We start from the raw sequence: 72,089 nt of genomic DNA, 5'->3' as shown, positions 1-72,089 counted from the left end.
TGATCAAATTCTCTGTCCCTAATGAAAATAGGGATGTTCTGTGCACAACTGCAGGATTGCAATGAAGGACATTTTTTGGCCGTCTGAAGCAGAAAGCTGTGCCACAAGCAACCATCATCTGTTTGGAGACTGAGGAAATATCAAGAAAAAAAGTAGTGAGGTGTTTTCCTCTCTGTACACAGATATATCCAAGCATCACTGCTTCCAGAACCTGGGAACCACTAGTGAATTTGTCCTTGCCAGCCCAGCTGACATCATGTTACATTAGAGGAAATCTTTCCAGGATCTGTTGAACTGGAAAATATTACTTATGTTCTAATGCACACTTATGTTTATTTATGTCTTTTAGGCAGGAAACTATCTTGTTCAAGGCTACAAATGAAACTGTAGAAAAATCCCTGAGATGTATTCTGGTACTGGACCCCATCCTCCTAATCCTTTTTGAAAGCCCCAAATATCTGTCACAAGATAAACTGCAATGTTTCCACTTGCAGTTTATAAGTAACCTGTTTTGAATCCCAGGTACAAGTTCTAACTCAGAAAAGAGAGAATGAGCCCAGCCCCCTTTCTTGCACAACTACTCATGGTTTTGGACAAGGTACCCTATAGAATGGCCTTTCTCCATGCCAACAGGTAAATAACAACATTTACCTACCCCAAAAATCATGGCAGTGGGGTCAAGACAGGATTTATAAGGCATTTCAAGGTTCTTGGAGAACAGATATTACAGAATTACAAGCTGATACAGTATCAGGCAGAACATTTATTATTTTACTTAGGAGTACAAAACAAGCTGCTCTGTCTTGTAGCAACACCAAGAAGTCAGATGGAATGCTCAAAGCGTGAAATCCAGCACATTTCTCTTGTAACAGAAGTCCCTTCATCAAAGGTTCATAAAAGGATGAATTGCTTTTACTAGTTCATGTCATAAGACAACTGTTATGGGCATTGAGCTAAACTTAGAATTTCCCCACATTTGTGGGTTTAAGTTGGAATTGGAAATGCTTTTGCATGTGCTTATGCAGAAACATGTGCACGTTGCAGAGGAAAAAAAACAGTGAGAGCTGCCAATAACTGGCTGACAACCCAGCACAGGGGGTATGTTAGAACTGATTCACAGTCTTGTGCAACAACTTTGTTTTGGGTCAAAAGAGGGCAGAAAAAATAAACTCCATTGAGACCGTGTTATGTGAGTCCATGGACAAAGGCTTGACTTTTGATGTACATGTATTTGGCAGTCAGTGCTGGAGATTTATTTACAGGGTGTCATTTGAGGTTTGCTCTGATATGCCCCACAGGATAACCACTGGGGTTATTTTGCTTAGGGCTTGCTGTTTCCAGCTGCCTTCTTTAACTTTCTTCAGCTGCTCAGGAGACACTTCCTAAAGGCAACTTATTGCTCCTACCTTGCACTGGGCTCAGACATTTCTGGTTTTCATTCCTCCACTGCTCCCTCTTAAACCTTGTCTGTCTAAGCAAATGAACAGGAGGCCTAAATATGTCCTTATGTATGCACATGCCAAAGAAATACACGTTAATTCACCCAAGGCCATACTGCTCTGCTCCTTGAGGGCCTGCAGAACCTCCTGAGGGACTGAGAGCTTTCCTTTGCTGAAAATCCCTATACTGCTGCAGCATGGTCATTCCTGAGAAGAGGTTAGGGGTATTACATATGCTTCAGATGATGTAAGGCAGAAAGGTTTAATTTGTGTCAGGTAAGGATCTAACTCTGGAATATAACTTGACAGATGAAGACATTTGGAATCAGTATCAGGTCTGATTTCAATTCTTCAGGTGAATTGTTCAGTCCTTTGTCTGACTGTGAATTATTTTATAGTTTCCATCTACAGCTTGTTATTAAATCGGTGAGTTCAAAATATGCTTATATTACACGCTTGATGAACACTTCTCATAAAGTTACACTTAGAGTTGTGTAGTCTGGAAGAAATCAGTTGTTTTCACTTAGTGTGAGATTCCAGCAAGAGCCAGTCAGGCACACAACATCCATCAAAAAATTGTCTCTGCTGGCTGAATCAGTGATATCAGCCTTAAGGGACTACCAGAATCATCTGCCATCAGAGAGCTTCTCAGTCACAAAATCTCTTATTTGTAAATAAAAGCTAAGCTCTGTCTGGTTACACAGTCTGCTCCTGCCTTAGCTTCAGCATTAAGTACTGCACAGAAATGTCACTGATGCATGGCAGTGACTCTGGCTTTCCCAATGGAGACAATACAGCCACCAGTTCAGCCTCTACAAATCCTCTCTAGGTTAAAAGGACCACGTCTCATAATCTGATGTGGCTGTGTGCGCTACACAAACTCTTTCCTGTTACGTGTAACTGAAGATCACTGGCTATGGGGTGAGAGAGAGATGAAGGCAGGACTTGAACTACTGAACCCTGAGCTGCTGGCAAGGCATGCCATTTTCCTCTGCTCTCCCTTCTTCCCTGGCAGGGACTGCTGTGGATCTATTTTTTGGGAAGTGTGGCCAAGCACAGGACCTCTCCAGATGGAAACACCTCTCTGGGAGGTCAGCATGGTACGTCTGTCTCTGAGAGAAGCACCTGAGCCCTGGGGCAGACACAAGGAATGGGGCCAGTGGCAGAAATGGGGGAGATGGGGAGGAGCAAGGAGCAATTCGCCTCCAGAGCACGAGAAGGACCAGTGCCAGTGGAAGGAGAACCAAAATGACCTCACAACTACTGCCTGTAGCATGACAGGCAGGCAGTTCCAGGGCTCCTGTCAGCTTGTTTCTGTTCCTGAATTACCTGCTCTCAAGTATTACCATTCCTTTAATGCAGCTTGAGAATATTAAAGAGCATATGGGCTAAAAAAGTTTCTACAAACTTGCATGTGCAATTTTTTTTTACCAGCTTCTTCTGGGTCTTCAGTTGTACGAGCAATGGTTTCTGACCACTCTAACAACAATTACTCACGTTTCAATAACCCTTTTCACGTGAACATGTCACCACTCAGTCCATGATTGAAGGTGATGACCACTCCTGCTTACCAGCTGATGATCAGCAAATGAAATGGGCCTGATCTGACCTGTCAGAGACAGATCTAACATTTTAGCAGAACTTATCTTTATAAAGCATCCATATTGTCCCCAGTTGCTGACTGAGACAGCATTTATTCAATGGAAAAAGGGATTCATTTATATTGATTGGACTTTCCCTCCCACCATGCACATTGTGTAACATCAGGGTACACTTATTCCACATCAGTAACTCTCAGCCCTGCTGCAGTCTAAGTGCTCTCCCATTAAATTATTCAGGATGTCAGCATGGCCAACCAGCTTAAAAGAAAAATTTAGAATGATCTAAGAAGAAAAAAAAGCTTTTGTCTTATAAAAAAACCCAAACAACAACAAAAAAGTCAACCCACAAACCCCAAACCAGGAATTGTCATGTTATTTTTACTCACAAAGATCTAATTATGGCACTATTAACTTACTTGTTTCACTAGACAGAAGCTATAAAAGAAATCAGTGTCATCAACATATAGGCTAATGCTAATTTTTTCTTTAGAAATCAGACCTTCTTGCTGTAACTGAGGTTAAAAACAGAAGTGTGAACTACACATTATTTTAATGTGAGAGAACGGAAGTGAAGGATGGGCTGGAACAATAAATGAGTTGCTTGCTTGAAAAATAACAGTGGAGGGAGATCACTGTCTTCGTGTCCTGGTCACATAATCTGGTGTTGTTTTAAACAAATTAAAGCAGACTGCTTTCTTTTTGTGCACTCAAGTAAAACAGAGTTTTCAGCCAGCACATATTCAATTTTCCTGGCTAGTTTTTGGATGCGGGCCATGTGTGATTAGTGACCTATTTTCACTGCAATGAGATCAGCTGTGTTTGTAGGATCCTGAATCAGCAGATCTGCCCTTATTCCTGGCTCTGCCTGTCAGAGCACTGAGCCAGGCCTGTTCTCCAAACATACTGACCTGCCACAGGTCTGTAGCCAAGGGTGCTGGGTCATAAAAGAGCTGTGCTGAAACCTAACAGGCCAGGACCATCAGGATCTATGGTGCACAATCTGCTGGTGCTGCTGAACTTGAAATTTTATTTGACTAATTGAAAGGGCCTAGGAATAGAAGAAACCTGTGCTGTTTATAGGAATTATAATTCTTCCTGGATAACAGTGCTATTAAAAAACAGAAGGGGCAGAAGCTAGAGTCAGAGAAAGATCCTAGGGCTTTAGCTTTAGATCTGAAGCAGTTTTGGTCACAAACACCTGTGGCAGACTCTTGTCTTGGAAAAGCGCAGCATTATCCCACAGTTTGCTAGTACTGCATGAATTATCATGTCCAAATGCAATTTTGAGGTCAGCTCCAAATATTCTGCTGTTGTTTGCCACCAAAGCTCAGCACAGCATCTGTGGAAGCTTGTGGTGCTACTTGGACTGAGCTATACAGAAATAATTGAAGTCTCATAGGAAAATTTAGGCTTGAGGGAACTCTGCAGAGGTCATCAAGTCCAGCTCTCCACTCAAAGCAGGGACAGCTGAGATCAGGTTACTTGGAGAGCTCTCAGCTGAGTTTTGGTGACTCAGAATTAAGTACACTATGTCCAGGATCTGCTCTTCTGGAATGAACCTCATTTGGATTAATTTATTTGAAGAAGGTTTTGAAACAAATTATTATTCCTATAGGGCTACATTGGAGACCAGAATTCTGACTGCAGTTCTTTTTACTTAGCCCCACAGCTGCCACTGCCAGCAGCACTGGGCACTCAGCTGTCAGGGAGGGGAGGAGCTGGTGGCAAACAAACAGTGGTCAAAACCTATCCCCACTGATCAGCCAAGGAAAGAGAAGGAAATAAAGACAGACAGATTTTCCTCCTAGCAGCCAGGAAAACAAAGGCAATGGCTCACATCCTGCTTTCATTTACTCCTTATCCTGTGGCTGTTGGCAAAAAGAGTTGCTTTGTCAGGATTAGAGTATTGATTCTCATCTTCATTTCCCAGTGGGCCACCTCTGGGATGAAGTGATGTAAGAAGGGATTAATTTGGTCTCATGGTCATGAATAAAAACCATTGCTATGCATCACCTGAAATGTCTTCACAGTGCTCATAGAGACTGCACCAGCACCAGGGCTGAGGGGCTTCCTGCTGATGGAGCCTCCATAGAGTCCTCTCAGGAAAACATAATTGAATCCATTGTCAGAAGCCAAAACCATCCCTGGTGAGTGTTGTGTACCTCACTGGCTCTTACTGGATCCCATGGTGAGTAAAAATCACCGACTTCTGTGAATTTTGCTCAAAAATACATATAATTTGGTGACAATCATTTGACATGCTGCCTGCTTTCATTCTCTTCTGTAGTTCAGACTACAGTACTTCCCTGGTAACCCTTCTTTACCACCACAGCCCCTGTGTGATCCCGAGAGGCCATTAAAATGCCAAAGACACAAGTGTGACATGAAGAGGGCTGGCGTCTCTGCCAGCACAACTTCATGCACGCCAGTACCCCCAGGAGTTGAGCTATGCTAGGGAAGCATCTAAGGCTTTAAATGTGAGCAGTGTCCCCTTAGTGCAATAGATATCCTCTTTTTGCATTCACCACGAATGACAAGTTGAAATGCCTGCCCTCAGGCGTGTGGCAGCAGCATGGGATGCTAGGAGAAGCCAAGTTCCTTCTGAAACACGGGGAATGATTTCATTAAGTTAAAACCTCCGAGGACTCTGGGCAGATGCAGAAGTGAGAATGACAAAAGCCTTTGCATGTGGGCAGCAGATAGAGCTGGAGCTGGGCAGGTGGATACAGCATGGGTTAAAGCATTGTGATCTCCTGTGCCAGGTCACCTTCCTGCTGCCACAGACTCGAGGAATTTGCATACATTTTACAAATAGCTTTGCTGTGACCGAAGTGCTGAGGCTTTCCTTTTGGAGAGGCAGCATCTCTGCGTTTTAGCCATTTCTTTGTTGTTTGCTGCCTCCAACAGGATTCCTGGGAAAATTTTCTCCAGTCAGTGACAATAGACCTGCAGTAAGAGCAGCTGCCTTTGATACTCACAGAGGAGGGCAGAATGGTCCTGAGAGACAGGCAAGACATTTGCAGCAAATTCAAGAGATGTCAACTAAAAATTAGCACAACTCCAGATTAAAAACTCTCTCTTCATGGTAGTTTAAGTATTAATGAAGCCACTGTTTAAAAGTTCCTGAATAACAACAGATTTAAAAATCAATTGCTTTTTGGATAAGAAACTAAGATAATTCCTCCAGTGTTGCTGTTGGAGGTTTTATCTCTGTGAAAAGGCAGAGAAATAGGAGAAGATTGCTGTGGGCCACCTCTCAAGACACCCCTTCAGATGCTACCTAAGCTGCCTCTATGTTCTTGCTGCTAGCACTGGATCTTTGAACCCAAGTGCAAAGTCTTGGTTCATTAGGATTGATGAAACTTGAGCTTGAGTCCAAAGTGTCAAGAAAGGTCAAACAGATTGCTGTGTGCTAGAAAAAGATGAGAATGCTGCTTGACTTGAATGAGTGCTACTGCTAAACACATACTTGAGTGTAAGTTAACAAACATTTGTGTGCTCACACATGAAAAGGAGAAAGGAAGGAGGAAAAAAATGGGGGGGTGGGGGGAACACGTGCAATACCCATCATGTTCCCTGCAGAAGACAAGGCAAAGAGGTAAAGGGGATTTCTCAGAAGTGCAGTATGTGCAATATGAGTGCAGAGTGGCCCCTGGATGGATGGGTGAGGCCACCTGCAAATCTTAGCCTGAACCACAGCAATCCCTACCTCCCAGAAGCTCAACTCACTGGTCCACCAGACCCATCAGTCACCACAATGATTTTCTTACCAAAAAGGTGTTACATGATGAAAAGGGAAAGAACTTCTTCATTTCTGCTTTAACTGATTTTTCCATTGTGTAAGCAAGCTTGAACCTGGGGAGACATACAGATCTCAGTATTAAGGTCCTTGAGAGCTGTGAGTTTATACAAAGATGTATTTAGTTAAAATTCTATGACCTCTTAACATACACAAGTCTAAAAATAACATTAAGCACATGCTTTTTATCACAGTTAAAGCTGTTGCAATAAACCCCATCCAACATCACACCCAGCTATTTGCTGTTATGTTGCATAGTAACAGTTGGCAAAAACAAAAACCACTTCTGGTCAAATGAAATGGGGAATGAAGTAATAGCCCCAAAAGCTCCATGAAGCCCTTGAAGAAAGACACACATCTGATGCTGTGGGATTTAGTCTCATGAGGGAGACACAGAAAAGAGGCAAATGCAAACTAGAGACCAAGCCTAGTGCCATGACACCCAGTCAGGAAATGGGATGGGTTAGGAACACATTTTCCTGAGAATCAGCAAACATTTTTTCAGTCCCAGGTGCAAGAAAAAGACAGAGCAAGGCTACAGCATCCTTCCCCCTGCCTGTGCTCTGATCCATCTTGCTGGGAGCTGGGAACCAGCAGAGGAGCCCTTATTTCAGGCCACTCAGTGGGAAGGAAGAGGAGCAGGTTGTGCCTACTTAAGCACATCTTCATGCAATTGAAACAGCATGAAATTAAATTAGTGCAATGAAGAATCAGTTCACAGACACAAAAGCATCAAATACCATGTCAATGATGAGCTATGATGATTGGTTTGTTTTCAGTGTGGCCCAGCTCATGCCCACAAGTCTGGTCACATCCCAACTTTCAAATTCAGCTTTTCCTGTATGGAAAAAAGGATTAACTCGGCATACACTCCAAAATACCTTCAGTGCCATGAACTTCAGCATCTGATTTACTTTTCTGAAACTCAGCCAACTCTTCTCTTCAGTTACTAGGAGCAGAAAAACACTGTTTCTCACATCTTTCTGTTCAGCTGAGAGGCAACAGCACATGCATTTGGCACTTTGTCAGTCAAGAAAGAAAAAAGAGTTTTTAAAGAAAATGCTGACACGAATGCTGGCAGGGCATCCCTGTAATAGGGGTGAAGAACACAAGCTGTTCTTGCCACTGAATTCACCCTAGGGAAGACTTGCTGCCTGTGGCCACGTGTGAGGGACACTGGTGCTGTCTTGTGCTGCTATCAGCTTTGGAAAGGCTGCTGACCATATGTTTGATCTTCGTTGATCCTAAGTTAGAAGCTAAACAGAAGGAGACAGCTAAAGGCTTGTGACAATGAAATCCTCACAACTCCTTGCTGCCAAAGCAAAACTCCCTACTTTAAGGCAGAGGTGCCACACTGTTGAAGATCACTGGTGTGCCACTAGCAGTCCTCAGATGATCATTTAAAACCAGCAGGTGAAAGTCAAGGAGCATCCCTCCAGGTGAAGGATTTTCTTCAGTCCAGAATTTGCTTTATCCTTCCCTTGTCACCTCTTTATCACAGCTCCACTTTGTTCCTGGCCTCCAGCTTGCTCCTTTCCATTTCCCTCAGTTTCCTTGTCATATAGCACCTCTTTGTCTACCTACATCCTCGCAAAAGAGCTGAGGAAATAACCTTGTCTTTGCCACTGTCCTGTGATCCAGTTTGCTTGTCTGCATCTCCCAACCCTCTGTATGCCTTGCTGCTGCACAGGCCACAGGACAGGAACTGCCTGCTGCCCTCTGCTTTCACAGAGGGGGCATGCCCAGCTGCTCATATTGTCATACACAGAATAGGCTTTTTACCACTACTGGGGCTACATTAGTGGCTTGAGAAACAGCATTCAGGACAATCAGCTATTTCTATTTCTTTTTTCCTTGCAATTCATAGGAATTCCAGCCCACCCATCAAAGATCCACTTTGTTGCACATCTTCCCACACTAGTCAGAGGTAGTCACTGCTTCCTGGACTGTGTGGGCAGAAGATGTGCTGGAAATTACACCTTTTTGCACCTGATTTTGTTTTCCCTGAGAAGGAAGCCACAGATTTTGGTCATTTTGCACATACACAGAGTGGGCAGGAGAGTAAAATGAAATTAAATTACTCAAAACCACCCAGAAATGGGGCAGAGCTGCTGCCTGCTTAAGAGCTATTTCTACATCTATGTATAAAGATTTTAGTGTGGTTTTGTCCCATGTGCCATCAGGGGTGAGTGGGAGCCAGTAGAGTAGAGGAAGATGATGGAGATTATGAGCTCCACTGGTGCAGAGGCCCCTGAGAGCAGCCCCAGGCAGCTGCTGGCTGACAGAACTCCTCATGGCCTCTATGTATTAGTCTGTTATTTGTTAGGTATTTCTCTCTGTGAATTCAGCTTTTGCTGTCCCAAGGAATGGCACAGTACTTTCTCTTCCCCTCTGTTTCTGGGAGCACATAACACCAAAATATCCAAGATTTGTATAAAACACTACCCTGAGTGTGATACTTTCATAAAGCTGTTGGAAAAAACAGCCCTGACTTGTTTCTGTCAAAGAGCTGGGGTGGGTCACCTCTGTCCTCCACCACTTGCAGAGATGTGGCCATCCACCCTACAAAGAGGGCAACTTTTTACACATCGTGCTCTACTGCAAAGCCAAGGACTTGAGCCAGATCCCAAAACTAGGATCTGTTCATGCTGTTGGTTCCCTTAAGGCCCCTGTGCCCATGGCTGCACCTGGCAAGAGGGTGAGCCCTGCCTCCAGCACCTCAAGGATGACATGGAGACGACTGCTGCCATGCCCATGGCTTTCCCTCACACCCCACACTCCATTCTTGCTGCCCTTCAGACCCTTCAAAGGGTTCTGAAAACCACAAAGCCCAGAGCTCCAGGCACACTGCAGCTGCAGAAGGCATGCCAAGGGGAGCACGGAACTGCCACAACACGGCTCCCTCCACAGCTTTCTCCTTTGAACCAGCCTTAGCCCAAGGCTGCTTTTACTGCTCTGCCTGGGGTTAGGGTTCTGCCTAGGGTTAGGGTTCTGAAAACCACAGAGTCCAGAGCTTCAGGCACACTGCAGCTACAAGAGGCATGCCAAGGGGAACACAGAACTGCCACAACACGGCTCCCTCCCCGCCTTTCAGATTGGCACCAGCCTCACCCCCATGCACCTTTTACTCCCTCACCTAGGCTTAGGGTTCCGCCTGGGCTTAGGGTTCCGCCTAGGCTTAGGGCTCCGCCTAGGGTTAGGGTTCCACCTGGGTTTAGGGTTCTGCCTGGGGTCTCACACATGAGGTGTGTGTCTCACCACACACACGCTTAGCCTCACACGTTCCTAGGGCAGTGCCACACTGTCCCCTTGTATCTGTGACCCAACCTCTCATGCCCCACAGCTCAGTCTCACCTGTGACTTACCAACTTGCTGAACCAGGCACGTGAGGCCCCAAAATTGGAAAGAAGCTGTCAGGCTTCAAAGGCAGGTTATTTTCTATCAGTGCAAACACCTCTGCTCAGCAGTGCCCAGGGGTCCTGTGCCCAGGAGGCCAGTGACATGTCAGTAGGTTTCCAGCCTGTCCTAGCTTGTTGTCTGTGGGACAGAAACCTCCCTGCCGAGTGCCTGGGCTTCCTCCATCAGCTCATTTCACACAAGGCACAAGCAATTTCCCCTGGGAACACAGACTTGCTGTCGTTTCACTTGGTTTCTAATCACCGGTCTGCACTTGAAACACTCAGTAGATTTTATTCCTGTGGAAACACCACCAATTCAAATTTTAAGATGTTAAGCATCAGCACAATCCTGTACCAGGCCCTTCTAATTAAGAGACATTTTCAGAAAGGGGGTGAGGCAAATGAGAACAGTAATTAACTGAGAAACAACTTAAGTTGTTCTCTCAATTCCCCATGCACCAGGCTGAAATGGTATTATGGCTTCCTACAAAATTACATGTACCACATCAAAAGTAAACACTTAATCTAATATTCTAATTGTGGGTTTAGATACACATCACAGTTATAAATCATGTTAATGAATATATAAAAAAGAAGCAAATACCACATTAACTTTTCATTACCTTTTTAACATCCCCCATGGATAATGCAATTCATTTATGGGTATAACAGCCCCCTCTACTATATGGTGTAGATACACAGAGGAATTAAATAGTGTAGCTCTGGGAGTGGTTAAGGTGTTTTTAGAGTAAGAAATGGCTGTGACTTGTTGATGCATTGCTCGTAAAAATAAAGGTTATGCATTTTAACAAAGAAGTCTGGGATGGAAACATGGATAATTTGATCCAGTAATTAAAAAGAAGAGTTTTCTTAATTGCTGACCCTATACAAAAAGGGTTCTTAATCAAAGTAAAAGCAAACAGTGGAAAACTCTGAGGAAAGTCAACTTTTCTTGACAAGCTGGTAATCTAAAGACTCTCCAGTTACAGTCACGTCTTCAAATACATCCCCAGAAAAACATCATTAAGGCAAAATAAGCATCCCAATGGGTGGCAACTTCTTTGCAATAGTAATTTAACTGCTTTCAGAAGTGTAGCCACATGCTTCAGTGAAGAACAGGAACATCTGGGGAAAAATCATGCTGTTCTGTAACTCAGCAGAATTTCTATGTTAACTTCAATGTGATCAGGCATTGGGAGGGGTTTTCAGTGCTCTCCTTCAGGGAAAAGTCCCTCTTCAGGTCATTTGGCTGATAGTAACACCTTAAAAACATAAAACTTCAGTTATCTGAGCAAAAGCAGTATGAAATCCCTATTTCTTTGAAACAATGTAAGCAAATATACCATGAAGCCTTCCTACAGCAGTACAGCTGTTGTTTCTGATCTCACATAATTTCTTTTTGTCTTACTCTAAAATTTATGTTGTAGTATTTGTACAGGCAATAGAATTTCACACAGATCTTTGCAGTAGCTGAATCAAATCACAGCAATGATGAAGAAAATAAATTCTTTCGCTGTATCCTAATTTATTGCACTTGACTGAAATGGTTTAGAGGCATCTCTGAGCCACACAGCCAGTAATTCTCTGCTTCACGGACAGAACATGTTTTCTAGATGTAAACTAAATTATTTATATAATGCATAGAGCACATGAGCCATCCATTACCTGATACCCTCAAAACAATAGGATGGAGAGCAGCCAGCATTAATTGATCATCCAACTGTCCAGTGACTCTGTGTGGGCAATTTATGCCAGATTCTATATAACCACACTTTATATAGCCGAACATTTTCCACAAATAAATCTTTCTTATAGAGGGAGGCAGTTGTCTTTGGAAAAGCTATTCATGAGCAGTGATTTGCTAGCTGCAGCACTTGAGTAGGACATGAGCCAAGCTCCTGCCTGTGCTGAACAGCAGGGCTGGTGCTCACATCCAAACACACCTGATGGAAGGGCTGAGTCAACAGGGCACTGCGTAATTCTTCTAAGACAGGTTTCTCTGAGGTGTCAGAGGCAGTTTGGCCTGGCTCAAAGGAGTCAGTGATTAAAATTATAGCTACTTTCCAAACCAGTGGTAAGATAACCACCTTTGATGAGCCCCCCTGATGCCACTGACTCAGCAGGGCTGGGCAGGCAGGTAGATTTGCTAGGTAGACTGGTCTGCTCCCCAGGGCTGGTGGTCACCCTCTGAGCAGCAGCTGGCTGGTGGCTGAACCAGACACCCTGGGACAGGAACAGCTCCAGCTCTGGGGCACTGCTTGGCACAAAGCCCGGGTTAAACAACCCAGCAAGGGCAGTGTGCCCCTGTGCACCAGCTCACACAGAGCCACACTGGCTGGTCCACAGGGCTGTCTCTTGTGAATGTCAGCCAGACCATCTGGGCAAAATCAGCTCCTGTAGCATCAAAGCATCACCTTCCTATCCTATATCAGCATGGGCTATTTCACCCCATGCAACCACAGTGATTATCCAGTTAATCAAACAACAAGTTATTCTGGCCAATAAAAATGTCAACAAACTCTTTTTCTTTCTCTGATTGAGCTACCAGTTCTGAGAAACTTTCTGCTCTATCAGTTCTCTCCATTCAATTTCATGCCCCACATGAATACTTGGGAAAGTTCTGTGTTCCCCTTTAATTTCTAATCTCAACTTTGTATTCCACCAAAGCAAATATATTACATCCAAGACCATCTGCCTGTTAAGTTTCCAGCCTTCATGTGGTTGGGTCTTTTCATTTCACAAGAGTTCTTCCTATGGAAAAATCAGCCTTAGAACATTCCTCAACCTACAAGGTGATGAGATGCTCTACACAACTCAAATCAGGGTGGCAGTTCAACACAGTATATTTTAATAGACACCTACAGCATGTCCATAAAAAGATTCTGGTTTTTTCTGGTAAGATATTATATATAGTATTTTTTTAATTGCATATGGAAGAATACTGAAAAATCTAATTTGTTATGACTGCAGTGTGAATCTTCATGCAGCCTCAGCAGGGAGTGCCTGTGGGGCAGACAGAAAACCCTGTAATGCACAAAAAATAATTGCCTTTCTTCATCTTATCCTTGCTGCTCCACAAGACCTGATAACAGGTAATCTTGGTAGTCTGAGCAATCCACAGCTAAGCCTTTGCAATGACAAACTTGTCTTTCCCTGTGTGCTGCGAGTCCCAGTTTCCCCTGAAGAACCAGCCTGGGTGTCAAAGATTTCAGATGCAAACCATTTGGGATGGTTTGGTTCCACTGCCACCTACAAAGCAAAGCCAGCTGGTGTGCATGGACTGTCCTGCTCTGGGAAGGATTTCTTTCATTTTCAATGTATTCTACAGTTGCTCCGTCCCTTCCTTCCATTTTCAAATTAGTCCATCTTTTCCTTTCTTCCTGACTCACTCTTGTTTTCCCTAGTCTCTCTATGCCTGCATTTTTCATTTTTTCCTCATCTAAACTGACATTCTGTTCACTTCTTCCTTCATACTCCTAAAATTCACTCCCTGCAATGCACTACTGATCCCCAGGAGAGGAGGTGATGGTGGCAGGACCATGTTGTTCCTCCAAGACCTCTTTCTACCTACCCCTCTTCCCCATAAAAGATATTTTAATTCTACAGAAAATCATTACAGAGATTATGGGTAAAATATGACAGTATCCCTTTTCCCCCACAAGTTAATTTAGATAGATTATTCAACTCAGTAAAAGTTTTGCTAAGGTACAGGAAACCCCCTACCTTTTCTGGACTTCCCAAGTAGAAAAGATTGCCCTATGCAGAGTTATAGTCCCTCAGATCCAAGGATACACAACCATTTAATATGGTTGTTTATAAGAAGTGCCGCTTAAATCAGTAGCAGGGGTCTGAAGAGGTTTGCAGTGAACATGAGGTCAGACCTGTCCACGCAGATGTGTCTGAGTACTTGAGCTCCTTCTTCCCCCTGGCACAACACCAAACACTCAGATTCCCTGCATGGATGTACCATGCATGGAGCTCACCGTGCTGGCAGGCAGTGTCCTGGAGTTAACCCACTTCCCCATTTCCTGCCATCTCTGTGGCAAACTGACAAGTTCTCCAGTGATGCTTCAAACCAGAGGTGAAATAGAGCTATTTTTTAACAGGAGGGTTCAGTGTTTTCACTCACTATTGAAATACAAGTTGAGGCTCATGTGGCAAGGAAAGTCCCCAGCTGAGCCCTGTCAGCGTGCAGGAACACTCTGTAGGTCAGAGCATGGTGCTGATAACCCTGAAGTTGTGGGTTCTACCCCCATTTGGGCCATTCACTTAAGAGCTGGACTTGATCCTTGTGGGCCCCTTCCAGCTCCAGATATTCTGTGAATCTGTGAATCTGTGACCAAAAAGCACAGCCAATTTCCCACCATGCAAGCCTGACCAGCCATCACCCTGAGACATCTGAGTCCTCAGCAAAAGGCAGGCAAAGGCTCATCCCTCCAGTGGGTGCAGGGAAGCCTCTGGTCCCAGCCTAGACTTAGAGCTTGCTGTAGGAATGGATCTGCATTGAAGGTGCTCTGAGAGAGCAAAGTGCAGAGCTGGTTAAACTGCTGATGCATGGGGGAACCCCTACATGCCAAGAAGAAAGGAGGTGAGGGGTTTGATTTGCTCTTCACTTCATTGCTTAGACCTTTCTTTTGATGTCTGCTTGGCTGCTCCAAAAAACTCACAGAAAGGAGATGCCAAACTACTTAGTCTAGACTTGATCCAAAATTCTCTCTTGGATCAAAATTTGTTTTCTTCATAGTCTTTTCTACAAAAGGGGAATTTACATACTTTTACTGAGTCTTCTTATCTTTGCAGGACAGCCTAACTACCTAACTAGCAAAATATGGGGCCCTAACAAAACAGGGTAATAACTGTTTGACTGCTTATCTTAATGATAATTTATTCTCTAACAAAGGCATATAGCTGTGAGATGGGAATTTATTTACAGTTCATGCCTGACCTTTTTAACGTCTGGTAAAATCATGTTATGGAACTGTTTGAAAATTTATTGTCCCCATTTAACAATGCTGACATTTTGTGATTATTGGCCCTGGAAAATCTATTGGCCCTGTCAGGCAGAGAAAGTTCAGAAATTGCTTCCAGGGAACTACTCTGCTCTGATTTTTAGAGTGCTTAACACTAACAGATCCTTTTTAGTGCATGTTTTTAATATACACAAATAAGGAAAAACAAGATGCAAAGCAAAGCTGAAAAAGGAAAAAAGAGAAATACTCTTGATTAAATGCAAATTAGAACAGGGCTTCACTCCCAGCTGTCTGAAGTCCGTGGAAAAAAGCATCTTTACTTAAAGCAAGAATGATCAGGTCCAGGGACACTCCAAGAGCAGTCCTGTGCTAGTTGGGGCTGAGGCAGGTGGAAAACATGTCAGCACAGCCCAGCTGGCAGCAGAGCACTGCCCCAGCTGGGCATTATATTTGTAGAAAGCAAGAGCTTTTTGTACAGCAGTAAGAAACTACCTGCTGTGTCAAAGTGTTCTTAAAATTCAGAGTGATACTGATTCACAAAATCTTTCCCATTGCCAAGATGAGGCAGCAACCTCAGCTCTTGAAATACATGTTCCTGGTGCACCAGCACTTCTGAAGGAATTAGTTAGGCAGGATTATAGCTGCTATGGAAAAATGCACAGTTAGCTGACCAGTTAACCAGGTTGTTACTGGGGAACAGGGATTTTCCAACACACTTATCTTGCTAAAAAATCTTTAATGAAATCGGATAAAAAGTTCTTTCTGAACTGCAGCTACAAAGAGAACCAAGAAATAGAAAGATTTACAGCCTGTCAAATATTCTATTTTCAGTTTGCCAACACATCTGCAAATTCTGTAAGAGCAAGTGGCCTCCCTGTTGCACCAGGGGAGGTTTAGGTGGGATATTAGGAAAAAACCTCTTCACTGAAAGGGTTGCCAAATATTGGAACAGGCTGCCCGGGTATTCTCCATCCCAGGATATGTTCATAAGGCACACGGGTGTGTCAGAGACATTGTTTAGTGGTGAACGTGGAAGTGATGAGTTAACAGCTGGACTTGGGATCTTAGCAGTCTTTTCCAACCTAAATATTTCTGTGATTCTTCTAAAGAAAACCACGGGGTACAGCAGAGACCATAGCAGTGTGTGACAAGAAATATGTAAAAATCTAAAAGCGGAAATTGTGATAATTATGTTTATGACGTTTTTTGTTATGATAGTTCTCAACCATTGTTATTTAGAACCAGCCAAGCATTACTGATTTCATTGAAGTATAATGGTCTTTACAACTGTTCCTCTAAATGTAGTGACTGATCTAACAGTAAGTTCAATGGAAATAATGCAACTACTTTTGAATAAAATACAGAATTTGCACTTTTGGAAAAAGCACTTTCACTTGAAGCACACTACAACTCGATAAATTCAATTATATAACTAAATGAGTGTTTCTTTATTCATGGTAGTATCAGATTTACTCTGTCTGTTCTTAATGCTCCAAAGTTATTAATCAAAATCTCACACTAAAACGTCTAGGAGAAATTTTGACTCAGCTACTCTAAAGGCCTGGGTTGCATCATGGATCACTGAGCGCTGCTGCAGTCATTTATACCACAATAGAAATCTTTGATTATATTCTACTATCCTGCTTTGTCTGCTGCAGTAAAGAATCCCCATGGCTTTGCCAACACTTGAATTAATTTTAACAATAGCTTTTGACTTGAAGCAGCACCTCAAGAAGCTGTTAATTATAGGACTTTTTCAGGCTCTTTCAGCAGATATAAAAGTTGTGTTGTCTGGTGATATTTTTCATAGTACCAGTTCTTCACTCTTTCTGCAAAATGCACATCTTAAAATTAATTGCTCCATTATGAAGGATTGGAGAAGCAAGGTAAAATAAACCCTTATCCCAATCCCAGTAATTGTAACAGGGCTAAACTCAGCAGGAAGAACACAGATAACTTTTGTGCAACTGAACATTGAGACTAATATGTTTCTAAGAGTGACTGTTGTAAGAACTTGCCCCATTTTGTGGTTGAAGTGATACCAGTTTGGATCAGCCTACACTTTTCTTTATCTAGCTATTGTCAGCCTCACATGCAAGCCTCTGTGCCTGGCTGTCAAGAAGACAATTTTTAAATAAAATATGACGGAGTCCCCAAAGCTAAAGTATGAAAGGAGCAACCTTCTAGCCATTGACAGACACAAACAGGGTTGGGAACGACGCAACAGCTTCTTGCTGCAAAGAGCCTGCAACGACCACAGTATTCCTGGAGCATTCTCAAGTGCAATTAATGAAGTTTAGGGGTGTAGTGAAGCTGCTGGTGGCCATAAGGAGCACTGCTGGAGTGTGGAAAGCCCTACCCACAGACACATTCTGCTTCAGGAGTCTGGCATACCTAGGCCAGCATTCTCGAGGAAGTACACTTCATCTGGTATTTGTTACCTAAACAAGAGCATTTAAACAGAGCAGAACAGCTCTAATAAGGCACCTTGAGGGAAACTTACCTCAAATTAATCTACAGTTTCATTTTAAGTTAGTGAAAGTTAAAGAGCAAAACGAGACTCGAGCTCCACAAGATGAAGTTGATTCTCTCACTAGCGCCTCCAATCTCTTTTTTGGAAATTGAGAGAGCAGAGAAAAGCCTAGCAAAGAAATATGCAGCATCTCAACTAATCAATATTTCCATTTACATTGAAGAATAAATTGTTATCTTTGATTTTGGCATAGAACATGATTCTTTCAGTTTTGCCATTACTTGAGCGGAATTTAATTCTGGACAGGGCAGGCCGTTTTCACTTCTAACCTCATAAAGAGAAACACTGTCAGAAAAGTGCCTGTGAGTGCTGATGGACAGCAAGCTGAGCAGGAGGCAGCAATGTGCCCTGGTGGCCAAGAAGGCCAACAGCCTCCTGGGCTGCATCAGGCACAGCCCTGCCAGCCGGGCAGGGGTGATCCTTCCCCTCTGCCCATCCTGGTGAGACACACCTGGAGTGCTGGATCCAGTCTTGGGCTGCCCAGGGCGAGGGAGACATGGACAGACTGCAGCAGCTCCAGGGAAGGGCCATGTGATGTACAGTGACAAGGGGCAATAGGTATGAGCTGAAGCATAGATGAAACAAAGTAGAGAAATTTTGAAGTTTTTTGTTTGTTGAGTTTTTAGTTCTGTTTTTTGATGAGAGTGGTCAAGCACTGGAACATGTTGCCCAGAGAGGTCCAGAAAGTTATTCCTGGCGTTCTATTCCCAAAGAATTTTACACCTCTGGTACAGGGTAGCTTCTTTGCTGGTGTTTCGTGGTTAGGTTGTAGTCTGGATGGATCAGGGAATGTCCCATCTCACAGCTTTCCCCAGCCCTATATATGAATTTCTTAACCACAACCTTACACCTGTATTTATTAAAGCCCTGAAAACAATTATCTGAGGCTCCACAGCAGCTTCACACCATTTCACTGCTTCTTCTTCAGCTGCCTCTCTTCTGTTACTCTTTCCCAAATTCCTCATCCTTCCTTGCCCTGGAAAGAAACTCTTTATTGTCAAGCCAGTGCTTTACAGTTGATAAAGCATTGTAAGAGCTGAGCCAGATAACCTCTGCAGGGACAGAAAGAACAGTATTTTTCTCTCTAACTTCTGCAGTTCCTACAGCTACTCTGAAGCTAAAGCAAATGATTTAGAAAGGGTGAAATTGTATGAAAATATTATTCTCAGAAGTTAACTGACATGACAATCACAGAGGATGCTGTGTCCTTTTGTTATCCATTAATATGCATTTTGTGTTTTCATGGCCTCAGGGGACACACTGAGATGTAATTCATTTAAAAACACACCAAGTTAAACTAAAATAGGTATACTAATGTGTGTCAATGTAATTTGAAACTTTAAAAATTATAAAAATTGGTGTTTTTTCATACCTAGAGAAATTAACTGGGTTATGCACAAGGTAACTCAGAGCAGATTTATGCTCTCAGTTGTTCACTAGAATAAGTATCATGAAAAAACTGGATCTGAAAGTTCAAGGTGAGCATTCACATCCAGGAAACTACAGTTCAGACAGCAGAGCTGTAAAAACTGCAAAGAAAGGCCCATCTTGGCCAGAATGGTACAATGCCATTATGGAAGCAAACCTGTTCCTGAAGCTGGAGATGCAGGCTCTGCCAGAGATGGCAACTGCTAAAGAGTCACTTTTCCTGTTGTTAGAGCAATGGGGCTGAAAGCCTGTAAATGTAAAACCAAACCAGCCCTTGTGTTTGTTCCATGCAGCTCCTGGCTGAATTGCATTCTATTGTAGTGCTCTAACCAGTGGCACCAAAATGTGTCACACTGAATTTCAGGCATGAGAAAAAAATTTAAATCTCAAACATTTTCTTCTCATTGGCTTTTAACATTACATGAACTTAGTGAGAGAGTTTTTTGCTTTGTCAGCTGGATACAGGGTTTTTTTTAATGGACAATTTCTCCTTACTCCAATATTTGCCATGTCATATTGGACCTCCACACAGAGGGGTACATTTGAAGCCTGAAAAAAAAGCTCCTCATTGCTTGCTTGTACATCTAAAATTACCCATTTACTACTTGATAGCTGAGAGCACTCAAGCATGCCAGTTTTATGACATTCTCTGCAGCTTTACATGCTCTGGTTCTTCCAGAAACAGCACACACATGCTAATTAGCACAAAACTGCTCCATAATAACTACTGAGCAGTCAAGTAGTGTGTACTTAAAAAAAAATCTTTTTCATTTTTGAAATTTCTCAAGCCTCAGAATATTCCAGTTTTCTTTTCCAGTTAAGGTGTGTCAGGGAGCAGTGGGGCCTCCCTCATCTTCTGACAAAGAGATGATATTTAGAGCATTACTCTACAAATGAGAAAAAGACAGTTCTGTCAAACTGACTTTAATTTTATTTAAAATAAGATAAAATTTCAGTTGGTATTTTTTACTCTGAGAGCGCTGTAAGAGTGATCCTTGACAAGCTGTTCACACAATAAGAATTGTCACCATCTTAGTAAATTCATTATAATTTTGATGCCTTAAATTCAGGCTGTTCCTGTAAGGCAAAACTTGTAGTTGAAACTATGTCCTGGTAAAACCAGCAAGTTCTGATGGCAGCTTAAACAAATGGAGCATTAGCACATCCAGGTGGCATTTGTAACTTGAGTTTTGAAATGTATGCAAAAGCTAGTTTTCCTTTCCTTTTTTCCCTCAGGTACCCAAGCTGCAGTTTTCTTCAGCAGTTTTTCAGCTAGAATGTTTGGGCAGATTAGCACTGAGTTTTATTACATTTAGACCCCAAGCGAGCACACAGAGCCCGGTTTCCATGCGGAGAATAAGCGAATTTTAAACTGTATCGTCTTCAAAATCTTCACAAATTTTGTTTCAGTTTCATTCTGAAGCTGTATTTCAGAGACAGAAGTTGAAGTGGCTCCCTGCCTTGTACTTGGCAGGAGAACCCGCTCCGTGAATGAAAGCCTCCCTCGATTTAGGTGAAATTCAGAAAAACAAGGTAGATCAGAGACACATCCTACCAGATGAGGAAACTGTTGATCTGCCACAGAAGCCAAGACGCCGTGTACTTTTGCTGAGAACATTGTAAAGGAATACCAGCAACAGTCCTGGGCTCAAAGAGACTGAGTCAGCAGAAGAGTGACGAATTTAGATCCTGCTGAGCGAAGGAATCCCTCTGCAGGGGAACAGCTGTGAACAAACAGCGCTGAACTGAACAGGAAGTTCCAAACAACCCCAGGAGGCTGATGGGCATTTTGTATGCTCTGAGCATCACGGAGGAAGCCTCAAGGAGCACAGGCTTGTTGAGCTTCAGCAAATGTGCAAAATAGCAAGGAGAGCTGGATGAGTTAGAAAATCAGAATCTACTTCAACTCGCCAAACTAGTCCTTTCTGGCATGAGACCTTCTTTCTCAAGCTCTCCCTGACTGAGAAGGAATAAACTCCTTCAAGATACTGGGAAACTAACAATGAAACTGCGGTGGGAAGAGGCAAAATGTGCTCAGGACCCTAGCTGGGAATAGGCAGTGAGAAGTGAGTCCACAGCCACGTCTCTGCAGCTTTCCCTGGCACCCGAGTTCAGTGCTCGCTGCTCTGCCTTTTTCCCCCATTAACAAGACCCTAAGCAAAACTCCTTTACAACTAATGCAGTGTGATGACAGATGTTGTACTACCCGTGGGAAAAACATGCTCCTCAGTGAGACAATAAAGGCATCTGGGATTTTTATTTGGTCTGGTGCTGGTGTGAGCTGTGGGCACCTCAGAGAAAAGCTCTGCTCTGAGGGCTTGAGGACCAGGATAATGGCTGAAATTAAAAGCCAACAAATAAAACCCTCTTCAAAATACAAAAATGGGTACAAGTGAGATAAAACAAGCTTTAGCCAGACATCCAAATTCTGCTGTCTCCCACAGCAGTGGCTGAGAACACCATCTGCAAGGATGTGTTTTGGTCAGTGTTTGTGCTCACTGGATTTGACAGCTTTCTTTCTGCCTCTACTGCTGCCTGGAGCAGAAAGCAAGCTTCCAACTCCAGTAATTTCTGCTCAGTTACTGCAGTATGGACAGATAATTCAAAACACTCATCACCTCCTTTTCTGTGTTCAGCACCAAGTATAGAGATTTATAGGATCTATCAGATTTTGGGGGCTTTTCTTTCTTTTTCTTTATCCACGCATTTGTATTTGCATTTGTATATTTCAAATAAAATAATTTTATGTTTTGACTTTTTTAGAATCCTATCCCTAAGAGCACCTGATAGAGCAGCATTTATTACAGTACCTGCAGCATGAAGTGCAGCTCTGTCCAGACCACCTCAAAAGAGTTTGCGAGCTCCTGAAGCTGCTGCTGGGCTTGTACAGACATCTCCAGGGAGAACTGCTGGGCAGTTACCTTCCCCAGCTTTTCTTACAATTATGGTACAAGCTGTGGTTCATTAGACTCACAGACAGTTGGCTCTAGATTACTAGTTTTCCTCCCTTTGGTCAGGTTTCCCAGGATGGAACCCCCAGTTCTGCAGCATCAGAGAATATTACCATTGGAACTGGGGTCTTGTTGCATATTTTGTTCAGTTTATGGTCAAATTGTAAAACTGTATTTTAAAACTTAATTTAAAATAAAATTTCAAATTTTGAAAAAATTAAAAAAGGTTTTTGGTTGCCAGGGCAACTTAGATTAGAAATATAAATTAAAAATCCTCTCTTTTTTAAACTCCAGACCTGCAAAGTAAGTCAGCGTGCTGTTGCCCAAACACCTAAATTTTACCCCTTAAGAAGTGCATGCACTCATTCAGGGGAAGGCAGTCACTGCTGACACATCCATCTGCTCACCAGAATCCAAAACCCAGTTTTGTGAGGTCTCATGTTAAGAGCCACCATTCCATTACAGCTGACTGCTGAAAGCCTGCAAGAAGGGAAATCATTAGCAAGGTAGAAAGAAAATACAGAACCATGCTACAAAATCTGCTTTTCCAGCCATGTAACTCAGCTGGGGGGAGTTCCAGGGATTTACTGCGCTCCTTGCAGCAGTAGCCAACCATCCAGACTGGACCACCAGCAAACATCTGGCTACAGGAGCGTTGCCTGGTGGCCACCCACCTGCACAAACTTTGACAAAATTTACACTACAAAAGTGAACCTCAGAAATCGATTGCAAAGGATTGAAATAGAACTTTGAAGTCAGCCAGTCTTAGGAGGAAGCTTCAGTAGCTTGTCAAGAAAAATAAAATTCACTAGGTCCATTTCAAATTGCTGCAATTTCTTATCTGTGAAGAAATCTCGCTGGTTTTGTTTGGTGTTTGTTAATGAGGTAACGGCGCCATCTCCTGGAAGAACACAACTTGTTGCAACTGCTCCTGAAATTTTCCATTTCACTGTGCCCGCAGAACAGCTTACTCAGTAGACTCTGGCATGACAGGGCAGCAGCCTGAAGCAGCTGGATGGGCAAAACAAGAAATTGCTGACCATTTTTTTTATTCGTAGATATACTGCAAAAATGAGCACTGGGAGAGAATGGAGAGGTTGATTTTAGCTCATACTCCACTTTTAAGTGGCAACATGAGATTTATTATTATAGAATCAGCACTGGAAGGGCACAAGCCTGCTCAAACAGATCTGGCCATTCACTGGTTCAAAAAATGAAAGGGCTTCTGGTCCTAGAGGTACATGTACCTTTTGGTCAGAGGGTATAAAACCCAAGGTCCAAAAGGTTAATAACAGCCCATGATGAAATCAAAATACCTCCAACAATTTTTTTAGATTTGTGTTTCACCAGTATACAAAAACACTGAAAAACTATTAGCAATAAAACTACTTTCATATATAAAGGGCCATTGTCAGAGTTAATTTTAGCTTTTTTAAAAAATAAAATATTACTAAATGGTTTAACACTTAGCATTGGAAAAATACCAAAGAATTGTCCTTTTAATCAGATGATTGATGTAACTTCTACAAATGCAATGCTGATCATCCAGGGAGAACAGTAACTTCAAAAAATTAAAACACTGAAAGATGGAAAACCCAGACAGACTCACTCATTCTCAGATATATGTGCACACATATGCATAGATAATTAGTGGAGATTTTAAAGTGCTAGAGAGCCACTTGAACAAACAGAAGACATTAATCAAGACTTACTAGCAAGCAGGTATTTTAATGTTGCAGCTATATGTGATAGTAATAGTCCTAGGCACTTTGCTATATTTGTGGAGCATTCTGAAAACTTTGTTATGGGGCATAAAGCACATACTTTATCAGCCTGGGGTTACTACTGGCATTATCAAGCAGAAATACTAGCTGTTTCCATGACAGACCAAAAAAAAAACTTAGTTACTTAAAACACTTTCATTAAAAGGCTTCAGGGCTTGATATTTAAGGCTCTTTATGAAAAATGCAAAAAGAAAAAAACTATAGTGATTTTTGTGATCTAAGCAATGTATTATAATAGTCTTGGGCATCATGGCTCCCTGCAGAAACATCCCAGTGCACTAAAATTTTATTCAAAAACCCCGGTCAAAAGGGTAACTTGGAGCTTCAGGAATACCCTACACACAACACATCATCTTGTGTTTGAGCACAAAAATAACCTACAGCACAGTGTGTTCATAGGATGGTGTATTTCCTGGTACAGGCAAGCAGAAACAGCTGGATCTTCCTTTGGCAAAGGCCACTGATGAGCTGTGTAGACAGACTTCACAGTGAATAGCTCTTCTTCAGCCATACAATCCAGCAGCTCTAAGAACAGATTTATCAAAGAAGCTTCTGATGTTGTTCTCAGGTACTGTACTTCTAATAAACCTATTTCCACTACTTTGTCAAAGAAATAGCTGGTCTTCAAAATGGAGTGCATCACATATCACACCTCTGTAGTCATATTATTCTGCATGCAGACCTCAGACATTTCCTAGGGCTTCCTGTTTCTCTAACATCTGCTCGTGTCAGAAATGAATGTGTTTTTATTACTACAGGTTGAAATCTGAACAAAACTACAGAAAAGTATGCAAGATTTAAACAAGGCAAGCAAGACTGGGTTTTGTAGTGACATAAAGCAAACAAACATTGACAATAAGAGACATAATCTGTTTACAATCCTAAAGTGCACGTGTTAGAACATTTCTCTTGTAAACAAACATTACAGAAGCTCAGAAACAACATTGTGACATTTAAGGCTAACTCTGCAAATAAATACTTAAATCTTGTATTATTGTTTTTGCCTTTTCAAAGCACTATCCAGAGATTGCTCCTTGATGTGTTCCACACTGGCAGGTCACTTTCTGGAAGGAGAGAAGTGGTCTCCTTCGAAGCTAACTGAAACAGGTGCTAAGTAAGCCTGCAAGTAAGTGTATTGTTTGTTTTTAAAAAGCAGCATAAGCATTCTTGATTTGAAATATTTATTCACTAGACCATGTTAAAACTCAAATAAAGGAGATGGACATAGACTAAATGCTCTCCCACTTTCTCTTCAGCACTTTTGAAGGTGGGAAATAGGAAGAAAAATCTCACTTGATTCCTGCAGAATCTTTCAGCTGATCCTGGAAACTGTGCATTATAGTTGTTTGCTTTACTTCATTAGATGCCATAGCAGCATCTTAAGGTTCCTCCTTGGAAACAGATTTATTGGAATTATTAAAAATATTAAATCCTAGTTTCAGCTAATTGCTGCCAGAGGATTTTTTTAAAAAATTATATTGAGGTGAATTCTCCAAAAAGAAGATCCATGAAGCTAAGTTTTAGGACAAACCTTCTCTTGAAATGTTATTGTGCACTTACTAAAATTACAATTAAAAATACATTAAAAGTAAAAAGTAGAGTATTGCATCCTTGCAGTAAACTGGACAGACCTGCAAATGAGCATTGCTCTGCTACCTCAAGCAAAACAATGACCCATTGAAATGACTTAATGACCCATTGAAATATGAACTGAATGATGGCATGACAGACTTTTTCTGCACCACATCATCCCCATTTCACAACAGCTCAGCATTCACACTACACACAACTACCCCCACTGCACCTGGGCTCAGAAGCACACTGTGAAATAAGCTCCCAAGTTCTCTTCTTTCTGCAGCACAGAATGTACCTTTCCTAAAGGTGTAGCTAAAAGCATACGAAATTACATTCATGCTTCAACAGCAACCTTTGGGGGTTCTTTCCCACAGGTCTGATTCTCTTCTGTGAGTTTGAAGGAGACACTTGTTCTCTCAGCTGGGAGGTCTCATCTTGCAGACATGCAGGATATTACCAGGTCTATTTGGCCAGTCATATTAGAACTTGTTTGTTCCTGGTATGCACTTCAGGACAGCAAGCAAAGAATACTTTGACCAAAGAATGCTCATTTATACTCTGCAGTGCTCTTCTTGACCTCCATCTACAGAACTACCTGAACCTGCCAATGGACCTTTTATTTACCCACCCTTCCACATGCTGACATATAAAGAAAAAATCCCAGCTTGTTGCCAAACTGTTTCTGCACTCTTTCTAATCCCTGTGACAAAGACAACTTGGGTAACATGTCAAATATTGCGTTGATAACTAAGCTATGCAATCCTGCAGGAATAAATGCCAAGTAACACCAGTATTGAGAAAAATAGACCAACAAATATTAAACATTTGCCAAACAGCACTAGAATGCAGATTCCCCTTTGTACGTGATAGCCTGCCTTTGTCCCCATTTTGAGTTTCCTGAAACAGCCATGTGCAGCCACCTAACAGACCTGAAATAAGTAATTCATAGACAATCAGAAATTTTTACTATTTCAGAAAATGTTTTGTCTTTACATGGCCTTTGATGAATCCAACTGTTTCAACTTTAATATATGTGTTCAAACCATTCAAAACATTTTCTCCATGTATAAATAACCTCTCAATTTTTCTTGTACAACCATAGAGTGACTAGGTACACAAGGCTGAAAGGCACTCGAATTCACATTCAGAAATAAAATACCAACACCACTACAAAATTACACAATTGTGGGGTTTTTTCCTCTTCATTTCGAAAGTTCGGAGTGAAGAACTGCAAAAATGATTTGTCATCTCCCTGGAAAATGACCTACAGCTAAGGTAAGGTCACTGTCAGAACAGTGTATAATCTTCCATGTCAAACAACTTTTTCATCTTTATACTGGCTACCTGGAGATATACATATTCTACCATTTTATTAGAGTTGAACTCAACCCACTTTATATGTCCAAACTGGTACCAAAAGCAAATGCAGCATAGAGTTTAGTATTTCATCTTGGCTGCACCCCACCAAGGTATTAAAATGAACCATTGCTGTCCATCTGCATCTTCTGTTTCTCACTTCAATTTTGATGATGAGATTGTATTTGCAAACAAGTCACATTTCAAAGCAGTCATGGATTTTCAACCTACACTATTAGGAGAAACAAAAACTCCAAAGAACTCTGTAACTTTAGTATATTTTAAAAGACTCATTTGATCATCTCCCCATTTGGAAAAAAATATGGTAATGTTGTTAGACTTTGAAAAGGAGTTGATGATGGGAAATCTAAAATTTTTTTTCCCTTCTGTCAAATGTGGCTGACATTTCAAAGTTGCCAGCTGTGGAGAGAAAAGAATCTAAGTAGCTCCTACCATACATTCCATCAGTAAGCAGAATTCAGCTGTTACAATTCTAAACACCTTACTGGCAAGCTGGGCTAGAATTTTAGATCATTCAATACAGTGTGAGCATTCTGAAATTGAGGGGCAGGAGAAACATTTCCATGAATCCACATTCCATGGAATTTTGTGGAACCCATCATTTTGTTTTGTCCCTAGATAATGTTCGGTATTTTCACTGCAGAGGGGAATGCTTGAGCTATGAACTCTCTCAAAAAGAGTATTCAATTATGTGTAAGGATGGCATCTCTGCATGAGATCCCTCTGGAAAATGGATACTGCATGCAATAAATGAAAACATTCTCTTGCACAGTGTTAATATCCTCGATACAAGCCTGAGCCTTCTAGCATACAACCTTAGTAAGGACTGAAGGAAAAATCTTCCAGAAGACTCCATATTACAACATCAAGAATCCCCAGGAAGGGAGGCATCCAAAGTAACAGTAATCAGATGTTTAGGAGTCCAGTATTTGTTCAGCTGAAAAGAAAGGCTGGATGCTGAATGGAAATTACAGTCATACAGAACTGGGGCTTTTTAATCTATTAATAAAAGAGCAGTGGAAAAAAAATAAATGGCAAATTTATTCTATAGGAATATCTTTACTGCACTGAACCAAGTGACACAGCTTATTTCCTAAAGTCTTCAGCAGCTTTATTGAACTCACTCATAATTGTCAAGTGGGAAGAATCTACCTAAGAAGGGAAATAATTTCTGCACAATAAAAGAAAAAAATAAAAATATGACAAAACCAAATATAAACTTTCAGAATAAAAGTATTTTTTCAGAATTACTACATAGTTTTATCAAAATACTCTTTTTAAGAAGAAGCAGCAGAAACTGTCCCTTTGTACTCTAGGATCACAGGCCACCACTTGCCAATTACTTTTTTCTTTCCCTTCTCTACTTCCCATTCTGAAAAATATCAAAGGCAGAACACAGAGAAAATTATTTTAAATTAAAATAGTCTCACTTTGGTTTTGTCTTTTTCTCAGCACAACAGCTTAGTTAACATCTTCCAGCCAGTGTCCATATTGTTCTCAGAAACATGCTTTTATTTCTTCTGTGGTTCAGTGTCATGTTCTTAAACCACACCAAACAGGTGAACATCAGCAGAAATCCTTTGTTTGTTTTGGGGGATGGATGTCCTTTCTGAAGGACGTTTTCTTCTCATTTAAAATTATGTGGAAGTATTAAAGCCTCATGGGATGGAAACAAATCTAAAGAAGTCTAACTCCACACCAAGACAAAATTGCCTGATTCTCACAAAAGCCTTATTTGCAGAAAGCTTCTCTATTTCACCAATACTGCTCATGGAAGATTAACTTACTTCATTACTCTTAAAAACTCCCTCTCCAAACTCAGATACAATGAAAAATTATAAATGGATACTGATGAAGAAGGTGAATTTAATGTGAGAGTTATAACTATACCCAAGAACTCTTCTAGGGCAGGGAGCAACACTTCCTGCCAGAATTTCTACCTGCTCATGTTCTTCCTGTTCATGTTGAGTGCAGCACTCAAATCTTCCTATCATATAGCAAGAAGGAATCAAGGAGGGGAAAAAAAAAGTAATAAACTGACTACTATTTTTCATTTTTTTCAGAATTAATATTAAGAACAGCAATAACAAAATAGACATTTTATCTGAAGTTTAGAGCAACAGGGAAATAAAACCCAGAAGCTGCAGGTTTAACTATTTGGCAGTGACAAATATTATTTCAGTCAGAATGACTAGGACTCACAAAATAAAAACAACCCACACACACACATCCAAGGCCACGTTACTCTGGAGGTAATGGAGGAGAAGTACCGGTAATTATGAGAACACTTGCTAAATCCCTACTACTAAGTCTACCAGTGCAGGGTGAACTTGTTCCAAGCCTCATTACTGAGAACATCTGTTAAGGCAAATACAATAGGAGCAGATAGGGATTTTTAATTCTTAACTTCGAGTTGATGAAATTTAAATATAATCCTTCATTTGGAAGAAGCAATGCTGTTTACATGTGCTGCTTTGTACACCTCATAAAAATACAACTGGAAGTAGTACAGCTCTCTTTATTTTGTCAACTGCTGTATTAGATGCCATACTTGGAAGGAAAATTATATAAAAAATAAATTTACATGATTGAAGTGCAGTGTTCTTGAAGTATTCAGAGGTTTCAATTAATAATTTTAGAAAAAAACTCCCTTGTAAGGATGGCGAGTTCTTTCACTGAAAAACAGAGCATGAAGTATTTTTGAGATACAAAAATATTTTAATCCAAGAATCTACAATGCGAGGACTGGCCAACCATTTCTATATTATGCACAAGCTTGTTAAGTGGTCTCAACTGTTTGTGTGATGAAAAAGTGATGAAAAATACTAGATAAAGTTCAGATTTTACCAAACAGCCTAAGAGCAGCCTTTGAGAATGCTGGTTTTGTTTTAGTGAGAGAAATTTCCTATTTCAGTTTCATACACTTGGCATTTAAAAAACAGCTACAGGTATTCCTGACATCTACTTTAAGAGAATTGCATGAACGTAATTGATCTAAAAGCATAAAGACACCAGATTTATACAAGTACTTGGATATTCAGAGGGAAAACCAAAGAAAACTTTTAATCTAGTGATCCAGTGAAATTGAGTGGAATTTCAACACCTAACATAGTTAGATTTTGTAACATGGATCAATTATTTCAGTAATTACGGTGCAGTTACAATCTTTATGAGTTAGTCTTCCCACATCACCGAAATAACTAACTGCTATGTGGAGACAACCACACTCAGAATTTCTGCAATTTACAGGGAAGACTTAGTTATGTTCCCATCTGCTTTATCAGTGGTCAAAGTGAAGATTATTCTTCTGCAAGAAAGCATTCACAATGTAATGGAGCTCAACCTTCCCTTCTGTCCTTGCTCCACTGTAAAGTACTGTAGAACAAAGTGAAGATGATCTGCCTCCACCACATCAGCTGTTTGTTATGGTAGCGCAGAAGCACACACAGATCTCTCAACTACAAATATTCTGTTCACTTACCATTGTCACCTACTCCCTTTCCCTATTTTAGCCTCATAGTTCATGTTTATCATACCATTCTCACATCTAACTTTAGATCTATAAACATTTTAATATACTTAGAAAACTTAACGCAAAAAGATCAAAGGTTAGTCTGACAACTAATTAGTACAACAGATTCTTAATCAGGAGGCCTGTATATTGTTGCAATTGATTGAAGTAGATGATTTATACAGTAAGATAACATATTCCTAATTCACAGTGATTTTTCTACTGTATGGTTTCTCTCTAGTCATCCCACTCCTTTTCATGACATTTAGATATGTTGGTATGTTTAATCTCATTTATTTCTACTTCTAGAAGACAATTGTTACATTAGTATGAAGACTTTGGAGACAGAGAAAGCTACATTTTCAAAAATTTCTACAGCATTAGAATTGTTACTATTGAATGAGTTCATAGACTTCTTTGTTCAGGTCCTTCTACTGAAGTAAAATGTACCAATATCTCCTTTGCTTTTCCCAAGCTGCAAGCATGTAAGGTGAAGATTTTGCCCCCAAGCCCCAGTGCTCACAGGACACTGTCTCTGAGGTCATAAAAATGAATGCTTTTTCAGTCCCGTAGCAACTTATGCCATGTACCCATGTAACAGGTTTCCAAAGTATCAAACTAGCTAAAAAAGACCAGTTAACTAAAAAAATTCAAATTCGTATCTGACTTCAAAAAAAAAAAAAGACAACTAAGCAGTTGCATTAAACAAGTAATGAGGCAGTGGTCCCTGATAATTTTGTTATTAAATTCCCAAATCCAGTTCATTGTGGGACTGCCAGCTATCCACTCCCGGTCCATTTCTAGATTACCTCATTATATCCACAGAAGAATGTTTTCTTCTGTTTGCTGTCTATCTCTCTCCAGCCTTTTGGCCATTCCCTGTTTCCTGTCTTACCAGAATATTGTATGGCACTTGCAGCATTGCAGCCTACTGGTGGTGCCATGTGCCAGAACAAAATGATGGTCTGGCAACATTCGTCTAGGTAACACCATATATTAGTGCCTTAACAAAAGCTGTCAGATGAAGAAAAGGAGATAAAATCCACTGAAGAAACTTCCTTCACACTTTTATAATAAAAGCAAAGTTGAATGCCGAGTTCAGGAGCCACTGAGAAGCTCTTGTTATCTCTGCCCATTTTACCTCCATCTTGTTTCCTCCTGATCTTAAGGTTTGTCCACCTTAATTCCAGTGGATTCAGTCTTTGGGAATAAAAACCCATGAAAACTGCAGAAACTGTCATGTTTACTGTAAGAATATCTGCAGGGTCATATTACTGGCATTCTAAAAAGCCAGGTTAAGACAACAAACCTTCATCCATCCTTTCCTGTATGAATGGCCTGTATGTCAAAATACCTGAAAACTGCACTGATACAGTAGAACTTATTTTAACTTGCATTACGAATAAACTGCACATGCTGTTTTACAGACAATATATATTTGTAAACTTGCTCATGCAAAATTAGTGTGCACAACAGGGATATTGGTTTTCTAATCCCCACATCTGTAAAAATGACATTTATGTCTGCTCTTTTTGAACTGTGCCCAAACTCTCTTTTTAATATAATAAATCTTACACATAATTCATCTGCCAGCCAAACCAATTTATGAAGCTGAAACAAAAAAGAATAAAAAGTTATACAAAAAACATGGTGCACCTGAACACTTGATTCCCACCTCCCCCCATTTTGTTTACAAGTAGAAAGAATGACTAAAAGAAAAAAAAAATCATGGTCACAAAATTTCGACATTTTAATCCTAAACATTACAGGGCAAATGGATGTTGGAATTTATTTCCATACACCATGAGTCAACTTTTTAATTCCCAAATGTGGCCAAATCCACTAAAACAAGAGTGGTTAAACTCTGGACTATGGAAATACATTTCTGGAATAAATGCTAGAAAAGCAATTATGGGAAAAGCCAACTGTCTCCATAAAGGTAAATAAAGTGGAACAATGTGTAGATTAGATACTTTTTCTGTTTCTTACTCATAACCTGTCAATTCAGTGCATCATATGGTTCAACATAATGGTCCCCATTAGACAAACATCTAACTAGTGTCCATTGATTCCAAGTTAGTGGATGATGAATCTTTTTGGATACTTTCAAAGATGGCTGCCAGCTCAGGGTTAGAGCTTATCTGTGACTGAAATTCACTCATTAATGGACTCTTCTCTGCTTCTGGAATGGTTAGAAGTGCTGCTACAGCTCTCATAGCAGATCGTTTTAGTTCATCTTGCTTTTCAAACTCCTGTTTCACTGAGTTTGCCTTTACCTACAGAAAAAAATGAAAATATGTTTGAAACTTTACTCAACCCTCCCTCTACAGCAATCTTAAAAAATATACCTTAAAAGAAAGTATTTCCTCTCAAAATTATCTGTGCTCTTAAAAAACCAACCAAACAAAAAATACCCCCAAACATCTTTTTAGCAGAATTTTTACTAGCAGTTTACAAACAGACTGAAGCTTGAATATGGCAAGGTAAGCAGAAAAAAAGTTGTAAGCTGCCAAATCAATCACCAAATCAAAGCAACTACAGCAGCCAGCCTTTAAGATACTAAGGTCAGTAAATGACTTTGAACTGCTATTATCACAGGAATCCCAGCTTCCAGAGGACAGACATTTTTAAAGAAGCTGACCTTCATTAGAATAACTGCTTAACCTTCTGTTATTCTCAAAGATATTTCAGTGCTATAAATATAAATTATAATTAAAGGCAGTCAATTTTCATTATGTGAAATATAGCAGACTAGAGTAGTAGAAAAGCAAGGTAAACCAGGCAATAAATGACTGTCAGAGCATGCAGGTGAATCACGACCAAGCAGGAATGGAAGGAGACTAACTACAAAGATCCAATAATCCTGTAATATAAATGAAGAACCGGCGGGGTAAATGACAAAAACTCTAACAAAAGTCTAGACAAAAAGTCTAACAAAACAAGGACTACTTTGTATTGCCTTCATCAGCCACATGCTTGTCTGAAACAACACCATCATCAGAAGTCAGATAAACACTCAGTATTCCAGTTTCACTATTTAAAATGAAGTGAGATTTACAAGTTGCCCAAGTGGCAGCTGAATTTTTAAGGAACAAAAGAAAATGCATCAAAGAAACAGAGGATTTTTTAAAAGGAGCTTACAAATCTATCTCTCCATCTGTAATTTAAATACATTTAACACTTGTACAAAGATCCATTCATTTCTAATCTAATTATCCTGCCTACTGCAGCTTATCAGCTGTAACTCAGGAAATGCTGCAGCAGTACAGAGGTATTCTTTAAACACGAGTTCATTTATATTTCTATAAGAAAACACAAAACAATGAATTTAAATAAGCTGAAATACCTTAGTGGTACATGTAGCACGCAAAGGTTCAACGAGCCTGTCCAATCTCTGCAGCACCGCGCTCGGACAAAGGGTAGACAGTCTCACCAGCATTAAAAAAGTCAGCATCTAGGGTGAGGAAAAAACCCAATTCAACAACATTTATGTCTGGCACATATATGGAGATATATTTCCCACAATGCTGTGTAACCTTTGGAACAGTCACACTTTCATGAAAATGGCAAATGTTGTGATGTACTTAAGCATATGAAGTAATATTTTTACCATTTCAGTCTATTCACTATTTGAAATATTTTGACAAAGTCACTGCTTTCACAGAAAAAAATGACAGCTAACCTTAATATCATAGTGATCCTTCAGGCCATCTTCAACATGGTTTAAGAATTCAAATATATCTAGTCTATCCAAGCAGCTATCCAATAGAGTATACATGCACTCAAAAGCTGCTTTCCTTATGTCCAACCCATCATCAACTGTGTGCTTAAATGGTCCCATTTCCACCTGTCAGTGAATAAAAAAAAAGTTGAGTAAAAAATTATTTTCTTTTAAAAAAATAACCTACTTACATATTTAGCATTGTTTTTCTCAGTTAACTTACCTCTCTGATTAATTCCTTTCTGACTTTTGTTTCATTGTAAAGATGAGGAAGCACAGTATCTAAGAGGTCCCTTATCAAAGATGGTTTATTGTGGGCAGCTGAATTAAATGTCACTAGGGCTACTCTCCTGACATTGAGATCTGGGTCCTCCAGAGTTTTCAGAAAATCACCTGCAATCACATACAGAAAAAAAGCAACCTATGAGGATCTTTTATATTTGCAACTTTTAAAAAAATTTTTGCTTAGTTTCAAACTTTCAAAAAGACATACTTAGTGCAGGAGTTATTTTAATGTAACAGACACCTGCTATTTCAGCATGATGACATGAATAAAGGATTAATTATCATCATATGAAAAGTATTAATATAATTGTTATATAGTACTTCATATAATGAAGTACTATAATATATAGTACTTCATATAATGAAACAGTAGTGGAAGAAACATCATCAAAATGAACTGCCATCACAATGACATATAAACTTCCTTTTTATGTAAATTAATGAAAATTACATTTAACCTTTCATTTTCTCCATTTATTAAAATCTCTCTCAAAATATGCACTAGAAAACCAATTTCAATTTCTGCAGTTCAGGAATTCCAGATCACCTCTCAAGGAAACTACTGACATAACTGATTTTTTAACCCTCAAATTGGCATATACTGAGAATACCTAAATTACTGTAAAATTGGCCTACTCAGTATATATTAATGTAGCACCACCTCTCCCATCTTCCCCCACCTTTGAGCATTTTTAAATTAGATTCTTCTATACTTCCATAACACAGCCTTATTAAAATAAATGACTGCATGAATATATCCTCAATGTTTGTGAAGTTGTTGTAGCAACTTCCATGAGGCATGAACATTTTTTAAGGAGAAAAGCAACAAGGTGTAAAAACAAAGTGACTCTTACACCCACCAAAAAGCTGGGTAACAAAACTCAAAATGACTGAGATTTTTAAACTACTAGATTCTGATAGTTTTTTCATTGAATATTCAACAAATATTTCCAGAAACCAAAGGGGCAACTTCAGTAGAAGGGGGAAAAGCCTACAAGCATAATTCTTGAATATATTACTTAAAAAACAAAAAAGCTTAGTGATGAAAATAACACACAGTAAACTGACTTAGTTTCCCTATAAATAAAAACCTTGCTCTTTACAAAACTTTATGCCTTTAAGCATAAATCTTTCCCCTCCTATTAGGTTAAGAAGCATAGACGATTTTTTACAGTTCTTTAGACCTGTAATTAATCAAGCATAGAACATTCATACCATCTTAAAACAATGTACAATACTTTGTTATACAAATGAGAAAATAAAAAAAGCCACAGCATTACAAAAGTCTTTGTCATACTGATGTTACACTGAAAGCTCTGATTACCTTATTCCTGTATAAAAATACACACAATTCCAAATGCTTTCAGACTACAAGCATTACAGAATCATAATAACCTATATTTACAATTCAAAACCTGGTAATACTCAGAATAATTCACACAAGCATACATGTCTGAAGTGACTGAATGTCAAATATTTCCAAGATCACACTTTTTGGTAAATATAGTAAATCTTATTAAATCAAACTGATATAATTTGGCAAAAACACGGGAAAAGAAATCAGCTTCTGGATCCCGTCCTACTAAAAACACTAGCTTCTTGTATTGCCCATCACAAAGTCAATACATAGGATTTTTAATGACATAATTTTTACTGCTCAGAATTCAAATAAATTAGTATTAATAGAAATAATTGGCTATCATGGAAATATCTTGTAACTCTTCCAACAGTTATTATTAGCAGCTAATTCTACTATCTTCAAAATATTTATTTCTAGTAACACAAAAAAAAAAAAATTAAATGTAATTCTCTTGCCTGAAAACATAGAAGCTGTCAGTATAAGTGGAGTACTTACCTATGCAGTTCTTCAAGAGTGGGTCTATGGGTTGAGGATGATCAGAAATAGTGAACTTAACAGCAGTAACCACTGAACTTCGAGCATATGAAGACCCTAATATGAAACAAAAGCGTGAACATGCAAGATTAAAACAGAACAACAGAATCTAAGTCATGCTCAATGCCACTCATTCCTCTTAGGCTTCTAATACTCTTAAGAACAAGAGAACCAAACAAGAAATGCTATTTATTGCTAACAATGCAATATGTAACTCAAACCTATGGACAGAATATTTTAAACAGGGGAAAAATACCAAAACATTGTAATAAGCATGCAATGTTATCTCCTATAGAAAATTTGAGGAATAAGCCTATAAAAACGGATTAATTATGATCACATCAGCCTACAAAAAAAATCTCCCCCTTACAGCAGAAGCACATGAAGAAAACATGTGAATATAGTTCTTGATCTGAGACTGATTCATTAATTATGCACAAAAATCTTTCCTAATTTTAAAAAGCTTCAGAAGCCTTATCTGAAAATTAGGAATATAGTGATTGACACCAAAAGGTCAAAATGTTGCAATTGATTTGTTAATTTGTCCCTTAGTCGTCCATGCTCCTTCCCCTTCAAGTTTATAGCTCTTAAATATAAAACGTAACACTATTAAAAGAAATGTAACATCTGAAAGCAGAACACAAGTAATTCTTGTTATGTACAACAAACAACTTCTAGTAAACGCAAAAAATCTTAACCTTCCATTGCTGGGGGAAGGGAGCAAAACTTCAAGACACAACATTCAAGCAAGTAATTTGAAAAACTAGATCCATTTTTAACAGGTATGATAAAGCCATCTGCTCCAACACATACATGCATTACTACTCCTCACCTGATGCCAAGTATCCCTTGAGTCGTGGAAGCAGAGTCTCTGGGTCTATCAACGTAAGCTTGCCCAAGCATTCAGCAACAACATTCCTCGTACCCTCTTCTGCACATTCACAGTGTTTCAAGAGTAAGGCCCAGATGTTCTCAACATATGGTTTGAGACCAATCACTGACGCAGAGCTAATTATTTCTTTCAAGGAATGCAGAAGAAGGTACTGCCTCTTAGGCTGACTGGTTATTTCTTGTAGGACAAATGGCAGATACTCAGGAAGATTGCCAACACTAATACTGCCTAAGGCGTATGATGCCGCTGACTTGACTTCTTCACTAGGAGAAGAGAACGCTTCCAGTATTACAGACTTGAGCTCGATTTGTCCACTTAAGTCAATGTGATGCCCAACTTCTCCAAGAGAAAGCAAAGCCAAAAGACGAATGGAATCTGTGGACCTCGAGTTCTTAACGTCTTGAATGAACTGACCTACAACAGCCGGTCCTTCCTTAGGGCAGGCTCGAGTAAGGGCAGCAACACATTTGGCAATGGAATAGTAAGACTGCTTGTGAGTAAGTGCTGTGCTCTGTGAGTACACTGGACCCGTTAACATGCGCAGTAAATCCATATAGCCTAAATTGTTTGTACCAGTCACAACCAAAGCCTGGAAAAATTCTAGCATGGCACTAAGTGCTCCACCCTGAAGTAGGGGTGATCTTACCAGCCCAATAAGTTCATTGAGAATGGAGCCACTAATCTTTGACAGGGAGGAAGGATATACTTTAGCCAGCGTTGTTAGAAAACTGATGGCCATCTGTGATACGTGCATGTCACTTTCGCTAATCAGAGGTGGAAGCTCATCCAGGACTGCATCAATCATGGCAGCTGTCAAGCTGTCACTGTAATTCTTAATTAAAATATCTAGCGCAGAAAGAGTGCCCAGCTTCAAAGCTCGCTGATTCTTTCTCAAAAAAGAAGCAAGAATAGGAACTCCTTCCCCAAGGATTGGTCTCAAATCTATCTTCAAAGGAGAACCAGCAATCAATGTCATTGCCTTCACAGTAGTTAACCGAGTGATCTCATTCTTCAGTCTCTCTAGAAAGATCTGAAGTGTACTAGGCAGGTCTGTGCCTAGACTGTCACCAAGGCTACAAATTATTTGACCCATGCAAGATATTGCCCTTTCTTTCACCTCCTGATCAATGTCAGCAGCCTTTAATCTTTTGATTGTACAAGTAAACAAATCTTTGATGTAAGGAGTAGCATCAAAGGAAGTAGGCTGGTCTAAAGGACGAATAACCTTTACAAGTTGTTGGGTAACCAAGAGTGCCTCTGATGTTATCTTGTAAAATGGGTCACCAACACAAGCTACAACTGGAGGTACCAATGCTTGAACATGAGGATGAAAGACTTGGGGAGAATGATTGCAGAGGATCACATACAAACAGGACAAAGCATCTATCTTCAGATTAGAAGAACTTGATTTGTCATTCAGTGAAAAGATTATTCCTGGAAGAAACCAAAAAAATGTATTTTAGGTCAGGTATTTATAGAGTCTGCTAGAACACTTTAAAATTTTGAAAGGAAGGCAGCTATACTGAATTTATGCCTTCTGGCTCCCATCTTTCTGGATGCTTCCAAACCCCTTTCATCACTTTATTCAACCAATTAGCTTTTTTAGGCTTCCTTCACCAAAAGACATGGGCCACTCAATGGTTTATGACACATTTTCTTAATTATAATGAAATTCTGAACCTTAAACATTTCCAACCTTACTTTTCACTATTACTTCAATTTTCAACATTTTAAGTTTTAAAAGCTAAACTATGGGAAATATTTTTCTCTGTTCGGATGGAAAAGAAGGCAGTTTGATTTTGTAGTTAAGAATCAAATAAACTTTTTTTTTTTTAAGAAGAAAAAACCCTTAATCTTCTTTTCAAAATTAATGGAAATACATGACTGAAGTATTTATATGGATACACATAATAGCTGATTATTCTGCCATTTTCTTTCAACAGAAGCCACACTTCAAAGCTTTTGCAGAAAGCACAGTCAGGACTTCAATATTTTGATATTTCAGAACTTCCCATACCATGTATTAGTAAGTATTTAAGTTAATGCTGTGTTTCTCATACCTGGTACAAGTACAGGAACATGCTGTGTTAGGGCTCCAGGTAACACATTTACTAGCTCAGTCAGCATGTTAAAGCAGCACTGACGAGTCTTAACACTTTTCTCCTTCATCTGTTTGTGCAAGGCTTTAACTATGTTGGGAACCTGTAATCATCACACATCTGTTAATTGATTCAATAGCTGGCATTTCTTTCATTATTGACCACTGGGGGATATAAAGAAATATGTGCATCCTAACCCCCTGATTTCTCTACAGAACTAGAGAAGTTGTAGAACATTGGAAAATGAAGATTCAAAATAATTGCTTTTAAAAAAAGAAGTGATTTACCTTTGAAAGGTGCTTTGCATTAATAAAACTGTAGCAAGCAACAACTGAAAATTCACCTAAATATTTTAGTTAGATGAAGTTTTTCAGCATTATCCTTTCTATTCTGCAAATAAAATATGTTGCAGCAGATCAAGTTTCATCTTGATCTTATGTCTGCATACAGAATGCAGGAAGTAACTTTTGCTTTGGCAATGAGGCTAAATAACACAGGACATGCAACTTTTACAGGTGAGTAAACAATCTAAATTAAATAAGCACATTTGTACAAGTCAATTTCAGTTTCTAAGACCACTGCATTTTTTGGGGCCAGTTTACCCAGCTTGCTTTCTATGTTAGTACTACAGGATAAAGCACATTGAGTGAACTATCCTTATGAACAGGGTGCAATTTTAACATGTCTTCTCAAAGCGAAAAAAAATCTTTACAAATAACCTGACTCTGAAGCATTGTCAAAGGTGTCTCTCCTTGTTCCATTGCATCAGGATCACAAAGCCAACTTTGCACAGGTCGAGTTTGTTTTAAAAGAGAAAGATAAGCATGAAAAACATCTGCTTTAACATTTTCTTCACGTTCTTTGAATCTGGCTATTAAAGCAGGAGATACAGTTTTGTAGAATTCTGGAAGCATTTCGTGTCGTGTGCTAACCACAGCATCCAGACATTTAGCAGCTGCACGCCTCACTTTCCAGCTCATGTCATCATCATCACTATATTCATCATCACTCCCTAGAAAAAATAAATTATGCATATGTTCAAGTCTAGACAAGCAAAGCATCAAGTGTTATTTTAAACAATTAAAAAGCACACACTTTTTAAACAATTAAAAAGTTGGGTTCTTTGCATAAGACACACGAAGAAATAGGTTCAGAAACTATGTTAAAAACCATACATACAAAGAGCCTTCTAAACAGCCTAACTTGTAATTCTCAGCCAATTTTTTCACATTAGTCTCCCACACATATCAATTTAAACTGCAAATAGGAAACGGAGCTCCCTGTCATATTTCCAGCCTGACTACTGATTTAAAGCATATTCTTCTTTACTCATGACAACAAAGCAACAGTGAATACTAGCTGATCAAGATTCAACAAATTATTCTGTCTGCTTCTTTCTAGAGGTAAATCAAACTATACAGAGTCCCCAAAAATAACAAAAAGTATAAAATAAACAATATGGATTTTTCAGGTCCTAAAGCAACAACTATGCAGCTCACTCTTTCATTAAGTAATGAGAATTTTATGCCCTCAGTTCAGATTACTTGTGTGTCCAAGTTTTCACAAAGCTTATATCTGGCAATGCTTGCCACCATATTAACAACAAACACTTTATGCCTTTCAGTCTGAAACACTTCTACCGAAAAATACTGAGTCATTTTCAAGCTATTCTGATTTTATGCATTAGGTACCAATATAATTATAGAGGAAAGTAGTGAGAAGCCTTTCCCATGCTGTACATGTATTTTCAATTCATTAACCGATGTTCTCACTCTATTTATATCATGCCACATGCTTCTGCCTTTTTCACCTTTCAGGTATTTTAAAATATTTGTCTTGCATTTTATGTTCCCTCTCAGAATTACTGATCTCCAGCATCAACATCCTATACTTTTATTCCAGGAAGTGAGTTCATGTTTAAAAGAGGTACAAAATTTGAATGGAAGTACACAAGTCATTAAAATGCTGGTAACTCAGAAGTAGTACCACCCATACCAATTTTCGCAGATGGGTGCAAGATCAAAAGCTCATCCTCTCCCTCAAACCAAAAAGAGAACATACCTTGATCATCATCATCACCGCCATCAGCATCCATAGCATTTTCATCTTCATCTTCATCATCATAATTATAATTAGGATCGTAAGTAAGATATTTAAGACAAATGTTTATAATAGTAGATACATGAGGATACACTTCTTTAGGACACCTGTGTAATATAAAAATACAATCATTGTCAAATTACTTTGAAGTACTAAAATATTCTTAAAAGATTTCATGTTGCATACTATACTTTGGAGAGAGTAGCCAAGACAACATCAAGGCATCCCTCTGAACTACAGAAATTCAAATGGAAGGTCAGAAAGGGCAATGCCACTTTGTAACAGGATCTCCTAGACTGGAAGGTTGCAAAGGACACAGATATGCCTTTGGATACCAATTTTTTATCAGCACTATTGGACACAAATACACAAATATTAGAATACTTCCCACCTCTTGTTTGCACAAGTAGCAATGGCACAATAGAAAGCTTGTAGAGTACAGACATAACACACTGCTTAAGAGTTAAGTTACAAGATAGCTATAGAAATTGCTCCAGCTCAAAGCTTGCTAGAGTATTTTGTATGAAGGAGGCTGTCTCTTGACAGCTTACAACTAAATGACACACTATTAGATCTTAAGAAAGCCTGAAATAGCTACCCATGAATGACTTACCTCCTAACAAAAGATTCAAAGGCTTGAATGCAGTACTCTCGTAGTTCATCATCATCTACATTACAAAACTTTACAACCAAAGGAATTATTTTCTCAAGATATTCGCCTGGTAAGAAAAAAAAAATCAGCTAAATAATTACTCTCATAAAAACACTTAAAAGTAAAGGATAATTTATATCTTTTTCTTACCTATTCTATGACCTGCTTGCCTACTGATAGCAGCAATACACTGTATATAGGTCCTAGTTGTTGACATGGAATCATTTTTAGACAGCTCTGTCAACAGATGTTCAATGAGGTCAACAAAAACCATATTGCCACAACTCATAACCAGGTGACCAAGAGCAATGATGGTTCTTTTCCTCACAGCAAGTCTTGGGCTGGTCAGCTGGGGGAGCAGACAGGTCAGAATTGAAGGATGGAAGTTAACAAGCAGTCCTCCTTGCCTTAAAACAGACAAAACACAAACTCAAAACCAATTGAATCTAGATAACTTTGTTCATATACTGTAAAACAATCCTTCAAATATTCCCCAAACATCACCAAGATTCCAATCAAATATTTAAAATTTCAGGTTTTAAATTAATGTTTTAAACAAACATTAAAATAAGCTTAAAACTACATTTCTCAGAAAATAGTAATTGATCACCAATTATCTTGAATATATTAACTTATTTTTTTCTGAATTAGCTTTCATCTACACATAATATAATCATATTATTTCATATGACTTGGAATATTTTAATTTTAACATCTGGAAAACTGAAGTTGAAGCTTTAAGTAGTATTTATGAGCGTTCACCAGCATATTAAAAGAGGGATGTTTACCTGCTCAGCATATCAGCCATGATATCCAGTGCCTCCAGTTGAACAGACACATCTTCCTGCTTGGCTATAGCACTAGTGAGACGCCCTGTGATCTTTTTGCAAACATTAGCTGCTAATGCAGAACCTGAAAGTACAACAAAACCTCAGCATTTCCATAATATTTTAAAAATACAGCTTTTAACACCGGAGATGATGTTTGTGACTATGGAAAGCAACCCAATCTATATAAAGAAGCTTTTTTCAACTAACAAAAGAAGCTTAAACAGCCACTCTGATCATGTCATGAATGCTCTGCATTAGAGCTGAAAAGACTATCTATGTACAAACATACTAAGCAGGAGGGATTCTTGTCCCAGAAGGTACGCACGACAGAACACTGCTTTCAGAAGGGCAAGCAATGGAAAGTGAAAGCCACAACAACTCTAGAGCAATAAATGAAAGGACTACAAGTAAAAATGAAGGTATATACTATATGGTAAGGAAAAGCACAGATAGAGCTACTTCTAATGGCAAAAAAAAGCAAAAGAAGCTACTTAAAAATTAAGTAGTGAAATACTACTGAAACATTTGAGAAAGGGGGGGAAATTTATATCCAAAGTGCTTTAAAATACAAGTAAAAATGTCTTTATAACAACTTCATAGTTCCCCCTTCCTTTAATTGTCCAACATTGTTTTAAGTAATTATGAGAAGGAACTTCTATTATGGTAACAACTGCCCAGTGGTTAGTACTCATCTTCACCTGCATGAAATTCTTTGAGTCACATTTTGCAAATTTCAGTGTGAAATTAATACCATTCCAACCTATGGTAAATCTAGTTTATTTATATTATGGCTCATTCTTAACTACAACTAAAATTAAAATATAACAAGCGGACAGTCTAATGTGTTACCATGGAGGCTAAGAAAAAGAGAACAATCTGTGTTTGAGTTGGGAGCAAGAAATGACATGTTGTTTATTTTTATAATAGGAATGTTAATTATATTGAAAGACTAGCCTACATTTTTTTGAGCTTTACCTCCACCCAAAAATCTTCTTTTGTGTAGGCAAACAGAAGAGTAAAAACTTAAAACAACTGACTTAAAATTAGTTATTTATGTAAAGCTTATGCATCTCACTGCTGCTTGACAGAAGCAAGATTTACATGTCAATTTTCAAAAAGGATATTAAAATCAGAGCTTTTTTTTTTAATTCATGAGACCTCAGTCCATAAAAATATAATTTCCAAAGCCTTTTTAATCACTCTCTAGTCTCATTCATATCCTACACTATGATATCTAAAAAGCACTTGAGTAAAAAAGTAATGCTATTAACTGATGAGCTGTTCAACATTAGTGTCTCTTCTGGAGGAAAGACTGCCTTCACTTAAACCTGCAGGTAAGACTTTCACTAATTTAATAGGCAACTGTCAGAAACACAAAGTACTTCCCAAAAAAATTCCTAGAAAGTGAGACAAGAAATCAGATGGTAAAAAAAAATACAGGAGTTGTAATCAATTTTCCTAGATGTGCTCCACCAGGCAATTATTAAAATAGAAGCTTTTACAACTTCTTATACTGAAGTTCATATTCTCTGAACTTGTCTTCCACATTAACACAATCCTTCAGTAAAAAAAATGTTCTTAAACTAGTAAAATTTGGCAATATAGTCAGAGAAGGAGAAACTGAAAGGGTAGTTGTGCCATGTTTTTACCCTAACTGAAACTATTTCCAATGCTGAAACCTCTTCCCTCCAGCTTTTTAAATTTTTTTGAATTAGTAAATGATACTACTACATAGTCTTTAGTACAAAATGCCTTACCACTGGAAGCAGGGGGAAGTTCTCCAATCACAGTTTTAAGACCAATGCTTGAAATGTCACGTAACTGTTCTTTGTCTGAAAGCATGTTTGTACACAGGGTATCTACAATGGTCTCCACTTGATACTCCTTCACTTTACTCACCAGAGGTCCCAGGCTGTATAAACAAGAGAAGAGTATTAAATTGGCAACAATATTATTTCAGTATTTTGCATTCAAGTCAAACTTCAGGTTGGTTTTGGTAGCAACACAAAGCAGAATTTTAAAAACTGAAAACCCTCATCTGGTTGGACTGATAACTTGCCTCCATAAATCTAGTAACAAAAAACTCATTTAGTACATGTTTCTTATTTGGAGCTGGAAATTCATTTTGTATGGCTGTTCTGCTTCAGTCTCAAATCCACAGTCCCTCTCACTTCTCAGTTCACAAGATTTATAACAAAAATTAACCTAACCAGAGCCATCAGTTTATATGCTTGACCATCAGTGTCAGCATATTTCACAAACAAGTACACAATATTCTTAATTACTGCATCTTTATTCTATACAACATTTGGATTCAGTCATGGCTCTATGCAGTAAAACAAACTCAAAACACATCTTCCATCCCCAAACCTGTTGTATGTACCCCATTGCTACCATGCTTTTTACCCCACGTTTAAGAATTCACAGGGGCAAGACCTAATTATTATTAAAAAACGCCCAGCAGAAGCAAAAGGCAGAAAGCCAGAGCAAACAGGAGGAGGACACGTACAAGCAAGCCCTCACACTCAAGCACTATGTGTGACTTACTGCACAATAGGAACTAGAGTAAGGTTCAAAGTTTTGGCATCGGGGTCTGTCCCCATGTTAGGCAAACCTGGAGCTCCTCTTTCAATGGCCATGCTCACAATGCCTTACCTCCCATGAACTCCGAACAGTGCTTGCACTCGAGGCGCAACACTTCCATTAACACCCAGGAATACTCAATTCCCAAGGCAATCACACCTAGCACTTCCCATGCTTTCTTCACAAACCATAACCTGCTTGGTTTCTTTTTCTCCTTACCCACTCATGGGTACTCATGTGGTAAAACCTGCTGAAAATACATGTGGGGGACGGGGGTAGGGGAAGGGTGGGCGGAGAAGCAGCAAAGGCAAAACATACTTGCCAAAACCAGTCATTGAAGTATCACTTGCAACTCACTCCCTTTTGTTAATGCACAGAACTTGGAACTAATTTGAGATTAATCAAACTAGTGCACAGACATCTAAAACCGATGCTTTATGATCACAACAATGCCACAAATTCAGAAAGATTGCAATTTATTCAATTTGCAGAGTATTTAATGGAGATTTACATATAACCTTAAAATAAATACACAAGAACAACTTTGGGGTTACATTTTTAGAAAGTCCAGCATACAGATAATCTCAAGAGAACTCTTAGTCGAGATACTGACTGGTATCTGATTGAAGGCATAAAAAGAAGCCCTTTAAGTGCACAGAAATGAAGACGTAATGGATGGTTTCTCACTTGCTTCAGTAGCTCCTGCAGAAATGAACAGCTCTGACAGAGACACCTTCCTTAAAAGCAGTCAGATCTCAGGCCCTAACCTGACATTACGCTTTAATTTAGGGATAGGGCAGTCTACTGGATTCCCTAGATTTGATTAAACTATATCTACAGCCACTAAATCCCTGAGAGTAGGAAGGGGTTTAGAGGACCGTATCCACAATCTAATCTGCTCCTTTTACTGCTTCAATTATGTTAAATTAATAATGACTAAAATAATTTCTGAACACTAATACGGGTAAGGACTTCTTGCCTCTAGCTTAAAAAACTCCTGCTAAATCTATACACAAACATCTGCTAAAACAAATTATTGCCAATAATTATCTCTGAGATACACATACATCAAGCTATCCATGTCTGCAGTTGAAACATTTTCTCCAGTTGCCGAAAAAGCTCACAGCTTTCTTCACAACTTGATTTGACTCTTCAGTCAAGCTTTTCTTTCACTGTGATTCATTGACACATCTATATATAAAGTTTCTGTTCATACACACCACTGTCAGTCAGTGGCTACTCACAGCACTGTTGCATACATCTGCTCCTGGTGCATAGTAAATTGCTTTGTAAGCAACACAAGCACAAATCAACTCTTAACAGAAACCTATAGAATTCCAAGGTACAATGCGTAGTCCAAAGAAATTAAACGCCCTGTGCGTCTGTGAACAGACTACAGTACATAAGGTTAAAACCTTTTTTAACCTTGGTTAAAAACAAGGTTAAAGCAAGGTTAAAACCTTGTTTTAAACCTGAACTATTGAACAACTACTGAATTCTTTTGATTTAAATATGCTTATTTTTCAAATGCAACCTATGAATAATTAAAATAATCACAGCAAAGGCCAGTCAATCAGATTCATCTCAGCTAAAAATCAGAAACACTTTTCTGCATGTTTTAAAGATGACCAAATCACTGGAATGATATTAACACACACTATAAATTAGTTTCTGGGAAGTATTAAGCCAAATTACCTGAACCAGCATCTTCAGTCCTATTTATTCAACCTCTTAGTGTAGCAAAGCAGACATAACAATTGTGAAGTAAATTTTACAAAATATTATCTCAAGATTTTCTGGCCTTCAAAATCAGTAAATATCACTTATAGACCTTATTATTAGTCCCAGATTACAAATCAATCTTATCAGAAATTGAAAATAAACTATAACCTTCTTGTATCAAATCAGTTCTGACTACAAAGATTTTGCACTTAAGCATGTATTTTACACACTTGAAGGCCATTTGGATAGTTTTAAGTGCTCTTTGATCTCTTCCCTTTAACCACCCAATAATTTCTGTCTAGGTTCTCTCAAAGTAGAAAGCTCATTCAGCTGCCTATGGAAATAAGCAGCAACACACAGTCTCCTTTAAGATACACATATTTGGAAATAAAGGTGTTCATAGCATAGCTCCATATTAGGAAGCTGAACACCAACATATAATCAATTATAATCTCCAACTGGCATATTTTAACACCTATGGAATAAGCACATTTATTTACAAGGAAGAATTAAAATTCACAAATTTTAAAAAACCCACGTTATTCAAATCACTAGTATAGCATGATGTGCAGTAGTGGATTACCAAAGCATACAAAACGCTTTAAAGCTGCTGAACTGGATCAGCCACACAGCAGCCAATACATGCATCATCATGTTCACACTAATGACTCAGACTCACAGCGTCAGGGAGAGCTCCCTACATTGAACTATTGCCCAGAGAACTCACTCTGATAAATGCAGAGAAACTACAGCACCACAGGGAGGAATCATAGAAAGTGCTTACTTCAATCCCACCTAGACAGGGTGGGATTGATCACTCTAGATAGATTTGGGTATGTTTGACTTCTTACTGGTTTCAGGAAAGATTTCACAGTGTGAATCAATAAAAATTTCTATTTGTAGGTTTAAATGGCAGAATATCAAAGTGTTCAAAATGAGAAAGTTCATCTTTAAGCTGCAGCACTGAACACATGAAACAATTAATGTGCAATTTGGGCCAACAGAGCATAACAAAGATTATCAGCAATAAGGAACAAGCAATACCAAGATAATACCTATGCTTAGACAAACCACACTGCTTGACTACACCTGATGCACATAATCTTAATCAAGCCACAGGCAGTTTAACTACTGCTGCCATAAGGTGCACAGGATACCATGCTGGAGTATACTTACAGCTATAAACTAAGGATATGTTCTAAGAATAGCATTTTCCACTCTGGCTGATGGTAAAACAGCCTATGACTATCAGGTAAATCATAAACCATTCCTTCAAAAAAAAAATGGAGACAAGAAAAATGCATTTAATATTTCACATGTAGTTAAGAAAAACAAGGCAAACAACCTGTCGTTACTGACATAGGTTTCATCTACTGCCTGCAGTAAGAAGCTTAACAAATAAAACTCAGTTCCCTTCTGTAGTGTCAAAGATTACAGCAGGCCAACTTTTACTTCAAGACTACTAATGCAGCTCATTCATTTTCATTTCTACATAGAAATGAACTGGACAACCATTCTGCAAGGTAGCTACCCAAATACCAATGAACCCAAAAACTGACATCTGCTTTGCTTTTACATGGTTCATCCTCCCCCAAACCAGGATAATGTAACTGAAAGGAGCAAGAACAACATCACCAGTGTGCTTTGTAGAGATAATAACAAAAAGATCATCAGCATTTTAACAAATAGATCTCCTCTTCCTCAAGTGTGAAAGCAAGCAGCAGATAAGGCAAAACCAGGAACACTGTACACTTGTTGCTACGCTCACCTAAAAATAAATACTGCTTTATGGTTGCTCCGAGTTGTTTCAAATCTGCCATGTTCAGTGACCTCGAGAATCAAATCTTCAAAGAGTGACTCTTATGCAAGAGTTTTATTCAGAGCATTTCAACTGATCTACCTGTAAAGAAAGTTTCCCTAACAAGCTCCAGCACCTTTCTCCCTTCCTCAAGGAAAAATCTATCTCAAGCACAGATTGAAAAGTACATTGGGCTGTCTTAAATCCTCTATGAGAGAGGGAATTGATAATTTAATGGGTCATCAAGGGTGTGATGAAAGATACTGTTAACAGTCTCTAAAGTTCACCACAGCATTTAAATTCAGAGAGATCTAAAGACAGTTTATGCTTTACTCAGCTGGAAGTGCCAAGAAATCCTTAACAGAAATACACAAGAGCACAAAATATTTAAAATAAAAAAAGCCAAGAAAAATATGCTGACTGGAATTAATTTCCCAATGAATCAGGCTTACATCTAGTGTTGTAGTAGATTAAAGATTTCAGATCAGCTTGAACTGTTTTAAAAAACCTACAGCTTAGTAGTGTTCAGCCTCTCCCATCCTTCACCCCTGCCAATGTTTCTACCAACAGGTAAACTGCAGGAAGAAAGCAATAAGCCAGAAGAAAACTAAGTCCCTAAACCAGTCTGTCACAAACCAGATAAGAAGCAGTGTGAGAAAAAGAAGGAGTACAAGAACAGCAAACAGGAAGCAGCAGCAGTATTAGGTTAAAACTGTCACGAACTGTATTTTGAGTACAAGCTGCTTTAAGAAGACAATACTCAAAAAGATTGATGGTTTTGGGTTTTTTTTTTTTTATTCAAAGCATAGCTGCAAGTGATTGGAACACAAACAAAAAGCAAAAAACCACAACTTGATGTGATCCAGAAGGTAGACATGTCCACTTTCTACACAGATGTTCATAATTCACCTGAAAACTTTTCTATTATGTTTCTTGTCCCAATAAAGTAAATTTAACACTGTTCCTTAACATTATCTGGAATTCTCAAAAACACTCCAAAGTTGAAAGAGATTCAGTCACATTAGTTAAATCCAAGAGTTTTACCAATACATCAAAGTAAATTTAAAAACTGAAGAACTGTTAATAAGAACAGGATGTGCCCACACAGAGGAAGTCATCTATTTTCTCATTCTCTTCCCTTTGCAATTTTTCTTAATGTTTTAGTAAGCACTACTTGTACTTTAGACCCTACATTCTAACACTGCCATTAAAGATTGTGATATGTGTCTCTATGTGCATTAATCTAAACTTCAGGACAGCTTTAGGATGTACATTAGAAATGCATTAGAAATGAGTATTGCATGTATGCTAAAATGTAACTTTTCCATAAAATGCTGTTGTACACAAAGACAATTCTAAGCCTGAGCAAGTTTCACAACAATATGCTCTTCTGATTGAGTACAAGCAATCAGTTAAAAATCATGAAAACATAAGGAACAGACATCCCAGATGTCTGAATTAAAAAGAAACAGGGTATTTTGTGTTGCTATGAAAAGGATATGGGTAAGACACATTTTAACAACACTGCATCCCTGGTGACAGTAGGGAAAAAGTAGTGACAATTATTGTGCTAATATACCTAATATCGCTAATATCCGGCTTGAAACTTGACATTCCTACACCAATTTGTCTATGCAAGGTTTTGGTTACCATCACAACAACACTTCAGAAGCTGAAGCAAACACTGCTTCTAAGTACATAAGCAGAGGTACACACAGGCTTTTTCTACTTTGCTAGTCTGACAGGGCAAACTACTATGAATAATGAGCTAAAACAAACTTGGCTAGTCACAATGTGAAACTTCTCAAGCTCTTGTATACCAAGTTTACTCCAATCCATACCTCATGGAATATAAGTAGTGTATATAGAGTATTTAAAAAAAAAACAACCTGAGCTCACAAACAAGAAACATTTTCAGGAACTCTATATGCCTCCTAAGAGAGGCCCACTTTAAAGCACACAAAAATCAGAATGGCCAAGAACAAAAAGTTGTAAGAAATGTAGCACCTCTTCAAAGGGTGCTCAGGAAAAGTCACACCATATGTGAAGCTCAATAAAGTGAGGAAACACAAGTAAATGTGCCCTGATCCCATAAAACATTTACAGTTCCTGTAAAGCTTGTAAAACCATCAATGCAGTATTCTGAATGCTAATGAAGAGGTAAGTTCCACTTTGATAACCGAGGCCATATCTTTAGCATTTCATATTTTCATGTCTGCTTGAAAACAATTCTAATACTACAATTCTTCCCCTGCACATCATCTAAGGTCTCACCATTAAGTATCAATGTGGCAACTACCACTGAATTATAAGCTTTTTATATCTATTTAGCAATCTAGAATTAGCACCAAAGAACAAGTGTGTCACTCAAATACTTCCAACAAGGACTGCATGCGCTATTTGGTGCCTGAAACCCCAAATATTAATACCCAATGTCACCAAAACATAGTTTTTACGTTGCAACCATTAAGACAGGTAGTCTAAAATAATAAGGGTTCCTTCGGGGACATCAATTTCAAAATTATTTTGTGTAGCAGTGGTCATTTGAGTTTTCAAAAGTGCTTTATATTGTTCAGTCATTATACAATTCTTTACATCATAGAAAAAGAATACCTACCATTTGACAGCTAAGTTTTGCACCTCACCATTTTTATCTTCCAATAATTTCAAAATCATCTTCACCACCTTTCTTTCACTGTCATCATCCAGCTTGATAGAATCTTTCTGAAGTTCTGTCATCAAGTCATTAGTAGCCATAAACCTGACAAAAGATGTGAGACAATTATTGCTAAAGGGATATGGGTTATTCACAGTGCTCAGGATTCAAGATTCTCAGTTTCCATAATTTGTTATCAAACAAATCACATTTAACATTGAGTTATTGTTGTCTGTTTTGTGATGCAACTAGCATGTATAAAACAGAAAGGAAGAAAACTGTATTTGAAAATGATAATAACTGAGCTAGGTCATCACATTTATGAGAACAGCTCATATTTGAGAGCTTATGAGAACAGCTACATATTTTACTTGCAGCATTTACATTATATTCCACACTATCTCCACAAAGAAAAACTGATACTTTCACAGATTTTAAGTAGTCCTTTTATAAGCTATGCTGATGTAAAAAACAAGGGTTTTTTTAAACTTTGTTAAAAAAATTGATCTCTGCTCTGAGTTCATTTTAAAACAAGTTTTAAGCAAGAAGAAAAATACAGTTTCTCAAACATTCTCCCATAAAATTCACAAAAGCCAAACTTCAATTAATGAAGGGCGAAATAAAGTTAAGCTTATGTTCCATGTGTTTTTCATTTTCTTGCCTTGTAAAGACTAGCTTGTTTACAGCCCAGAAAACAGAGCTGATCACATTTATCCAGCCCTCAATACAGGGTGACACAGTAAAGAACAAAATTAATTCTTGCGAGATCTAGCAAATAAAATCATCTTTCATATAAATTAATTTACTATTCAATATCCACCAATAGAAGAACATACTGAAAAATTACTTTCCAAAAATATTGCCTTTATGCCTTCTGTTTCTTTTCCTTCTGAAGTCTGTTTCACAATTCATTTCTATTTTGTAAGTGCCCTCTCTTCTCAGAAGCAGCAATACAGATGTATTACTCAATTAGAAATCCCACGGGCTTCGGTACTGACACCAACCCCCACTCAAAACTCCAAACAAGGGTTTGCAGTTAAACACTTAAGGGTGACATTTGGACTTCAGGCACATCATCCTCAACCAGACATCACTTCAGCTCAGGTCATGCTTGGAAGGTTATCTCTGCAGCGTGACATGCCAGATACTACTTTTTACTGAAAAGAAAAGCCAAGACTCTGCATAATCTTAATATGCATCATAAGTGCCAGATGCCTAACCTCACATAATGGACCTCAACTTGTCCTGTCTTTTAATAATTCCAGTCTAATGGTCTCAAGGTGTTTCTAAGATAAGACCTCACCCCTTTTTCACTCACTCCAACAGTCCCACTGAAGCAAGCCTACAGTCCGACAGGAACCAGATGTGCACAAAAACAGGCTGGGGCTGCAAAGCATCAGCTTTTAAGCACGGTAATGAAAAAGGCTACTTGGTAAGTAAAGGTAACAGGACCTAATTTAAAGATATACATGAAGTCATACAGTACTAGAACACTCCAAAACTGTCTCCAAGTTACTGCTGCATTTACCTCCTTTTCTTAAAAACTGAATAGCCTCCTCTCACTTCTTTGGCCAATAGCTCTTATTTCCCAGCCTTAGAAGTTCATGTCCACTCATCACCTACTTGTCAGTTCCTATACTAAGCAGACCATGCACATCCTCGGTGCACCAGCAGCCTCTGCACTCAACTACAACACGGTTCTCCTGTAGACTTCTCCACTGAAACATGCAAAACCACCCAAACACCACAATGGGGTGGGGAGACCAGGCAGCTTCAGTGTAAAGCAGCTGGTATCTAGAAACGTAGTTTCAATGTGACTTTTAGTCACAACTCCCCCTGCCTGCATATCAAACTTCACCTGGTACAAAGCAGGCAGCCTGTCAGCAGCTCCTCACAGCCTGTACTCAGAGCAGTCATTCTCCTGCTGCAGCGAGGACACTCCTTCTCCCACAGCCAGACTCTAAACTGACACCTCACCTGACTGCCCATTTTAGAATTTGAGCCCAAGCTTCCGTGTGGACAACACAATCACAAGTATGTACATCTTCCAAAAGTACATATTCCAGCTCTGCATGGGACAGGTCAGTTTATCCAAAAAAAAGAGGATTACATTTTACAGTAGACTGCTTACTTGAATGACTGTTTTACATTCTGCTCCCTGATATCAACAGGATAACTACATGGTCCCTGCTCAGACATGATCAAAGAACAAATGCACTTACAATTACTGAAACTAAATACTATTTTCTCCATTATGCAAATACACAATACACATAAAGTTTCATAAAATGTTACTCCATAACAGCCAATTAGTAAAGATCTATCATCACTAATTTTTTTATGGTTTGTAACATTAACTTTTACTCTATGTTAAGACATTTTTTGTTTAATATTCAAGAATTTCAAAGCTGTTCAAAGCTACTAGAACAGAATTTCTGAAGTGTGCTCTACTAAAGGAACTACACAAGAAGTTTTAATTACATACATGGGAGGAAAAAAAGTGTTTGCTACAATTGCACTGGACAGGTATAACCTAGCCCTTCTATACAGAAAGGTTTTAACTCATAAAAATCAGTATTTATCACAAATGCACTGGAACTTACTGTAAGTCATCCTCCCCATAAGTACAAAATGGAAATTTCACTTAATCACAGAAACAAATTAGTACGAAAACAGTAAAAAAAAATCTTGTAACATTTAGAGGAAAAAATGTTTCAATCTAGTTTCAGAACAATTTAAAGAAATTGGACAATTTTAGTTTGTCTCCTTTTAGACTAATCAGGATTTTATTTACAAAATTTCTTGTCTGAACTCTGCAGGTAATATACAGCTATTACAATTTGAAAGAAGTTGACACAAAAATCCCACATCAAATTTGTGCCCAATACTAAAACACTCTGTCAAAACCTAACAAGATTCAAAACCCAGACCTATCTATCATGACCTCTGTTTTCCTTTAGATTTTAATACATTGAGACTTGTTTGGATAGCATCTACTTTAATCATAAAATAAGCACTGGGATGCTGCAGCAAAGCAACAAAAGTGTATTTTATGCCTTTTCCCTGTCTGTATTGATATACTCTCATACACAAATAAAACCTTCAAACCTGAATTTCTGGTTGCACTCAAAACCAAAAAAATGTAATTATTTTTTAACCTAATGCTTTGCCAGAGGTACTGTGTAAATGTATTCTCTGCTGGTTTTTAAGAGTTTACTTGTATTATTTCATTTTCTGATATTCTAGATTTTATCTGCTATTAATTTATTACAAAGCAAGCAAATAGTCCAATGAAAAGCAGTGCTCCTGTGACAGATCCTGAACTCAAAATTAAATCCAGTCCCCGTAAGACTTAAGTGGATTTCTCTCTCTGGATGCCCAGGGGCAGCACCAAACTACACGAGGAGCACAAAACCCCACTGTCTAAAAGACACAGCATCCAGAAGGATGTGAGCTGAGGATCACAGAATCGTCTGGGTTGGAAAGAAGTTCTGCATAACACTCAGTCCAACCCCTCTGCAGAGACAGGGTCACTTAGAGCAGGTGACACAGGAACATGTCCAGGCTGGGTTTGAAAGTCTCCAGAGAGGGAGACAACATCACCTCCCTGGGCAGCCTGTTCCAGGGCTCTGCCACCCTCAGTGTAACAAAGCTCTTCCTCACACTGAGATGAAACTTACTGTGGCTTCATTTATGGCCATTCCTCTGAGTCCTGTCACTGGGCACCAGTGAAAAGAGTCTAGCACCATCCTCTTGGCACCCACCTTTGAAATAACTATATGCATTAATGAGGTCCCTTTGAAATAACTGTGTGCATTAATGAGATGCCCTCTCTTCTCTAGACTAAACACACCCAGCTCCCTCAGTCTCTCCTCAAAGGGGGGAAGCTCCAGTCCCTTTATCACCATGGACCTCCACTACACCATCTCTTAAGTCTGCCGTGCTGGCTATCCCTTCCTGCTTCTATTCGTAGAAGCACAGGATCCATATTTTTTGAAGCTGGAAAGAGACGAGGGAGGTCACCTCATCCGACCTCTGCTGCTCAAGGCAGGGTCAGCGACAGCTGGCTGCTCAGGGCTTCGTCCCTTCGGCTTCTGAGCATCTGCGAGCTCAGGAATTCAGCCCTCCGCCCTCGCCTGTCCCCGCACGGGTCAGCAAACCTGGCGGCCGCTGGGCTTCTCCCGGCTGCTGGAGATCTCTGCCCACGGCGCGTGGAGGCCGCGCCCGTCCTTCACGGGCAGCGAGGAGGGGGATCCCCTCACAAGAACTTTTCTTCCCGAGGAGGGGGGGATCCCCTCACGGGAACTTTCTTCGCGCCCAGCCCCGCAGCCGCGGCGCGGACAGCCCGGGCCCGCGGCACCGGCCCTGCCGCCGGGCACCTGCCCCCGCCCGGGCCGCCGCGGCACCAGGCCCGGAGCCGGCGCACCCGGCGGCCCGCAGGGCAGCGCGGGCGAGGGGCCGGCGGAGGGCGCGGAGGAGCGGCGGCGGCGGATCTCACCTGAAGTCCTTGTCGCTGGATGTCATTTTCTCCAGCAAGTTGGAGATGTGGTACGAGGCGCTCGCCATGTTGACGGACCCGGCCGGGGCGCGGGGGGGAGGGAGAGAAGGAGAGCAGAAGGGGGCGGCGGCGGCGTCTTCCCGGCCTCGCCGGCTCCACTTCGCCCGCGGCTGCAGGGGCCGGGCGGGCCGGGCCGGGGGCGGCGGGGCGGGGGCGGCAGCTGCGGCGGACGCGGCGGGAGGGGCGGGGAGGCGCGCGCGGCCGCTCGCGCTCAGCGCCGGGTCGAAGGCCGGCGCTGTTGATTGGGTCCGCGGGCGGGCGGGAGGCGCGTGCAGCCCTGTGACACCACGTGACGTCAGAGCGTACGTGGCGCAGAGCGTGCGCGGGAAGTTCAGGCGCCGCGGGAGACTGGCGGGAAGGGGGGAGGGGGCGCCGGCGAGGCCAGCCAGGACTGCGCGTCCCGGCGTGCATCGCGCTCTCGCCCAGCCGGGGCCGTTGGCGGTGCACGCTGGGATGTGTAGTTTGGAGTGCGGCGGGTGTCCCGCGCCGCGGTGGCTGCTGGGATGCGGAGCCTCGTTGTGGCGCAGAGGGGGCGGTGGCGGCGGCGCGGGCGGTGCTGAGGGAGAGCGGGCGGAGCGGGGGCGGGCTCGGTGCTGCCCGCGGCCGGAGCGTGCGTCCGCGCCGGGGCTGCTCCGCCTGGCCGTCGCAGGCCCGCGACATTCCCTAATGTCACAGGGGCCGCAGCTCCTCTTCCAGGCCCCCTCAGAGGTGTACTGTGGTCCTCGTCGTAGCTGAGCACGCTTAGGAAAATGTCAGATGAGAGCTGAACGTACTGTGAAAGATAATGTGCTGTGAAAATTTTCTTGGTAAATAATGGCATTCTTCCATTGATCGTGGTTTGCTGAAAGCAATTTGGAAATGTACGTGCTTTCAGAGGCCTCGGAAGCCAAAGGACGAAAAGAGAATGGGGCTTTTTTGTGTACACCATTACTGTTCATGTCAGTCTGGGCCTAATTAATGGGGTGTCTATGCATAGGTAAATGATATGGAGCACTAGGAGAACTGGGGAAGTAGTTGCACATTGCATCTTCCTCAAAGTTCTTATTAAGATTCAAGGACATAAATAAATAGCCTTAATCCTCAGATACATGTGTGTACAGCAAAACTGTGGAAGTGGCTTTTGAGCCTGTTATTAAAAATAAAAGACTTGAACTATAAAGAAAATGTCTTTAGTCATTTATTACTGCAGCTTGCAGGCAGCCTTGCACAGCAGCTAATGGAAAACGTGCTCTTTACTCACTTGGTAAACTGTGTCACCACCACGGCCTGTCACCCTGCCCCAGTGCACAGACAGCTTGGAAGATGTTAATTTTCTGGCAGCTGTGCTATTTTCAAACAGGCCATTCACTCGTTTAAATTTGCAATAGTTAATTTAGTGGTTACCTTTTAGAGAGGGAAATTCTTCATTTTGCTTGAATGGTTGTGTTGGATATTTAATGAAGCCAGCTGGAACAATACAGATGAAGATAGACTCAAGATTGACTTGGTTGTGACAGCTGAAAATGGTTTGTGATGATATTTTACAGACACAGGAAAACTGTGTAGCTCCTCTTCGAAGTACTGAGGCATGAAAAGTTGAAGTACGAATGTCTGACATCTCCCACGCTAATTCGTATTTTGCCATGGCAAGGATAGCACTATTCGAAAACATTTTGGTGACTGTGACTTCTGAGCATCTCACAACTTGTTTGTGTCCCACAGTTGTCACATAGTGCAGGAAAAGAATGTTCCAACCTGGTCTTTATTTACATTTGCAACTTTGGTACTAAACGGGGCTTGGGTGGTAATGGGGTGGTGAAAGATCATCTGTTCCAAAACCTTTCTGCCCACATGGTTACCATGGTGCATTAAACTGCAGAAGCATGCAAAAACCAGGCAGACAAAAGAAAATCCTTCATAGCAGTTAGGATTGTTTTTTTGATTGCTCTTGTAGAGTAAAACATTGCCAGTGGTCCCTGTGAACCACTGGTGGGATTTACCTTTTTAAATCCTTACCATTTTCAATTAGATGCTAAACCAAGTTATTTCCCTCTTTGGGAGTCCTACATGCTTCTGCTTATAATAAGAGATTGAGAGGAAAAAAAAAATCAGAACAATTCTGCTCTGGTCTGCTAGACAACCTTGAACACTTGTAAAATTTTTCTCAAATCCTCTGACATCATCCTTCCCTTGCTAGTTCCCATACCACAGCCACCTTATCCTGCCACTGCTCAAACCCAGTTACTACCAGAAACACAGGCCATCGCAGAGGAAGAAAGTATTTTTTTGTTCAAGTACATTTATTACGATTGGGATTCAGCTATAGGAGATGTAATGTTCCAAAGGAAGTCAAACACAGAGAGAGACTAATTGAGTTGAGATATTTTCCAGCTGATAGCAAACAACTTCACAGAAGGAGTGGTACTCCTGCTCTGTTCCCTGTAGACATGCATATTAGATGCTCTTCAGTTCATTCACAAAGATAGCTGAAAACTTAATTAAATGCTGGAACCTGAAAGGATTTATCTTGCTTTACACTTGCAAATACATTCCCCAAATGTTGAAGAAGAGGGATTTGAGATGCATTTGCAGCCCTAGAATTTGAACCCTCCCCATTTTGCAGTTTCTGTTCACATGGGAGCTGTGAGGTCGCTGATGGACAGAGGATATCGGGAATGTGCTGCATCTCAGTCTCAGTCCCTGTGTGGAAAGAGTTATACCACACAGTTGTACTCAGCTTAAAGGGAATCCTTTTGGATGACAAGTTAAAAGCTGGTTATCATTTTTTACAGCTGGTTTTGGGGGAATAAAAGGAAAATTGCTGCTCTAATTCAAAAGCTGCTCACTGCTGCAAGCAGATATTTAAACCAGAGAACCTTACAGTTGTGGTTTATCACTGAGATACATGGTTGACTTTGAACATATGAACTCTGAATTTTCACAAACATGCCTGGAAAGAGAGTTTTACAAATTTATTGACTGGTTTTATTAACAAACTACAGATGGTTTCAAAGAAGTGATCTAGATTTAAATATGAAAGAAATAAAAAGGAATGGTATGGCGGTATTTAACTTAAGGCAAACAGTTTTTAAAAATAACTTACACTGGAATGGTCTCATAGGTAAATGCATGTTCCAAGACATTAAGATTATTATTGCATTGCATTGTATGAATTGTCATGTTCCAAGACATGAAGATGAGTTAACTGTAGAACTCTAATCTTGGCTTTGGAATCTTAATCCTAACTATACTCTGCCAAGGGTGGATCTCTTTCCCCCCCTTTACTTTCTGTTTTCCTTATTTTAAAGAGTTAGATGACATTTCATAGCAAATGATAGCAATTTCAAAAGTAGAGCACATTTCAAACTAAATAAATCATTGGCTGCCTTTGACCTCATAAGCCCAAGTTTTAGTTAAGGTTTTCTTTCTTCCTAGAACAGAAAATTTGTTGATGTGCAAGTAAGAGTGCCAAAACATCTTTCCAAATGGTGCTAATCTGCTGATTTTCACTTATGATTGCTAATCTGCTGATTTCACTTAAGATTGTTTCATTTATGTACAATTGGAGGTACTGTTGGCTTTATTTAGGAGGTATCTCTACTGACTTACCGAAAAGAATAAACAATATCTACAGCTGGGAACTACCTTCCTAACCCAGATAATCCACTTCTGAAAAGCAAAGCAAAGCAAAATAAAGTGTTTGAGTATCTGATTCCATCAGCTTTAAAAAGAGAAAGGTAGGAAAACAGTGCTAAAAAGAATGTATTCATCTGTGTAAGTAATGGAGTGAAACAACTGTCACATGAGCTCAAATTATCTCTCTAAAAGACAGAGTTCCAATAGCACCCTCATCATAAGATTAAGTTTCAGGAAACATAAGATCTTAAAGGAAAAAAATATAACAGTGTTTTAATGAAAAGGTTAAAAAAAAGTCTATCTCTACAATAAAGCAAAAAGAAATTTCCCTTCTTATTGCTTAACACTGCACAGCTTTTTGCAGCATCTGCAGTCATTTTCAAATACATACCACAACCACTCAAAAATAAAAATGATCAGTCTTTCAAATGAAATCTAATTTGAACTATGACCCAGAAATTTAGATTCAAATATTTTTATCATTTTATTATTTTCATGCCAAATGAACTTGGTTTACAGAGCAAAATCTTTTTTTCTCCCTCAGTAACTCTCCTGAAAATCAGTCCAGGTTGTTTTTCTTTTTGCTTGACCATTTGTATTTTCATGCCTTCTCGCAACTTGAAATTTATAATTCCTACAGAGCCAATTATGTTTCCCTTTATGTCAGCATGCCCAAATTTGCTCATATAATGATCTCAGCAATGCTTGTACTTGAGACACTTGTCTTCTATAAACTTAAAAGCACTTGTTTAATTGGAGCTTCTGTTATTGAGCAATATTCTCTGTATTTCAGAAGTTGTAAAAATACCAATTAAGTGTTTGCACTATTTAGGCTTATTAGAATCAGAGGTAGCTGTACTATGGATTTCCTTTGTTCTGGATCCCACATTTCAGAAAAGCCTTGGCCATACCTGTGATTTAGAGATTTCAATATTAGTACATTGGCTAATTACCATATGAGTCTATGTTTGTCAAAGTGCACATAAGGGCTAATCTGTTCTGTTTCCCAACACAGCAACTGGATTCTGCTGGTTCTTGCCTTAGAAATGCTTCACTTCAGGCCACAGAATGTGCTATCTCCGGCACTTATGAGACTCAGTAACTGCAAAGTTGAAAAAATACAAATACAATTATTCTGCCATGCATCAATGTGAACAGAGAGGGCTAAAATTAAATTGAAATTAATGAATTGAAGGAAAGGAGTGTAACTTTGCAGAGTCTAATTTCTTGGAGCAAAATTGACTCATTTGGAGGATTGTCCAAGGTAAAGTGACTCAGTGAGTACTCTTGGAGCAGGTGATGTCTGTTATCAGTTTACCATCACTTGAACAAGAAACACAGTCCCCTGCCTGTCAAGATGTGTCTCTGTAGGCTGCCACAGACTGACTCATGTTTTGATCTTTTCCATACTCTGTGAATGTTCTGCTTTATTAGTCTTGAACTCATATGTTGGAAGCTGAATGGCTCTTAATACATGATGCATGCTTTTCTTTTAAATTTGCTGTTTGAGAAATAAATTCATAGTAATTACTCAATATACACTGTCATCCACATTCCCAGAGCAGGACCTAAAAATATCCCCTGGCTTCCATATGCTCTGCAGGAGACACTTCTCCAGGCAACCCGATGTAATTGACTGCAGTTTTTAGACCTGCCATGTAATACCTGTAGCACTCAGGTCCTCCTGAGCAGGAGCACACTTGCTGGTCTTTATTAGAGACTCTTCTGTGACGGAGAACTCTACATTCAATCAACTCAAAAGTTCGTCGATTTCTTTTTTAGGTTTTTTTAGTGGCGTATTTTTGACACATAGTAAGTGTTTATTATGCACAAAACCTTGCCAGAGGAGTACTAAATTCAAGTACTGATTAGAGCCTGTTTATTTTCCTCTTGTTACTTAGTTTTGCAAAGAGAACAAGGGTAACAGTCCCATGCACAGGAGCAGACTAGAAAGCTGCAGTAAGATTGCTTTCCCTGTTTGCACTGACAGAACTGCTGTTTCTCCCTTCAAAATCTTTAAGTGCTTTGAATTGAAACCTTCCAAAGGTCAGAAGCCAAGATCCAACCCCCAGAATTTATGAATCTGCTAATATGTGAAACAGATCCGGTAACTCCTTGTCCACATTAAAGTTTTACCTAAACTTAGGTAACTCATTGCTCATTTATGCCAAGATCTTTTCTGCACTTTTCCCAGGAGGCTGCACTGCTGAAGGGGCTGTGGTCTCCAGGGTCCATTCTGGCTGTCTTGTGTGGAGGTGGTGGGACCAAGTTAGGGATGACCAACTACTGGTCTTTTCAGCTCAGCACTGAAGGTCTTTGTGGGTGGGTCAACTACCATTTGAACAGAAACAAGAATTAATTTCTGCTGCAGAAAAGTGCTACCATAACCTGTTGAACTCTGGGGCTGAGAGTCTTTAAAGATGGTTTTGTTCATTTGTATAAATTATTAACCACACGTTTGTTTGCTAAAGTTAGTTAACATGGAGTCAAAAGTGTGAAAGTTGTTTACATGCATTTATTGTTAGCCTTTTCATATAATTCTAGGATTAGTAACCTAGATAGCAAGGTATAGCATAAGTTTAGGAGATCTGTGCTATGGCATATGTTTGAACATGTCAGAGCCACCATTAGAATTTTTAAACCCTCTGGGTTTGTAAAATTTCTCTTCATAATAAATATGTATTAAACTGAGGACTGCCAAGTATAGGTGGCTTATTTGTGAATTTATGTGTCTGAGAGGCAAATATGAAACAAAGTATCAAAAGAAGCAATAATACAAGTCCAGAGTCTCATATGTCTCATGTATATTATTCAAGCAAGAGAGGCCTCCCAAACAAAAACATCTACAATTAGTTATAATATTTTTGAAATCATTACATGCCAGGAAGAAAAACATATATAAATTTTTAACAATCAAATTTAAACAACATGATTAAATTTCGAAACAGGCTTAAGAAATGCCTTCCAGTATTTTGTTATCTCTTGGGGGGCTAATGATGCCAGAAGCTCTCACTGAGAGATCTGCTATTTTTTAATAACTTCCATCACAAAAGTCAACCCACATGCTACAGTCTGATGCAGAGGAATGTTATTTCCAAAGCAAAAATAGTATTCCAAAACTTCTTGGTCTTTCCATTTATTGGAAATTGAGTCATATTACTTATGTCAGAAACATCTCCTGCCTGTCACAGTCAAGGTGACTTACATGATTTTTAATTTTTTTACCTCTTTTGGGGTACTGGCAGTGTAAAGGTGTCATTTTATCTCTGTATTCGGCTATAATGGTACTAGCTCTGGGCTTTGTTCTGTTATCATCTTGTAGAGGCCAAAATTAGTCATTTTTCTAAGATTTTTGCATTACTAGCCAGTGCTTCAGAGAGACTGGAACAAATATATTGTAGAAGCAATGTCATTTGGAAGGACGAGATACAGAGAGACAATTGTCTGCTCACATATTGCAAGATGAAGATGATTTTGTCTCCCAACGATTTGTAAGAATGTCCTTGAAGTCCATTGCTACAGTGTTTCTGGAGGCAGTGCTTTCTGTAACAATAGAAATAAATAAGATTCTTTCTTTGTTTTCCCTTACCTGATGTCATCATTTATGCCAGCATGTAGTCAGTGTGAAAAAGCTGCTCTGATGGCATTTTGCAGTTACTTTGCCCTGCTGTGAACAGTGACACCCTGTGCAGCTGTGATGGACACGGATGGAAGCAATGTGCAGTTTTGCAGCCTTATCTTCTGTCAGGAGGTCATCAAAGAGTGTGCCCAAATAGAACTACTGTCAGATGTAGTGTCCCTCAACTCTGTCTTGAAACCTATTCTGCCGAGATCCAGAGAACCAGATGGAAAAACACCTACTGTATTCTGCCAGTCTTGTGTGTGGCCAAGTTTTTTCCTTGTGAGATATAGGTTTATTCCACAAATAAACCACATAAGCTTATTGTTCTCAGGTCCTTGACATGTGTTGCTTTCATTCTTGTCCACTCTGCTTTTCTACATGGTGTTAACAGAGCCATTCTGAGAACCTATCAAAGGCTGAGAATAGTGTGAGATTTGTATTATGTTAAATTTACACAGCATGAGCAGCTGGGGCTAAAAGAGAATTTTCATTATTCCGCAGCAGTGTATAGTCTGAGGCATCTAGATGAGAAGCTTTGATACCATCCTGAAGGAATAGTTTGTACATGCTTCAAGGTTGGCATGTAAATATAGATATTTTATTTCAGTTGAAAGATCCCATTTTTGTCAATGTTCATGAGCAAGGGATTATTAGAAGAATGCTAGAAGAAGAATACTTACAAGAGTAATTTTTTTTCTGTTCAGAACTGTTTGTCCACAACTGCAAATTTGTCCACAAAGGATGCAAAGGGTTTTTTTTTTTTTCCCAAGAAGCCAACTCCAAAATTATATTTCCTTGAGATGATTCATCTGGTGGTGCAGTAGTGCCCCTGCAAGGCAGTCAGAGGAGGCTGGCAGTGGTCCATGGTATTTCAGGCTTCAGTGAATTGTGGAACATGGTTGGCTTGTGTGAGCCATCTTGGTTGATTCAAGGCTGGTTTAAACACAACGAAACACTTCAGCACGTTGCTGAATTTCAAACCACAGTGGTGTCTTATGGCTTCACATCTGCTTATGCACTGCGTTGGGAGAAAGATGTTAGTGTGTATGGCAGGTGTATCAAGCAGGGAGAACATCTTTGTCACTATATAAGTTCTGAGGCTCAGGTCCTTCTTTAGTTCCTGTATTTAATTCACATGCTTCAGATATCAGGGAAAAAATTAGATTTTGTAATTTTCTCAATGAGTACCCAGCTTGTCAAAGTTCTTAGCTCAAATTAGCACTTTACAATATGAATCCCATTTTCAGCATCAAGCAGGATAAAACCCTGACACATTTCCAAAACCAAGTGAAGTCTGAGATAGCAAAAACATTTCCAGAACTGTGGAAAGTAATCGAAGGCAGCATTAAATCTACTTGATTCTCTTCTATTACCAACCACCTGGGTGTCCAGATAGGTAATTCAGAACAAATGTGTTCCTTTGAATGATTGGAAACAACTGGAATGAAAATCCATTTTGATGTAAATTGCTAAACACTGACCAAAGGAACAAATATGATGCAGAACCATGTTCTAATCTGGGGAGGTGTAGAAGTCTGTCTATCTATCTATCTATCTATCTATCTATCTATCTATCTATCTATCTGTCTATCTATCTATCTATCTGTCTATCTATCTATCTGTCTATCTTTCTCTTTCAAGATAAAGCACTGGGTCATGTATGATCCACTGTTGGAAGACCGAAGGTAAAAGAGCTACATGTCACAATTGTTTCTGCATTTCCCACCAACTAAAATATTTCCTGTAAAATTGTCCTGTTTGAGGTTTCTGCCTTAAGATAACTTTTGCACCTGCTGTTCAAAGATTAACTTGTACCTGTTGAAAAGAAACTGCCATTTGGGGTCAAATATGTTATCAAATGACATTTTTTATTTATTTGTGCAGCTAGGGCTACTGAATTAGGAAATCTTGCTCTTCATTTTGAGCTTTACTGTGGATCTTCATCGTAAAATATTTTTTGAGACAGTGAAAATACTAAGGCTCTCAGTTTTATAGCATGAAATAAAAGAAAAAAGGACATAATTTCTTTCTGGATTTCTCTACAGTAATATATCTGTATTATTATTACTTCAGTTGTGTAAGTAATTCTATACTCATCAAAAAATCATTCAGGTACCACAAAAAGTTATAGATTTTCATTATTAACTACTTGATTCTTTCTCTGTCATCTCTGGTAAGTACTTTCCTCCATGCCATCTTCACACCTTTGAATGACTTTGCTGTCAAAGTAATCTTTATGCCAAGCACAATTCAGTGTCCTTCTTGATGTGTGCAGAATATGGCGTAAGAGCAATAAGAAAGTAAGAGCAGTGTCTGCTTCTTAAAAAATAAGCTTTATGTATGGAGATTTTCCCAACATACAGTCTTTAAGAATTTTTGCAGAAAACTTACAATGTGGTTACACCTCATGTAAAATAATATTCCTCCAGAAAAGTTATTTGATGACAGCTATAGTTCTTTATCTTTGCAGAGGTCTTTGTGCAGTTATTCTTGAATAACTTCTTTATGTACACAAGCTCAGTAACAATCAATATTAGTAAACTAGAGTTATCCATGTTCACTGTTTTTAATACGAAAAAGCTGAACAGTCAGCGCTTGACAAAGAAACAGAGGAGTAATGGCTGAAAATACACCATTGTTTTTAACAAACTGGTATGAATTGCTCACTCCCTCATGTTGCCCCCTAAATGTTGCTTTCTTTTTTGACAAGATCATTTACTCAAGCTGCCTTTTTTGGCACATACAGTTTGTGGTCCATAGAGTCAAGTAAGCTCCAAGTTTTCATCATTTTTCTATGAAATCTGTCAGGGATTAAAATTCCTATGTAAACGGAATCAGGTGATGATACAAAATGGGAGCTAGTAATTCCATTTTCTATGCTCTTAGATCTTGTAGTGTTGGTATACATTCATTGTTACTTCCAACTCAAATCTATCTCATGCCTATTTATTTTGTTTACCAACAGTTCCCAGGGCAAACTAGTATAAGAGGTTTAAAATGTATTTACTGTTGTCCACATCTCATCTTTAGAGTTATCATAATTTATGCTAAATATATATGCCTAAAGAGCAAGACTGCATTTCTAGGAATTGGAGCAAAATAGGGCTTAAGCAAAAAAAATATTCTCTGACTGGGTTATCAAGTGGTATAAAATTGTCCAGGGTTTTAGCAGTGATTTAGGAATGCAAATGAAGCGCAAAAGCAATGCGTGTTGTCCTGAGTACTGAATGATATCAAGAACTAATGGAGCAATCAGCCCCTTTTATCCAAAGAGTCATTTTACAGTAGAGGGAGAAAAATGTAATCACAACCTATAATGTGATGATAGAAGATACAGTGAGAGCGATAGTCCTTTAAAGTTCATATTACATTTTTCACTAAAGATCAACAAGTTCAACAGTAGCTGAAGTCAGATTTCTTTAGGCAGTTGTTGTTTCAGCTGTCATTACTTCTTTGTTACTTGCCATCAATGAAAGTTTTCAAGCAGCAGATCCAGTCTTTGGCTTAACTGATGCACCAAAACACACTCAAAGGAAATACTGCATGATTATTTGATACACAGTGACTTAAACATGAGGAAGAATTAAAGGAAATAATAAAAACAGTGTGCACTGAATCACAAAAAGGAAATAATTTCTTTTTGCTAATAGGGCTACATAAAAGTAAAAACAGAGCAGTGGACATGCTTCAGGTCCAATTGATGCTGACAGAATTAAGGTTCCTGATATTTAAGATTGAGTCACACTGTGTGGCAGTCATGGTAGATTTTCTCTTGGCTATAAAAAACCCTTGTGATTCCAATAATAAAAACAGTTTCACTCAAATTCTGCAGCTTAATTCTTTTCCCTTCAAACCAAACCCGAGGAGCTGATGGCACAGAAGATATGGGAATTATATATCACATCAGTGCAGAATGATCTAATTTGCTCTGATGCAAAAGTCCTAAAGAAATATGCTGCTGAGGCGATCCAATCAGGCAGGGTTTCTTCTTTTCCTGTTCTAGTTTAGAAAGCAAAAAAACTGATCTGAAAACTAAAGCTATGCCCTCCAGAGAGTCACCTTATCACAGAATTAGTCACACATGAAATGCATAAATCTTTCAGAGAAAATAGACATCAAATCCAGCCTGGTGGTGTTATCGTCATTTTAGAGCTTCAGTAATGATATTCCAGAGAAATTTATAATGAACCCACAAAAAGAAAGAAGTCTGGAAAATTCGCTTTCATTTCATACATGAATTAAAGCAGCAGCTCCCAGACTGAGATAGTTCTCTCTAATCATAGTAAGCAAACCTACGCCTAAAGAACTGTCAAAAAAATCTTGCTAACGTAAGTAGAGTGTACCAGAATGTCTTCAGAGTTTATTTAGCCAAATGCAAAGGTACTGAAGTGCGATGTCTCTTTCTGCTACTAATAATACAACCAAGTATGGTGATCTAGAAGGCTCAGTGTGCTCACAATTGTTCTCTTTTGTATCTGGGGTGTCAATTCAAATCCTGAAATAACTGAAGACAGTGAATTCTGTTGCCATAGCTGCTCTAAGGGAATTGGTCAGAGTTCCTGGTGGACGGGTATTAATCACATACAAAATGTTTTGTGTAAATTGTTGCCCTCTTAATCTTCAAAGAAAGAAATAATATAGTCTGAAGCAGGCAGGAAGAACAAAATTCTCACTAGTTCTGTAGGTTGTTCCCCTTTGGGCAACAGATTTACATTGAGGAGTTGAGCCAGGAACAGCAAAAGAAATCTTGTAACGCTTCCCACCTACATCGTCTAGTACCATCTTATGCTTAGCCAAACTTGGTCAATTTCATTTCAAAATTCTGCATGAAAGGCATTTTCAGGTCTGCATTGAACCACTAAATGACAGCTAGAAAAATAACCAACAGCAACTAAGGAAGTTAAAGTAACTTTTTTTTTTTTGAACTGAGGAGAACACATTTCAGATTTGCATTTTACTCATTCTCTCAGTAGTAATTTATTCTTTAGTCTTGTGCAACAGGTCATTAACCTGCTTAGCAACCCTAAATTTAGATGTTTTCCTTTTAGAGAACTGTAGTGAAAATACCAAATCTTTCTTCCACTTTATTTTCTTTGATAGTTTACAGGAATGCATGAAATGGGATTTTTCTTTCACAGTGGCAAACAGTAGTTTAGCTGTTAACTACGTGGGATCCAGATTTGGGACCGTATGTCTGTCTACAGTCTTTTTATCTGCTGAGTCTGATTATATTCAGATCAGACTGAATTATCTAAAGACTGTTATCACTGGTAGGATATTTCAAGGATATTTCAACTTCCACCACCATTTGACAGTAGGCAGACGGCATCATTGCAAAGTTATTTGGTCATCTTGATCTTCTTTTTTCTAATAAGAAACAAGATGAAAATCCTTGAGAGGGTAATTTAAATTTTTCATCCCCATCCCCCATATTTTACCTGCACCAAAAGCCACATGGCTGTTTAAAATACAAATCATGTGAAGAAAGCAGAAGCTAGAGCTATTCCTGAAAGCATAGTGACAGTTCAAACCCCCTCCAGAGTTTTGCCTCTCTCTCATTGGAATTGGTGGACAGAAGTTGCTATTCTAAAGTTATGTTCAGATTTCCTATGTTTCCTTTGATGTGTTCAGTCTTGTTCTCACCTTTATCGATGTTCTTTTCCAATGCATAACCTGGAGGCAAAGGCCAAAACCTTTCTAGCTTAGAAGCAAATGTATTACTTGTTTTTCTTGAAGGATTATAAAACCCCATCATGTCTCTGCCAGAGATGCTCACTGAGAGAGACACCAGCCAATATGTTGTTCCAGGATTAATTAAAGAGTTTGTCTGCCAGACATTCTTTAAGTCTGCTATTTCTCATTTTATTTTTACTTTTTGGCATGTAATAGTATTTCCATACTTATTAAATCCTGACTGATAATTACATGCAAAAGAGCAATTAGCAACAGACAATTTAGTGGCAAAGAATTTATAATTTGAACTGTTTACCATTCAGAGATGACTGAAAGTGATATCAGCTGCATCAAATGAAACTTCATCAGTGATATTGTTCCAGTGGAGCACCTGGAGTGCTCTCTATTTCTTCAGTCTATCTTTGCATTAAGCATAAAATCAAACCTGTAAGTAGACAGGAATATCCTGCAGAATATCCTGCAGAATATCAGGTGTTTCCTAAAATCAAAACCTCATTTCATTGTTCAGCACTGTGTGTGTTGAGGGACCTGTCCACGTGTTGCCTCCTGTTCTTATTAGAAAGCCCGAGTGTCATGAGTTAGCATAAATGAAATTTCCCAGTCAAAGAATCCCTGACTGAGTGATTGAGATCTACAGAGGTTTTCCCTGCTTGTTTTCTATACTTATTTTAATAGAAGCTTTACTTTTCTGTCTGCGGGAGCATAGATTCTGTATTCCAAAAACAACAGTGCCATTTCAAGCACAATCACTAGGCCAGCAAATGCAGAACCTTTATCAATCAGTTCATATCCGAAAAAAGGAGAAGATTTTATGATTAGTTAAACAAGCTTATTCTGAATGAGACGTTGAGGGCAAGGATTTGAACACCTCTCTGATCATGAACTAAGCAGGAACCAAAATGTCTCACCATTCTGACAGCCCTTTGAGCTTGAAGTGTTTCAGTCCATTTATGTATGGGCAAGAATATGCACAGACATTACCAGTTTTATAGGAATAATTATCAGCTGTCTCTGGTTCTTCTGACACATGTCAGAGAAAAGATTTGAAAATAGGGCTGGATAACCAAAAAGAAGAATGTCTGGAAAAGAAAAGACGCCCCCTCCCCTCAGACTTTGAGGCTTGATCTCTTTCTAGTATTTGCATGCTTTAGTCTGTTGCTCTTTTTCCTGAAGTTACACTGCACCCCAATTTATACTGCAGTTATCCAAGATTGCTTCTCCTGTGTAAACCTTGCTTTCAATTGTCACTTTTTATGGTCAGCCATCCCATAAGAAACTGCAGAGAAAACTCAGTACATTTATGATTCCTCATCTCAAAGGTATTTGGGACCAGTTCATTAAGTAATACTAAGAAAGAAAAAACTGAGATGAGGACCCAAGTTCATAGATCCCTTTAAGATGGGCAGGTAGCAGAGTATAGTCGTGTCAGTTTTAGTGCCCTTGAACCTCTAAAAAGCCATTATGATGGGTTGTCCCTGGCTGGATGCTAGGTGCCCACCAAAGCCATTCTATCACACCCCTTCTCGGCTGGGCAAGGGAGAGAAAATGTTAGGAAAGTCTGTTTGGTTGAGATAAGAACAGGGAGAGATCACTCACCAGTTACTGTGACAGGCAATACAGACTAAACTTGAAGACATGAGTCTAATTTGTTACCAATCACAGTCAAGTAGGATAATGATAAATAAAATCTAATCTTAAAATACCTTCCACACCTCCCCCTCCCTCTTTCCCAGACTCAAGCTGACTCACACATTTTCTATTCCTCCCCTGAAGCAGCACAGCAGAAAGGGGAATGGGTGCTGTGGTCAGTTCACCACTTGTTGTCTCTGCTGCTGCTTCCTTCTCGGGGGGAGGACGCCTTACACTCTTCCCCTACTCCAGTGTGGGTCCTCCCCACCTGAGATCTTCCAGAAGCTTCTCCAATGTGAGTCCTTCCCACAGGCTGCAGTTCTTCACAAATGGCTCAAGCATGGGTCCCTTTCATGGGGTGCTGTCATTCACAGAGAGACTGCTCCAGCACTGGTCTCCCATAGGATTTCAAGACCTGCCAGCAAGACTCTCCCCATGGGGCCACAGGTCCTGCCAGGGCCTCACTCCAGTATGGGTCACAGCCTCCTTCCAGAATCCCCCTGCCCTGGCATGGAGTCCTTCATGGGCTGCAGGTGGATCTCTGCATCCCTCTGGACCTTCATGGGCGGCAGGGGGACAGCCTGTCTCACCATAGTCTGCCCTACAAGTTGCAGACGAATCTCTGCTCCAGCACCTGGAGCACCTCCTGCCCCTACTGCACTAACCTTGGAGTCTGCAGAGCTGTTGCTCTCCCATATTCTCACTCCTCTTTTCCAGCTGCCTCTGTGCAGGACTTTTTCCCCCTTCCTAAATCTGTTATCCCTAAGGCACTTGTGACTGTCACGGATGGGCTCAGCCTTGACCAGGGGAGGGTCCGTCCTGGAGCTGTCTGGCATTGTCTGTTGGACATGATGACAGCTTCTCACTGAAGTCTCCCCTGTAGCCCCTTGGCTACCAAATCCTTGCCACTCAAACCCAACACAGTCATGTAGATATTAGCTCTCTATGTTGACCTGGAGACTTGTGGTGGCAATAGCCCCCTTTCAAATACTAGTTTAAGGCTCATACAAAAGGGAGTCTGCTATCTACTGGCGAATGTTTCCTTCCTGATTCACCTACTATGTGTTTCCAACCTAATTATTGCCCTAGTCAAAACTCATTTAGCTTGTGACAGCTGATGTGACTGCAGACTGGCAGGTGTGATTTGGAATATTTCAGAACTCAGTAGAAGAAAACATATCCACTTCGTATTGCAAACATCCAACCCTGAGCATACGATTTGATTCATTACAAAAAGGCACACTGATGCTCTTAATAGGAAAGCAGAGGGGATCAGTTTTGAGGCTGTGTTATTTTTTATATTTATTTGCATGTGTAAGTAATGGTAACTTCTTCGATCTAACTGACATAACAGGAAACTCTTGTTTGCTTTA

The 72,089-nt window shown here is 39.5% G+C and overlaps 1 protein-coding gene across 1 annotated transcript; it reads right to left on the bottom strand.

Annotated features, from left to right (window-relative positions):
• Positions 1-30,512: 30,512 nt before the first annotated feature.
• Positions 30,513-56,304, bottom strand: CAND1 (cullin associated and neddylation dissociated 1). The gene is made up of 15 exons (XM_084205681.1): positions 56,097-56,304; positions 51,560-51,703; positions 44,597-44,751; positions 42,798-42,921; positions 42,160-42,416; positions 41,971-42,076; positions 41,319-41,464; positions 39,977-40,269; positions 39,219-39,360; positions 37,099-38,592; positions 36,228-36,323; positions 34,311-34,480; positions 34,049-34,213; positions 33,713-33,820; positions 30,513-32,642 (listed from the first exon to the last, which is right to left on the bottom strand). The coding sequence occupies exons 1-15, from the start codon at positions 56,162-56,164 to the stop codon at positions 32,418-32,420; spliced, it is 3,693 nt and encodes a 1,230-aa protein (XP_084061807.1). The 5' UTR covers positions 56,165-56,304; the 3' UTR covers positions 30,513-32,417.
• Positions 56,305-72,089: the final 15,785 nt, after the last annotated feature.

This window comes from Fringilla coelebs (genome assembly GCF_963513975.1).
Source record: "Fringilla coelebs genome assembly, chromosome: 5".
Lineage (NCBI taxonomy): Eukaryota > Metazoa > Chordata > Aves > Passeriformes > Fringillidae > Fringilla > Fringilla coelebs.
Note: the sequence above shows the minus strand (reverse complement) of the source record. Positions and strands in the feature narration are given on the sequence as shown.

Excerpts from the sequence above, each read along its gene's own strand:
- CAND1 (XM_084205681.1), bottom strand. The coding sequence starts at position 56,164 with ATGGCGAGCGCCTCGTACCACATCTCCAACTTGCTGGAGAAAATGACA. Across the intron at positions 42,922-44,596 it reads ACTTCCCCCTGCTTCCAGTG|GTTCTGCATTAGCAGCTAAT; the intron begins GTAAGGCATTTT and ends TTGTACTTTCAG. Across the intron at positions 38,593-39,218 it reads TGTTCCTGTACTTGTACCAG|GAATAATCTTTTCACTGAAT; the intron begins GTATGAGAAACA and ends GGTTTCTTCCAG.